At 41.0% G+C, this 60,948-nt stretch overlaps 2 protein-coding genes across 5 annotated transcripts in view; both read left to right on the top strand.

The window, feature by feature from the left end:
* Positions 1-786: 786 nt before the first annotated feature.
* TTLL4 (tubulin tyrosine ligase like 4) lies at positions 787-37,336 on the top strand. 2 transcript variants are annotated; one of them, XM_063429296.1, is made up of 19 exons: positions 787-884; positions 8,262-9,708; positions 9,847-9,971; positions 10,460-10,520; positions 10,730-10,845; positions 11,815-11,925; positions 12,350-12,426; positions 21,402-21,596; positions 22,792-22,874; positions 23,173-23,301; positions 23,399-23,521; positions 25,726-25,824; positions 29,766-29,900; positions 30,637-30,774; positions 33,277-33,373; positions 34,117-34,327; positions 35,085-35,152; positions 35,285-35,361; positions 36,612-37,336. In XM_063429296.1, the coding sequence occupies exons 2-19, from the start codon at positions 8,354-8,356 to the stop codon at positions 36,763-36,765; spliced, it is 3,354 nt and encodes a 1,117-aa protein (XP_063285366.1). In that variant the 5' UTR covers positions 787-884; positions 8,262-8,353; the 3' UTR covers positions 36,766-37,336. The 2 variants fall into 2 exon arrangements, with proteins under 2 accessions (XP_063285366.1, XP_063285367.1); XM_063429297.1 differs by lacking the exon at positions 787-884 and adding an exon at positions 3,311-3,355.
* A 9,394-nt stretch (positions 37,337-46,730) lies between these two features.
* The window catches only part of PRKAG3 (protein kinase AMP-activated non-catalytic subunit gamma 3), a 21,628-nt gene continuing 7,410 nt past the window's right edge, over positions 46,731-60,948 (top strand). For 2 of the 3 annotated variants that reach the window (XR_010085191.1, XM_063429295.1), the window contains exons 1-9: positions 46,733-47,163; positions 47,615-47,660; positions 49,865-49,971; positions 51,365-51,446; positions 55,492-55,550; positions 55,949-55,994; positions 56,776-56,830; positions 57,465-57,591; positions 58,635-58,800. Coding sequence is in view for 1 of the 3 variants with exons in the window: in XM_063429295.1 (XP_063285365.1) it covers positions 47,134-47,163; positions 47,615-47,660; positions 49,865-49,971; positions 51,365-51,446; positions 55,492-55,550; positions 55,949-55,994; positions 56,776-56,830; positions 57,465-57,591; positions 58,635-58,800 (718 nt within the window). In the remaining 2 variants the exon portion in view is untranslated. Of the gene's footprint in view, positions 47,164-47,614; positions 47,661-49,864; positions 49,972-51,364; positions 51,447-55,491; positions 55,551-55,948; positions 55,995-56,775; positions 56,831-57,464; positions 57,592-58,634; positions 58,801-60,948 lie in introns of all 3 variants that reach the window. The other variant, XR_010085192.1, reaches the window with a different exon arrangement.

Raw genomic sequence — 60,948 nt, 5'->3', positions numbered from 1 at the left:
AATATAATTTATCTTTATAATATCTGGGTTTGTGAGCAGTATATATAATGTATAATATAATTTATCTTTATAATATCTGGGTTTGTGAGCAGTGTATATAAAATATAATTTATCTTTATAATATCTGGGTATGTGAGCAGTGTATATATAATATATAATATAATGTATCTTTATAATAGCTGGGTTTATGAGCAGTATATATAATATATAATTTATATTTATAATATCTGGGTATGTGAGCAGTGTATATAATCTAATTTATCTTTATAATATCTGGGTTTGTGAGCAGTGTATATATAATATAATTTATCTTTATAATATCTGGGTTTGTGAGCAGTGTATATTTATAAAAGTTTTATTAATTATTATAGACATAAAGCTGCTCCCACGTGGACAGAGCCAGCCAGCCAGACTCCACAATGGGAGGCCTGGGGTACCATGCTGGCAGTGTGAGGATAGAGTGCTAGCGCTGTGTCTCCATTACAGGAGCCATCTTACCGGAGACTCCCCATTCTATACATTAGTTTGTGCTTCAGAAACATGGCCGCCAACAGCGCTTTAATACTCTGCTGCTGGAGACAATTTGTGGTCCTGCCGTCATTGCTTGCTCTGGGGTTTAGAACTCGATGATCTGCGGCTGATTGACTCACGCTTACGCAGTTGGTCACGGTGGGTGTACAAACATGGCGGACAGACGCTGAATCGCAGACACGCCCCTGAGCGCAGAGGTTGGTGATTGGTTGGCGGGTTGAGAGGCGGAAGTGACGCTGTACGCCGAGTCTGAGGGCTGCGTGGTTGCTAGGAGAAGTGAGGCCGCCAAGCCGGGAGCGGATGCAGAGCGAGGGGCGGCAGCCGGGGGGCCCGGGACGGCGCCAGCTTGGAGGGTGAGTGGGACACGCGGCACTGACTGAGCTAGCACTCAGCATTGAGAGTAAGCGGAGTGTCCGCACATTCACTCCCTGTCTGTCTATCAGCACTACCGTTACTATCACTACTACCATCACCACTGTCACTAACAGCACTATCACTACTACCATCACCACTGTCACTAACAGCACTATCACTACTACCATCACCACTGTCACTAACAGCACTATCACTACTACCATCACCACTGTCACTAACAGCACTATCACTACTACCATCACCACTGTCACTAACAGCACTATCACTACTACCATCACCACTGTCACTACCAGCACTATCACTACTACCATCACCACTGTCACTACCAGCAGTATCACTACTACCATCACCACTGTCACTACCAGCAGTATCACTATTACCATCACCACTGTCACTACCAGCAGTATCACTACTACCATCACCACTGTCACTACCAGCAGTATCACTACTACCATCACCACTGTCACTAACAGCACTATTACTACTACCATCACCACTGTCACTACCAGCACTATCACTACTACCATCACCACTGTCACTACCAGCACTATCACTACTACCATCACCACTGTCACTACCAGCACTTTCACTACTACCATCACCACTGTCACTACCAGCACTTTCACTACTACCATCACCACTGTCACTAACAGCACTATCACTACTACCATCACCACTGTCACTACCAGCACTATCACTACTACCATTACTACTACTATCATTACTACCATCACCACTGTCACTACCAGCACTATCACTACTACCATCACTACTGTCACTACCAGCACCATCAGCACTACCATTACTACTACTATCATTACTACCATCACCACTGTCACTACCAGCACCATCAGCACTACCATTATTACTCCCATCAACACTGTCACTACCAGCACTCACTACTCCCATCACCACTGTCACTACCAGCCCTATCACTACTACCATCACCACTGTCACTATCAGCACCATCACCACTGTCCCCACTATTACTACTATCACTACCAGCACCACTATCACTACTACCATCACTACTATAACTACCATCACTACTGTCACCACTCTCACTACTGTCACCACTCTCACTACCATCACAGCCATCACTACCCGGCAATAGGTGGCAGTATCGCTAGTGTCACCGTATTGTAAGTCTTACCGTATCCGGCGTATCGCTAGTGTCACCCAATCATTAGTCTCACGGTATCAGGCGTATCGTTACTCACTGTATCGTTAGTGTCAGCGTGTGGGGCGGATTGTTGGTCTCACCGTATGGGGCGGATTGTTGGTCTCACCGTATGGGGCGGATTGTTGGTCTCACCGTATGGGGCGGATTGTTGGTCTCACCGTATGGGGCGCATTGTTGGTCTCACCGTATGGGGCGCATTGTTGGTCTCACCCAATCGCTAGTCTCACCGTATCGGGCATATCGCTAGTGTCAACCAATTGTTAATCTTACCGTATCGGGCGCATCGTAGGTCTTACCACATCGGGCGTATCATTAGTCTAACATTATCTCTAGTCTTGGCGTATCGTTAGTCTCATCGTGGCTGGTCTCACCGCATCGTTGGTTTCACCCTGTGGGCAGTGTGGCTAGTATCGCCGTTTCGTTGGTCTCACAGTGTAGGCCATATGTCTATTGTCGCCGTATGGTAGGTCTCACTGTGTCGGCCATATAGCTAGTCACATAAAGTACAGATTTAGCTGTTTAAATATCATGTATCTTTTTTGATAAAAGGAATGAAAAGTCCCTATTATATTCTCTATAAATTTTCATCATATTTTTAGTTGTTTCTAAAAAAAAATTCACATCTCAGGAACCAAAAAGTATTTTGTACTGAATGCACGGCGCAGTAACTAAGATACCATGTCATGCTGCGGCAATAAAATACGCCTCGTAGAGAATCATTGAGTCTGATTCTTCTGTACAAAAGTGGAGTTTTCTTTTACATATTCATTAGCATAGGACTCCTCAAAAAGAATTGCCTTGACATAAGTGAGACTAGCCATACTGCCAACGTGGTGAGACGAACGATAAGGTGTTACTAGCCATACTGACAGCGTGGTGAGATGAACGATAAGGTGAGACTAGCAAACTGACATCTTGTTTTCATTCACATGGCTGAAAAGCTAGTCATAATTATGCACTAGAATTTGTTATAGAAGTTTTTGTCTGTTGAGAAGAGAATTGTTTTGTATAATTATGTTACATTAGTCATTACTCTGCATATAATGTTTGTTAATCGTGAGCTGCCTATGAATGAATAACTGTATTATCACTCAGTCAGAAACTGTAGTGCATAGTGTTATGTGAACAGATGCATCTTTTTTAGCTTTCCAAGTGTGCCTGGACTCCATACGTCAGACTTCTGAATTTAGATTGCGGTATCCTTGGTATTTAACCCTCATCTTCCCATCTGGCTGCAGAGTGGTTCACTAGAGGGAGAGAAAAGAGGTGTGCAGGCTTGGCTGAGAATTCTTCAATGGGCTCTTGTGGATAGAACTGTATGTCATTGTTCAGGTGCTATGGGCAGCTGGGGAAACTAGTTCATACATATCCCGCCGATAAGATATCGAATGCAAATATTATTCCACATTTTAACTGTCTGGGAGGGAGTGTTCCGTTTTTGTTTTTAAGTATTCACAGTAATTAAGAGATAAGCAAATCAGAACTTGATGTTCTGACTCATATCAACATCTTTGGGCCTAAGCCACAATGTGAATCCCCAGCCGTTGTAGAGCGAAATTTCTCAATGAACTTTGTCAATCTAACATGGCAAAGCATCGTGGGATTTATAGTTCAGTAGAAGCCGGGATCTTCCTCTTGGCTGCTTGTACTTCAGACTAAAAGAAGTAATTTTATAAATGTATGCAGCCTGTGCATGCTCTGGAAAACGAATATTTCAGGTGCACAGTGTGACTTCCGTCGCCCAATATTCACACTTTACATTGAATCAGGCCTTTTCTAGTTAAATCTCTCACAGGAAGCTTGATATTTTGTTAAGGAAGAATGCTATCCGTAACGGAGAGGTATTGTAAACCATTGGGCTGGAACTTGCTATTGTTCTTATGTGTAGAGTCAGCATGGAATCTGAAGAGTTCTTTTGGTGCCTTATTTCTGTTAAAGTTTAAGGTGGAATTCTCACTTGTAGTGCCTTTGCAGCTATTTTGCTGTATTCTGGTACCCTGGGGCGTATTTAGGACAGTATTCTTACATGATGATCTGCGCCCTCCATGCTACCATATCTTACACTGATGTCTCTTTAGCTTCAGTTTTCTGCACTAGTGATTGTCCCGTCAGTGATGCACGCTCACAGGTGTGCAAGAAATGGCAGGATGTGGTGAGAGAAGTTGACATTGTTTGTGGTTTTGTTTGTTTGTTTGTTTGTTTGTCGTTTTAAAGATTCTGTCCTACTGAAAAACTATAAATTGGCAGTGCTGCTTATCAAATCTGATGTATCAATTCTTCGGTTCGCATGTTTTTAGTTTCTCAGGACCCACACAGCACATTATTAAAATTAATATTATCCTCATTCTAAACAGTGAATTTTTACAGCTAATTGTTCCGTGTTAATATCTCCCAACATCTCAAATGGAGAGCGAGACACTTCCACTGTAGAGTAAGATAGCAATCGAAACGTGTCTTTCTATCCAATAATGGATGAATTATTGTTTTTGTGAGTTTCCTTACTAAACCAGGAATTATGGGAATTGCAAGGTGTATGCCAGGATACTCCAAAACGCTGACTGAGCTGCAGAAATGTCCTTTCTGCTTTCCCAACTCCAGGTTTAATGAATATAGCCTTTGTGTTTTGCTTCTCATTCTTGTTCTTATGAGTTGCAACATTCTTCATCCTCTGCGCTCATAACCCAACTGCTTCTCGATCTTGTCTTTACGAGTGGTTTGCACATGGGCCATGTGTTTTCCTATAGTAAAGCTGGTTAAAGAAGTGCGATAGACACCTAAGCTTTTCTAAATCCTTAATCCATAAAGAATTGCCTCCTTCTCCATTTAGATCTTTGTAACCACAGCTGCGGAGGTATTCTAAGTGGTTATTGCAGTTACAGGAATTTGCCTGATGCAGATCTCTGAGAAATTCTCATTGTTGGCCCAATGCCTGCTGTGCTGTGAATGAGCAAGTATGCTGACTCAGTATAGCACGTCATGCTATTAATGCAGAGCTTGCCTTTCTTCAGTACTGAAAACCTCAAATAAAACACATTTTTTTTTAATTCTGTTCTTTTGTTACACGTGCTAGTTAAGTCCAGTCAGCCATTACATCAGTAAACAATTAAATCTTTAGCTGCCAGAGCAGTTAGTGATTCGTGGCAAGTGGTTGAATCATTTTACCAGCACTGACTAACTAATTGACTCATCTGTTTAATTAAGGTTTGCCCTATTATGAACAACAACTCTGGCACAACTGCACAACCCATCTGCAAGGAAGCAACTTCATTTCTACACTGCCCGGCACCAGCCCACCTGGTTCTTTCTACCTGTATAGCATGCTCTTCCAGCTGTTTGGATTCAGTCAATCACCTCCTCATTTCACATGTTATCAGCTATGGATTGATTCGCTTTATCATCATCTACAACTTCCTCTGCTACCTTTTATCTCATCTCCCCATTTTAACCTTTTAGATTGTAGAAAGGAAGAGATAATTCAGTGCTTGTAGATACTAGTACATTTCACTGGGGCAGCCTAACATCTAATCCGGTGTTTCTCTTATCCGGTCCAAGTCAAATATAGCAGAGGGGTTGGTGGTGGTGTTACCTTTGTAATTCCTCAGATGTATATGCAAAAAATAGAAGACAGACAAAAAGAAGAAACTAGCTGATAGTGTAGTATATTTTTGTATTGTTTGGAGAGATGTAATCCGCAAAATGCGCACCTTACACTTTTCTGCAGCTTCAATTCAGCTTCAACTTGAATAATCCCCGCCTAAGGATATGGTGTAATAGTGATGCAGCAAGCAGTCTTTCTAGTAGCAGATCTATTCGTTGGACAAATATATACAAATATAAGTATGTGCAAACCTATACATACATCCACGCACAAGCACTAATACATGTATCTACACATACACAGACGTGTGTGTGTGTGTGTGTATATATATATATATATATATGTGTGTGTGTATTTATATGTATATTGTACTTATGTCTGTGTATGCTGGATATAGGCGTTCATGCACATTCTGGAACTCTTGGATGGGAATTCATACATTCTTAATCTAAGTAATATTTCCTTTTTTTTCTTTTTTTACTTTCCCCTTCTAGCACCATCTCCTGCGCGCTTTTTTTTTTTCCCCTCGCTCTCTCCACCTTTGTCCATTTTTTCTCTATTGGATCCACCACCATACATTCAGGATTGGGACAGATCATTGACACTTAGAGTATACTTTAGGAACTCTGCTACACAGATTACTGACATCTGTGTGCCCTCCATTTTTTCCAATTATTTGCTTTGTGCATAGTAATTGCAGGCAGTATGTTGTGTGTGTGTGTGTGTGTGTGTGTGTGTGTGTGTATATATATATATGTGTGTGTGTGTGTACTTTAGTGTATTGAGTTATATATTTATGGTGATTTGGCGCTAAGCACTTTAAGGAATGTTCCGCACTTTATATACAATGCCCGTATAGTTACAATCCAGATGGAATTTGACATCAAATTCTTCCTTGCTTGTCGTATGGGAGATGCTTGTGATGCCGGATTCTTGTGTCCTGTTGTTCCGGCATCCATAGCAACTCCCACAATTAAAGAACCCTCTCTTGCTATTATCCTCCTTGGGGCTATAGTTAGCGCCAACTTAGTTTAGAGAATTGGAGTATTTGAATATATCATTCTTGGTCTACCTAACCTCTTTCTAAAAATATGGTCACCGTTAAGAATATTCCAATGGCTGTGTAGTATATTCTTCACCTGGTTTGTTTGCTGAATCTTGTTATAAATGCCGGAACTTCAACTGTATTCGTCTCCTTAGATTGTAAGCTCACAGGCAGTGACCTCTACCTTTTTGTATTTGTCTGTTTTGTTGTATTGTCTTTTACCCAATTGTACAGCGCTCCGGAATGTGTTGGCACGTTATAAAGAATAAAGAGCCTGTAAAATGTGCTCCTAGTATGATCCTGGTGGATTTTCTCTGGCTTCTGTAGCCTCCACCTGCATAAAATCCCAATATAAATTCATTATAGTCTAATCGCACATGACATCCCAGAATGCAGGGCTTCAGTTAAATTGAATTTTGGAAGAAAGATAATTTGTAATCTGATTCCTTGAAGATCTGTCAAACATAAGAGTACTTTTTTTTTTTTAATCATCATTTTTTTTCCCCACAGGATTTTGAACATTAGATTTACGTATTCCATACCTTTTTGCACATGTTTGTGAGAACTTAAAAACATATCCCAAATGGCACTATCCCAAATCCCTCTGCACATTTAAATAACTGGAGGTTTTTAGGATCACTTCTTATGTGAGTACTACACTAAAAGGCAAAATCTCTGAGACAGAAAGGGGTATTGTTACGAAGCTCTAAATAGTTACCAGGCTCTTACAGAACACACATGGGGTTAGGGACAGTGCTGTAACATGGCTGTGTAATACAAACACACACAATTAAACCTTTGCCTCAAACTCCCACTACTCTTGAACGATAGCAATGGCTGTAGATCCCGTCACAAACGTTTAGTTATAGCTTCCTTGGGTTTGGCAGTTTCCTTATTGCTATTAAATTGAGCCAAGCTTCTGTTATTCTCCGTCCTTTGCCCTGTTTCTTGCATAGTGATCGTGTTCCTGGTGAGAAAACTGGGCTAACAGTTGAGCAAGACATTTCTGCATTATTCTATGGATTCTGCATTTACAAATGTTCTTTTTAAATAAAGGAATTATTTCCTTTTTTTTTGTGGCATAATTGGAAATGGCTAAGAATGGATTTTTAAAAAAAAATATTTTTTGGGGTCAACATCATAAAAGGATGGGTTTCAAGGTTGAACCTAATGGGTCTTTTTTTATTTATTTATTTTATTCCCCAACATCTACAACTATGTAACATTAAATGAACAAGGAGCAGACAAAGATATATTGACATCAGCTCAGCTTGTAGCTTTAACTGGAGGATATGAGCAGCCAATGGAAGCGTAACATGCGCACTTTATTCCGGCTGCTGACATCTCTAGTTACATAGTTGTACTGAAATCTCGGGTGACTGTTGTTCTCTCATTAAAGTGCTGATTCTAATGATCTAGCTTTATGTTCTGCAGATTCAAAACTCAACAAATTATGGGTTTTTGTTAATTTGTTTTATAGGTGAATTTTGCATTTGCTAGATAATTTTCCATTTTCTTTTCCTTTTTAGGTTCATTAAACATCGTAAATGATGTCCAGCAGCCCTCTCCAAGCCACTGTATTTAATTCTTCACTGGTGAGAACAAGGTGAAATGGAACTTCATGGCATCTGTAGAGCCTGACCTGTACAGTAGATGCCGGGAATGTAAAAATCAGAAGCTGTTGATGCCTCCTCAACCCACGGAAGTGAAAAGTAGGATTCGTGTCTACCAATCCCCACAGATTTGGAGCTTGGAGAAAAAGTGTAGCGATGCCATACACGCTCTCCAAAAAAAACCAGTAGGATCTAATGCATACCATCTGTGCTCTGATTGCAATAACACTGCACCTTCTACTTCCCCATCATCTCCTTTACTCACGGCACACAATACAAAGTCATCACGTAATCTTCCTGAAAAGACGTTTGTTTTCCAGCGACCAGTGAGTGGCCACAAACCATATCAGAAGCTCGAATCTTTGTGTTTGAGGCCAAAGAGTGTTGACCAGAGGCCTTACTCTACTTCTTCTCCAATCCGATACCTACATTCTACACCTGCCAGTTATTTTAGTATGACCGGTGCCATGACCACCTCATTGATGGATCAATTCCTTTTGCCAAGTGCAACTGGGGATCAACTGGAATTAAGTCCAAAGAGACCATCAAGTGTTGTTCCAAAGCCGCCTTGTGAATCTACAAGACCATCTCTGAATACAAACTCATTCCTGCGTCCCAGTAGTGCTAAAGTGCCTTTGCATCCACACCAAGGGAACAAGAAGACATACACCTGCCCTGTTGGCACTAATTCTTCTTCCTGGCACAATGGTGGGACCGGAGAATTGGGCCAGTTGAATGGTAATATTCAGTGTCTCTCTCACCACTGCACAACAACACTGAAATTCCCCCAACCTCCTACTTCACCCAATATCCTCAAAGGATCAAGCCGAATGGAGCCAACTGCCTGGGAGATACTTGAACATGGTAGCAAAATGGACACTTTACCACACAGAATTCATCTAACTGAAGCTGTGAAAAATTTAGTACAAAGCAGAAATGTATTAAAAAGCAATATTGCACCCCACGTTGAAGCAGCTTCTAATATGGCCTTCAGTAAAGACACTGTTCTTGCCAACTGCAATAAAGTAACCTCTCCCTTATGCCCAGGAAGCCAAAAAGAATTCATTCCTGGTACCTATGTGTCTGAGGGGGCTTTCGTGAATGGTAGCTTAAATATTGCTAGTGGTGCCACTGACTGTGCCAAGTTACCTGTTGATGCTAATGTTTCTAACCCAAATATCCACCGTCAAACAGTTAGTGCCCCTGCCTTGAAGAGAGAGAGCCATCAGCCTGCAATGCTTCAGAAGTCTCAAGGAGTGAACATTACCGTGATGGCCACACAGATCTCTACCATCCATCTGGACAAAACGCATAGGGTCCCAGAAATTCCAGTGCAGTCTGAGAGTGTTTTACACAAACTGGAGTGAGTATTTTCAAAGATATGGCAGTTATAAAAGCTGTTCTCTATACAATATTTTAATCTTGTGACGATATAATTTTAAGGTAATCAGTTGATTTATAATTCTGACCACATGCTGTATTGTATTGGTTTCCCGTACAGACAACCTTTGCCAAATTGTGAGCTGCAGGGTGCCGAAGAAGAGCTGCCTGATGGTTTGGATGACCGTCAGGAGGAGGAGGAGGAGGAGGAAGAGGATATGGAAGATGAGGATGGTGAAGATGGAGGTAGTTTTACTTCAAATTAAGTATATGGTTTCAATTTTTTTTCTGCCGTGATGCAGGAGTACAAATTAGTATTTAATTGCCCCACCTCATGTTCTGGATAAGTGGAATCGAAAACTTAGACTTGACCTCCCTTTTTTTCTCCCAGTTGTGTGTTTTATTAATTAGACCCCAAGCTCCTTAGTATCTGCCAATAGGCTCTTATGGGTACTTTCCATTGTTCTCAATAAATACATATATTTTCAATGCTGGAGTATTAAATGTACTGCCCCATCATACGTGTAAAAATGATCTCCTGGGGGTCGGGACCTCTGCACACTGTGCTTATCATAGAGAATCATTAAATGCAGTGGTTTGTCATGGGGCACAAAGCAGACAGGGAGAGCAGCATGTATGAGACATGACCATACTATAGTTATTTTGCTGAGTGCTTGAGAGGGCAGAGCGTTATCCTAATCACCTGAAATACGTCTTCATTCCTCTTACTGCAGACACACCTGATGGCTCATTGATCTACAGCTCTTCGGACCCATTGCTTTCTGCAGTATCCAGGTATAGTCCATGTGTAGTTTCATGCTGATAGGAATTGTATTCTTTATGGAAAAATTGCTTAAAACTTGGATTCGTTTTCCATTATTATTACCTGCACGTGCTTCTTCATACATAAACTATTTTTTGCCTTGCATGTCCCAGCTTGTACCAGTTTATGTGTCCAGTGAGCCAAGTTTTCTTTGTTACTGAAATACAGCTCTTTCTCAAAGGCAATGCCCGGAGAATGTTCCTGTAAATGGAGGTTCTGTTGTAAGACCCGCTCTAACCAATAGCCTCTTCCCCAACATGCCACAGACCGTATATTTTGGCACTCAAGATGAAACTGGTAAGAAATGTATATTTTACTATTTTTGTTTGCCATGGCACACACTTTAACAGGACACTACTGCGATATTGTGTTCTCCAATTTAATTGCAATCTCAATTATTGAGAAGTTTTTATTATGTATATAGAGCAGATTACATTGCATTATATTTAATGAAATGTACAGGTTGGTTCAGAAAGGTCAGGAGTTGCATACCTTTATTGTTTTATATTATTATCTCAATCTATTTAAATAATAAAAGTACCATTTACAAATCACATTAAACGTGGGCAGGGAGGTTTAGAAAGTGAGCAGTATATGCTCTATCTGCTGGTTTGGACTAAATGTAGTTCTGTTTCCAGTAAGAATTCTTAATGCTATACCAGAGTTATTGTTGAAAGAACACATATACCGTGCACATACAGATAATGAATGCAAACGGAATATCTTGCTACAGTACACTGCTGCTCTGTGATGCACTAATATTTTTTGGTTTTGTGGGAAGATCTAACCATTACATTTGATCAGGATTTGCTGCATTCTGGTAAATATTGATACCCAAACCCTCCACACAAATCTTCAGTGTTTTAGAATAGCACTATCTGCTTCACAGAGCCCACAAGTCTGTCACCTTGTTAGATTAACAATAATAATCCAAATGAAGTACTGGATGTTCCTTTTGATGGTTTGTAATAGTCACTATACGGATAGATTGCCCAGATCATGTCATCACTTTCAGCCACCATCAGATCACAGTGCACTAGGAATAGCATCCCTTTACAAGTAATGTTATTCATGTGTCCCTATATTATTCATGAAAACAAATTAAGATGAGGGTTAAATTTCAAGAAATTGCAAATAAAGTAAGCAGATGCCAGTTACTGTATCACGTGTGTGTGTGTGTGTGTCGGAGTCTCTCTGCTAGATTATTCTTTTACTCTGCACAGCATAGAACTCTTCATAATTCAATTTGATCTCCTCTCTTTGCAGTGCAGAGATTACCATGGGCACAACGAAAGCTGCTGAAATGGAGAATGAGCACAGTGACTCCTAATGTTGTGAAAATAGCTGTTACAAGATCCCACTTCCGAGTTACCAAAAGTGAGAAGCCAAATGTTTCCCTCACAATTCCTCATCAACTGCTCCACTGTTCCTATAAATAAATAGTTCTAACACATTTAGCAAGCTGGATTTACATCTCACATTCCTTTACATTGTCTCCCCTCCACTGATTGGCTATTTTAGCTACCACCTGACCTCACTGTAAAGTAGTTTTCTCGAACTATATCCGATCTCTAGGTGATAATGGTAATAAAGCATTTTACACCCCGGATCTCTTCCAGTCTATACCGGTCTGCTTTTATATCTTCTGACCCCATATATTCGAATAGACTGCAGCTTTATTGCTTCATACTGCATGTGCTTAGTCCTAGTCCCACATTTGAATGACTTTCTAGCAATGCTGAGTATAGATCTTGTTGACCTGTAAAATGATTATTTTTCCAAACTTGTTTTCTGATCGTAGAAAATCATGATTGGCTTGGATGCTGGGGTCACCATATGAAATCTACAGCTTTTAAGACCATCCAGGCACATCAGAAGGTACGTTTCTGTTACAAGAAATATATAATGGTGAGGGCACTCAATACATGCAGTTCTGTCTTTAGTGTATATCTAGAACAAGATATAAAAAAATAGAAATATAGGGTAATATTGTCATGTATGTGTATATTGACCAGAAATTACTGGTTAAACTCACATGCTTCTGAGTCACTTATACAAGCTGACTCAGACTATGAACTTGTAATGGAGATAAAAAAGCCTTTTAGACTGGACGTCTTGTAGTTGATATTAATGGGTCTTCCCTGGGTGTAGACTTTACAATTATTCCAGGATACAGGATCAAAGTAAAACTTATTTATTTGATACAAAATCAAAGAATATTAAAACTCAAATACAAATTAAAAATTGTCCATAAAATATTCTTTTACTTTCGTCGTCATCGGTCGTCCGACGTGTTCCGCACGTCATCACGTCATTTCGGCGCTGTATACCGTAAGTATAGCGGGCGCCATTTTGGAATGTCCTTACATTGTATAACTTGCCAGTGCTTAAAATCGATCGTTTGGACATGAATGTAACTATAAACACCTAATAAAAACTTCTAAAGGGGGGAATAGAGCAAAGGTGTTATAAGGTTAGAAGAAGAAAAAAAGCCATAAGATATATGTAACAAATATATATATATATATAAAACCTAATTTAATTTCCATCATTTAAATACACATCCCAAAATGGTTAAAAAGAAATTAAAAGCTCCAATATAAAATTTTTAATATTATCATATATATGAATTAACCTCAAAATCCACATTCAAACCATATGGAGACAAAGTTTCCATGTTAAAAGTCCATTTCATTTCAGTTTTGTTGAGGAGGTTCTCTATATCCCCTCCCCTCCAGTGTACTTTAACTGCTTCTATTCCCATAAATTCAATACCCTGTGTGTTGCCACCATGGACTTCTAAAAAATGTTTTGACACATTATGTAGGGTATATTTCCTATTGATGTTATAGATATGCTCCCTGGTTCGTATTTTAAGTGGTCTTGATGTTCTACCAATATATTGATATCCACTGGAGCAGGTAATCATATAAATTACATTCTTAGAATTGCAGGTTAAAAAGGATTTAATATCATAAGGTTTTTTGTTGTGGAATGAATAGAATTTAGTAACATTTTTGTTTTTGTGCGTTCTTAAAGTGCAGCCTCTACACGTTCCACAATAATAAAAAACATTCTCTCTTTTAAACATGGTTAAAAATTGTGGATTTTTTTCTTTATCTAAAAAAACTCGAAGTTAAAACCTGTTTAAAATGTTTTGCTCCTCTAAAAATAACTTTAGGTTTTACTCCTAAGTACTGTTGTATCTCTTGGTCCTGTTCGAAAATGTGCCAGTTTTTCTTGATTATTTTTTATAATTGATTGCTGTTTGAACTATAATTAAAAATAATAGGTCTCTTGTCCAACGTCTTCCTTTATATCTTTTAACACATTTTGGTTTCACTCTTTTGGGATTAATTGTATACCACTACCATGTCAATTTTAAATTTACGCAAAAGTTGGCAGGGTGATATGAACCAAAGGTTTGACTTAACAAATGAAAAGTCAGAAAATAGACCAAATAAGGCAAATGAAAATTTAGAAACAATTTGTTTCAGCTTAGAACGATTACTCATTAAAGAAATTAAATATAAATGGGAAATATTTACATTAGAGAAATATGTAGAGTTACAAATAGCCCCTAGAGGTTTAAGATTCCATAAATCCCCTACCTCTGAGAATGAAAATTAGAGATTCAAAGAGGCATGGGATGGAGCTCTAGAGTCTTTTGCAAGACACATGATGGGTATCATTATTGAACAACATACTCTTAGTTTACATCAGATGAATGAAGAAATAAATTAATATCCAGAAAAAAACTTGCACCCTTCTTAGAGATGGAGGAATTTATGGTTCTAATTGAAAGAATAATAGAAAAAAAATATATAGAGAAAAAAGTAATTGAGACTAAAAAGAAGAAATTAAAAAGAGACCAGGAAGATTATCTAAAGGGTCAAACAAAACCACAGAAAAAAAGTAATGGTTTTAAAAATGTAAAAACTAATTATAATAGAGAAAATTTTAAGAAACAAGAGAATGGATACCTCAACAAAGTTACAAATCTTATGGTGACAGATCTCCTGTGCAAAATCACCAACAACGAAAAAGGGAATATGAAAAGAAGGGAGAATGGACCCAAGTTAAATCTGGAGTAAGAGAAGGAAAGAATTCCTTTAAAATAAATAATTATGAGAGGAACAGCTATAACAGGATTAATTATGATAGGCATTCTAAATTTTCTTCTCCTCCCATAAGTCAAGAAAAAACCTTAACGGTCTCAAATAGTCATCTACAGCACTTAAATGAGGAAGATCTTTTTTTAGGACAGACAATGAGTAGGATAAAAGGAAATTTTAAGAACACAGACTCCAATCAAAAGGGGGAGACAAGAAGAGGAAATAGGAAACCGAAAAGAGGAGAAAAGGAGAAGGGAGGAAACAGTGAAAAGATCTCAACGGACATAAGAATTTGTAATCTTTCCGATAAATTTTTGGATGAATTCCATAAAAGTGTTTTAAATAATGGTTTTAAATTTGCTCCAAGTTGCGACATTGATAAGTTTGAAACTTTTTTAGACATTATTAAATTTACACGAAAATTGTGTTTAACCCCTTAAGGACCAAACTTCTGGAATAAAAGGGAATCATGACGTGTCAGACATGTCATGTGTCCTTAAGGGGTTAAAAACTTTTTTTAATCAGAAATCTTTTAATAATATAACAGAGAGGAGTGAAAATAAGGATGAAAAATGTAAACATACTACCCTTAAAAATAAGTCTAATTTATTTCCAAGTTATCTAAAGATGCCATGAAATTTTTTGAAAAAGTCTGTACTAAAGAACTTAGAGAAATAAAACCTATAAAAGAACAGCAAAAGAATTTAACTAAACGTGAAAGAGAAGCATTACACAATCTGAAAAGATTCTACAATTATTATTAAACCAGCTGATTAAAGGGGGGGGGGGGTAGTGATATGGCAAAAAGAAAAATACCTTAATGTAATCTTTGAACAATTAAAAGATCAGGAAACCTACCTGTTATTGCAAAAAAATCCTCTAGAAAATATAAAAAAGAAATTGAATACATTTTTAGATCAAGGATTAGAGTTGGAGATTTTAAATAAAAAAAGAATATGATTTTCTTAATGTTAAATTCCCAAGAATCCCATGTCTTACCTAAAGTCCATAAAGACACAGAAAATCCCCCAGGAAGACCAATAGTCTCAGGGATTGGTTCTCTTTTATCTCCTTTATCCCAGTTTTTAGATTATTTTTTAAGATCCAGTTAAGAAATGCCCTTCATATCTAAAAGACACTGTAACTTTTACAAATTTTAAGTGATTTTAAGTGGGAAGATGGAATGATTATGGCTATCTGTGATGTCAGTAGCCTCTATACCATTATAGAACACGAGAGAGGTTGTGAGGCTACTAGACATTTTTTAAATAAAGATACTGAATTGAACTCCCAACAAATAGATTTTATTATAGAGGGTATCCAAATAATCCTTTTTAATAATTTTCTTTTGGTTTGAGAATAATTTTTATTTACAGACTAAGGGAACGGCTATGGGGACCAGATTTGCCCCAAGCTATGCCAATTTGTTCATTTTTAATTGGGAGGAACTGGAGATTTTTTCAAAGCCAGAATTAGGGGCAAACCTGGTCCGATACAAACAGTATATAGACAATATTTTTTATAGTGTGGAGAGGAACACAAGAGTCCCTTTTAAGTTTTTTAAATGATCTTAATCAAAATAGTTGGAATATTAAATTAACATATGAGATTAGTACTCAAAAAGTTAATTTTCTGGATTTATGCATCTATATTGAAGAAAACCAGATTAAAAGTAAGACCTTTTTTAAACTGGTAGATGTAAATAGTTTTATTAACCTGAAAAGTTGCCATTTTAGACCATGGTTAGCAAACATACCTAAAGGACAATTCCTAAGAATAAAACGCAATTGTACAGAAAATCAACAAACACAAATTTTAATAAACCAACTAGTAGAAAAAGGGATATAACCAAAATTTGTTAAAAGATATAAAGGAAGAAGTTGGACAAGAGACTAGAGAGAATATTTGAAAATATAAGAAAAAAGAACAAAAGGAGGGATAATATTACTATACCTATTATTTTTAATTATAGTTCAAACAGCAATCAATTACAAAAAATAATCAAGAAAAACTGGCACATTTTCTAACAGGACCAAGAGATACAACAGTACTTAGGAGTAAAACCTAAAGTTATTTTTAGAGGAGCAAAACATTTTAAACAGGTTTTAACTTCGAGTTTTTTAGATAAAGAAAAAAAAATCCACAATTTTTAACTACCGTATATACTCGAGTATAAGCCGACCCGAATATAAGCCGAGGCCCCTAATTTTATCCCAAAAAACTGGGAAAACTTATTGACTCGAGTATAAGACTAGGGTGGGAAATGCAGCAGCTACTGGTAAATTTCTAAATAAAATTAGATCCTAAAAAAAATATATGATTTGAATATTTATTTACAGTGTGTGTATAATGAATGCAGTGTGTGCGTATGTGTGTGTGTATGAGTGCAGTGTGTGTGTGTATGAGTGCAGTGTGTGTGTGTATGAGTGCAGTGTGTGTGTGTATGAGTGCAGTGTGTGTGTGCATGAATGCAGTGTGTGTGTGTATGAATGCAGTGTGTGAATGCAGTGTGTGCAGGGCCGGTGCAAGGATATTTGCCGCTGTAGGCAAAAAATTTTTTGCCGCCCCCTCCCCCCCCATATGTCCTGACTTCCCCTCCTCCTCCCTCAGTGGTCCTTACCTCCCCACCCCCGTGTTCCTTCACCCCCCCCCCAGTGGTCCTGACTCACCCCTCCCCTAGTGGTCCTTACCCTCCCCTCCCCTAGTGGTCCTTACTTCCCCCTCCCCTCCCATAGTGGTCCTTATCCCACCCCCTCCCTCTCATAGTGGTCCTTATCCCCCTTCTCCCTCCCATAGTGTTCCTTATCCCCCCCATCCCTCCCATAGTGGTCCATATACCCCCCCTCCCTCCCATAGTGGTCCTTATACCCCCCCTCCCTCCCATAGTGGTCCTTATACCCCTCCCTCCCATAGTGGTCCATATACCCCCCCCTCCCTCCCATAGTGGTCCTTATACCCCCCCTCCCTCCCATAGTGGTCCTTATACCCCCCTCCCTCCCATAGTGGTCCTTATCCCCCCCCTCCCTCCCATAGTGGTCCTTATCCCCCCCCTCCCTCCCATAGTGGTCCTTATCCCCCCCTCCCTCCCATAGTGGTCCTTATCCCCCCCTCCCTCCCATAGTGGTCCTTATACCCCCCCCCCTCCCTCCCATAGTGGTCCTTATACCCCCCTCCCTCCCATAGTGGTCCTTATACCCCCCTCCCTCCCATAGTGGTCCTTATACCCCCCTCCCTCCCATAGTGGTCCTTATCCCCCCCTCCCTCCCATAGTGGTCCTTATCCCCCCCCTCCCATAGTGGTCCTTATATCCCCCCCTCCCATAGTGGTCCTTATACCCCCCTCCCTCCCATAGTGGTCCTTATACCCCCCCTCCCTCCCCTAGTGGTCCTTACCCTCCCCTCCCCTAGTGGTCCTTACTTCCCCCTCCCCTCCCATAGTGTTCCTTATCCCCCCCCTCCCTCCCATAGCGGTCCTTATCCCCCCTCCCATAGTGGTCCTTATACCCCCCTCCCTCCCATAGTGGTCCTTATCCCCCCCCCTCCCTCCCATAGTGGTCCTTATACCCCCCTCCCTCCCATAGTGGTCCTTATCCCCCCCCTCCCTCCCATAGTGGTCCTTATCCCCCCCCTCCCTCCCATAGTGGTCCTTATACCCCCCCTCCCTCCCATAGTGGTCCTTATACCCCCCTCCCTCCCATAGTGGTCCTTATCCCCCCCCTCCCTCCCATAGTGGTCCTTATCCCCCCCTCCCATAGTGGTCCTTATACCCCCCCTCCCATAGTGGTCCTTATACCCCCCCTCCCTCCCATAGTGGTCCTTATACCCCCCCTCCCTCCCATAGTGGTCCTTATACCCCCCCTCCCTCCCATAGTGGTCCTTATACCCCCCCCTCCCTCCCATAGTGGTCCTTATACCCCCCCCTCCCTCCCATAGTGGTCCTTATACCCCCCTCCCTCCCATAGTGGTCCTTATACCCCCCTCCCTCCCATAGTGGACCTTATCCCCCTCCCTCCCATAGTGGTCCTTAACCCACCCCCTCCCTCCCATAGTGGTCCTTATACCCCCCCCCCTCCCATAGTGGTCCTTATACCCCTTTTTTTTTGTTATTATTAATTTTTTTTTTTATTATTATTTTTTTATTATTATTTCTTATTTTATTTATATTTTTTTTTTTTCGTCCCCCCTCCCTGCTTGATATATGGCAGGGAGGGGGGCTCTCCTTCCCTGGTGGTCCAGTGGCAGTTCAGTGGGGGGGAGAGGGGTGCTGGCAGAGCTGTAACTTACCTTTCCTGCAGCTCCTGTCAGCTCTCTCCTCCTCTGCGCCGTCCGTTCTGCTCTTCTGTCAGCTTACACTGTAAGTCTCGCGAGAGCCGCGGCTCTCGCGAGACTTACACTGGGAGCTGACCGAGGTGCTGACCGGACGGCGCAGAGGAGGAGAGAGCTGACAGGAGCTGCAGGAAAGGTAAGTACAGCTCTGCCAGCACCCCTCTCCCCCCAGTCTGTATTATGGCAATGTAAATTGCCATAATACAGACTCTGACTCGAGTATAAGCCGAGTTGGGGTTTTTCAGCCCAAAAAATGGGCTGAAAAACTCCGGCTTATACTCGAGTATATACGGTATGTTTAAAAGAGAGAATGTTTTTTATTATTGTGGAACGTGTAGAGGCTGCACTTTAAGAACGCACAAAAACAAAAATGTTACTAAATTCTATTCATTCCACAACAAAAAACCTTATGATATTAAATCCTTTTTAACCTGCAATTCTAAGAATGTAATTTATATGATTACCTGCCCCTGTGGATATCAATATATTGGTAGAACATCAAGACCACTTAAAATACGAATCAGGGAGCATATCTATAACATCAATAGGAAATATACCCTACATAATGTGTCAAAACATTTTTTAGAAGTCCATGGTGGCAACACACAGGGTATTGAATTTATGGGAATAGAAGCAGTTAAAGTACACTGGAGGGGAGGGGATATAGAGAACCTCCTCAACAAAACTGAAATGAAATGGACTTTTAACATGGAAACTTTGTCTCCATATGGTTTGAATGTGGATTTTGAGGTTAATTCATATATATGATAATATTAAAAATTTTATATTGGAGCTTTTAATTTCTTTTTAACCATTTTGGGATGTGTATTTAAATGATTGAAATCAATTTAGGTTTTATATATATTTTTTATATATATTTGTTACATATATCTTATGGCTTTTTTCTTCTTCTAACCTAATAACACCTTTCCTTTATTCCCCCCTTTAGAAGTTTTTATTAAGTGTTTATAGTTACATTTATGTCCAAACGATCGATTTTTACAAAGCACTGGCAAGTTATACAATGTAAGGACATTCCAAAATGGCTTCCGGTATACAGCGCCGAAATGACGTGCGGAACACGTCGGACGACCGATGACGACGAATGCGGAAGTAAAAGAACCCGGACATGGCGAAAAAGAACCCAAACCTTTCATAATATAAATGGAAACATTGGAGATGGACAGACAGCACCACTTGAGAAAGGCTTCCTTGCCGAAACGCGTCGTGGTATATTTTATGGACAATTTTGAATTTGTATTTGAGTTTTAATATTCTTTGATTTTGGATCAAATAAATAAGTTTTACTTTGATCCTGTATCCTGGAATAATTGTAAAGTCTACATCCAGGGAAGACTCAATATCAACTACAAGACGTCCAGTCTAAAAGGCTTTTTCATCTCCATTACAAGTTCATAGTCTGAGTCAGCTTGTATAAGTGACTCAGAAGCATGTGAGTTTAACCAGTAATTTCTGGTCAATATACACATATATGACAATATTACCCTATATTTCTATTTTTTATATCTTGTTCTAGATATACACTAAAGACAGTACTGGTAACAATTTAACTGCATGTATTGAGTGCTCTCACCATTATATATTTCTTGTGCACTTTAAATTTGTCTGGTTGAGTGATTCACACCAGGTGATCGTAGCACCAAATTTTACTCTTTTTCCCCAAACTTTTGTTTTTTACGTTTCTGTTACAGGTTATATGTTAGAAGTGTGTCTGACATACCATAAAATGTGTACTATACATTGTATTATCCTAATTGCTCACAATTTGACTATATTGCGTACTTCTATTTTGACACAATAAAGGTCGTTTTAATGGGTTGCCTGTTTCTGCACCCAATAATATTTTGCGGTTAGTCTGTGCCTTTCATAAACCAGGAAGAAAACTTTAGAGAACTAGAATATGTAACGAATATATGTTGTTGGGTTTTCTTTGAACTCTTTAGAGTAAAGTTAGCACCATAACCAAATCGGCTCTAGTGTTTTTTGTACTGAATTATCTAAAGCCTGCAGTCTGTCCCTTTTCACAGAAATCAATCAAATATTTCAGTTCTGTCGGTCTTTGGGCAGAATTTATTGGCTAAAAAATGTATTGCAAAGCTGAACATAACTGATATTGCTACAGTGGAAGCAGAACTTTCATTTTAAAAATATCTTTGAATTAGTATACCATGGGCGCCTGGGGGCACAGGGAATTGTCAAGCCATTGGAAAGAGTTTGACTTTAAACAGTGGGACAGTGCTGGGGACTTTTGCCACCATTACTGTTGCAGCATAGTGCTTATGGTTCTTGGTGCCTTGTGGTTTGTTTGTTTTGTTTTGTTTTTTAAATATCCTAGACTGTAATGCAAGAGGGGTATCTGAGGAAAAAGCTAAATACAAATCTGTTCTTTCAGCTGAACCATTTTCCAGGGACATTCCAGATCGGTCGGAAGGATCGCCTGTGGCGCAACCTGTCGAAGATGCAAGCACGTTTCGGGAGAAAAGAGTTCAACTTTTTTCCCCAGTCGTTTGTTCTACCTCAGGATATCAAGCTGTTAAAGAAAGCTTGGGAGGAGGGCGGCACGAGGCAAAAATGGATAGTGAAACCGGTAGGGATCTTCCATGAGTTTTTACAGGTTTTATGCTGGTATTTACAAAGTTCTCTGCAGTCTGAAACACATATTTTAAATGATGATTTTATTACTATTTGGGTTTACTGAAGAAATAGGAGAAGATGAGGTTTGTACATAGAATAAGATTAAAGGAACTCCATGCTGTAGGAATTATCTTGCCATAATATACCGTGTATATACTCGAGTATAAGCAGAGTTTTCCCAACACATTTTTTGTGCTGGAAAAGCCTTCCTCGGCTTATACTAGAGTCAGGGTCTGTATTATGGCAACTTACATTGCCATAATACAGACCAGGACCGCCGGGCTCATTACAGCAAGCTGTTACTTACCTTTCCTGCAGCTCCTCCAGCTCCCCAGTGTAAATCACGCAAGACCCGCGGGCGTCAGAGCGTTGCCACGGGTTACGCAGACCATGAGATTTACACTGGGGAGCTGGAGGAGCTGCAGGAAAGGTAAGTAACAGCTTGCTGCCGGCCCATACCACTGGGGATTAACATATTCCCCCTCCCTGGCCAGGCAACAAGCAGGGAGGGGGGACCAAAAAAAAGTAAAAGAAATTAAATATTGAAATAATATTAAAAATGCCCTCCCCCACCCAGTTTACACACACCACACAAACACACACTCTTCATTCACACAAACTGCATTCATTATATACACTCAAACTACACAAACACACACTGCGTTCACACAAACTGCATTCATTACATATACACACTACACACACACACACACACTCTGCATTCGTTATATACACATACTGTAAATAAATATTCAAAAACATTTAACCTACCGATGCCTTAATGAATGTCATTTTATTGGGATCTATTTTTAAATTTACCAGTAGCTGCTGCATTTCCCACCCTAGGCTTATACTCGAGTCAATACGTTTTCCCATTAAATTTTGCTAAAATTAGGTACCTCGGCTTGTATTCGGGTCGGCTTATACTAGAGTGTATACGGTAATTTAAAAAAACAAAAACATATATTTGTTTGTTTTTCCCTTTGAATAATAGCTGGGTATTTCAGTATGCTGTATCTTGATCCTACAGGTAATTCTACCCCAAAACACAGACTTGTTACTCTCTGTATGTCTATCGCTCTGAGTTCCAGGCCCTGTAGGGTTTGCTATAAACCTGAACTAATGACCATGTCTTCTTCTGCTTTTAGCCAGCGTCGGCCAGAGGAATGGGGATTCAAGTGATACACAAATGGAGCCAACTTCCTAAGAGGAGGCCGCTTTTGGTACAAAGGTAAGACCACCTGCGACAGGGCCTGGTGACCAGCTACTTGTTTGTTTTACAAAGTCTGTCCTTTAATATTACTCAATGAAATAGATCAGTAATGGATAGTAACGTGCATTCTTAGTCTTTACATCACTTTTATACTTCCAACTATTTGTGTTAAACGGATTCTGTTTACAGAAAGCCTATTTATTGAATTGTCTTTAATACCTGGAATTGTGGTGATGCTTTACGTATAGTCAGGTTTAATTTAGTGAAAACTAATCCTGAGCTGAGATGTATATCTCAATGTATTTCTGGTCCTCAGGTATTTACACAAGCCCTATCTCATCAGCGGGAGCAAGTTTGATCTCCGGATCTATGTTTACGTGACTTCTTACGACCCCCTCAGAATCTATCTATTTTCAGATGGTTTGGTGAGATTCGCAAGCTGCAAGTATGTCGTGTAGATAAACACTATTGTTTAATTTTATTTGATCCATAGTTAGTCCTTTCAATGACATGTTGAAAATTGGTGAATTTTCATTGTCCAGGTATTCTTCCTCTATGAAAAGTCTCAGCAATAAGTTCATGCACCTTACAAACTACAGTGTCAACAAAAAGAATGCCGACTACAAGGCCAACTCCGACCAAACTGCCTGCCAGGGGCACAAATGGTAACAAAACCTACACTCCATCCTTTACGCAGTGATTGTTATTGTGTGTATCTATATGCCATGTAATACTCTGCCTGGAGGAAGCCTGCCTGAAAGTCAACATCTGCCAAAACAAATTAATTAAAAATATATATATATTGAACAAAATTCTAAACGCAACACTTTTTTTTTGTTTTTGCCCCCATTTTTCATGAGCTGAACTCAAAGAACTAAGACTTTTTTTTATGTACACAAAAGGCCTATTTCTCTCAAATGTTGTTCACAAATCTGTCTAAATCTGTTAGTGAGCACTTCTCCTTTGCCGAGATAATCCATCCACCTCACAGGTGTGGCATATCAAGATGCTGATTAGACAGCATGATTATTGCACAGGTGTGCCTTAGGCTGGCCACAATAAAAGGCCACTCTGAAATGTGCATTTTTATCACAGCAAACAATGCCACAGATGTCGCAAGTTATGAGTGAGCATGCAGTTGGCATGCTGACTGCAGGAATGCCCACCAGACCTGTTGCCCGTGAATTGAATGTTAATTTCTCTACCATAAGCAGTCTCCAAAGGCGTTTCAGAGAATTTGGCAGTACATCTAACCAGCTTTGTAACCACACCAGCCCAGGACCTCCACATCAAGCATCTTCACCTTCAAGATCATCTGAGACCAGCCACCTGGACAGCTGCTGCAACAATTGGTTTGCATAACCAAAGAATTTCTGCATAAACAGTCAGAAACTGTCTCAGGGAAGCTCATCTGCATGCTTGACCTGACTGCAGTTTGTCGTAACCGACTTGAGTGGGCATGTGCTCACATTCAATGGCGTCTGACACTTTTGAGAGGTGTTCCCTTTACATATGAATCCTGGTTTTCACTGTACAGGGCAGATGCAGACAAGCGTGTATGGCGTCAGGTGGGCGAGCGGTTTGCCGATGTCAACGTTGTGAATAGAGTGGCCCATTGTGGCAATGGGGTTATCAGATGGGCAGGTGTATGTTATGGACAGCGAACACAGGTGCATTTTATTGATGGCATTTTGAATGCACAGAGATATTGTGACGAGATCCTGAGGCCCATTGTTGTGCCATTCATCCACAACCATCACCACATGTTGCAGCATGATGATGCACGGCCCCATGTTGCAAGGATCTGTACACAATTCCTGGAAGCTGAAAACATCTCATGGTCAGCATACTCATCAGACATGTCATCCATTGAGCATGTTTGGGATGCTCTGGATTGGCGTATACGACAGCGTGTTCCAGGTCCTGCCAATATCCAGTAACTTCGCACAGCCATTGAAGAGGAGTGTACCAACATTCCACAGCCCACAAACAACAACCTGATCAATTCTATGCAAAGGAGATCAACTCTATGCGAAGGAACTGGTTTTCAAACCCCCCACCCCCTAATACAGTAAAACTACACATTTTAGTGTTGCCTTTTATTGTGTCCAGCCTAAGGCACACCTGTGCAATAATCATGCTGTCTAATCAGCATCTTGATATGCCACACCTGTGTGGTGGATGGATTATCTTGGCAAAAGAGAAGTGCTCACTAATTACAGATTTAGACAGATTTGTGAACAATATTTGAGAGAAATAGGCCTTTTGTGTACATAGAAAAAGTCTTAGATCTTTGAGTTCAGCTCATGAAAAATGGGGGCAAAAACAAGTTTTGAGTTTCTAATTGTGTTCAGTGTGTGTGTGTATATACATACATATCTATCAGCTTCCGACTTTCTCCAGGCAGAGCATGCTGGTACATACTACATATTGTGCAAAGGAATTTTCTTTGAGAGGGAAAGTATGGGAAGAATCCACGATACAAATTTAAGGGTGGTATAAATATTTGCTGTATATTTGATAGTTATTTACTAGCGCGGTGTATACAGGGCAACTTGAAAGTCCACGTAAACAACCCCGATTTGTGATGGAGCAAAGAATTGGTGTAATATAGTGCAAAACAGGCCATAGGTGTTTTTTCTGTTCTATAATAACGATGATGATATTCTAAGATTTAGAGTCTTCCAGATCTTTTGTGGGTTCGTGACTTTTGACTTTTCCTATAAATTGTGCTTCTTGTCCTCATATTCTCAGATTACAGTTGGGTCTATGTTCTTTCTAACAGGCTGTTCATTTAAAGCTCCAGAAAGACACGTTTTGGCAATAGAAGGCACCGTACATTAATAACATCAAACCCCTCTTTCCGTAGGGCACTGAAGGCGTTGTGGAGTTACCTCAACCAGCATGGTTTCAGTAGTGATAAAATCTGGGAGAAGATCAAAGACATGGTGATAAAGACAGTTATTGCGTGAGTCTAATTGTGCAGTTAGCTTGTAAGCTGTAATTAAGTGTTCTTGCATAGCAAGACCACTTAATGTTATCTCACATATATATTATTAAGTGTTCTTGCATAGCAAGACCACTTACTGTTATCTCACATATATATTATTATTATTATTATTATAGCCAAATTTGCCACCTAACTCCTCCCACAGTTTTTAAACTACATAGACAAAAATATACCAAAACGTGCAGATTGTTCCCGATCGGATTGCTATTACTTTGTGGAACGTTTCGGCGAATGGTTCTCGGAATATCGTCATTCTTGTGGCGAAATTTGTCCCATAGGAATGAATGGCAAAGCTAGAGTGGGAGCTGGCAAAAGCTGAAAAATCAGGACATGATTTCTAAACTGCCACCACTCCCTCATTTTCAGGCCCACCTACACAAATCTTATATCAAAACGTTTAGCTATCCCTGCTGCCACTAGAAATGTCCACAGCTAAGCCATAGTCCTTATAGTTTTCACAATATGACCATTTGTTTGCAACTCACGCAGTCCATTGACATTCATTGAAACTCCACTCTGCAAAGCTCACATTTAAAGGGCAATTTCTAAACTGCGACTGTGCCTTCCTTGTTAATATCTCAGAGACATACTATACATCAAAAAGTAGGTCTGGGTCTTGTGATTCTCACAATATAAAGCTCTTCGCTGTAGGATTTATAGTTTTTAAAATACGACTGTTTGAAGAGGGCAACCGCAAAAATACTCTGACCTGTGCCAGGCTGCAGCAGCAAGTGATGTCATAGACAGGGCCTTTTGCACCTGCTAATGTTTTTATAACTGTATGTTTTAATGTAACTGTGAAGCACTTTGGGCAACAGCTTTGCAATTAAATGTGCTATATAAATAAATAATAACAGTTACTCCGCCCACTCCAGTTGTAGACTACTGGTGGAGGCAAGAACACTTCACACAATTTCCCCAGAAATTGTAGCTTTTCTAGTTATTAAGTGTTCTTGCATAGCAAGACCACTTACTGTTATCTCACATATATATTATTATTATTATTAAGTGTTCTTGCAAAGCAAGACCACTTACTGTTATCTCACATATATATTATTATTATTATTATAGCCAAATTTGCCACCCTAACTCCTCCCACAGTTTTTACACTACATAGACAAAAATATACCAAAACGTGCAGATTGTTCCCGATCGGATTGCTATTACTTTGTGGAACGTTTCGCCGAATGGTTTTTGGAATATCGTCGTTCTTGTGGCGAAATTTGTCCCATGGGAATGAATGGCAAAGCTAGAGTGGGAGTTGGCAAAAGCTGAAAAATCAGGACATGATTTCGAAACTGCCACCACTCCCTCATTTTTAGGCCCACCTACACAAATCTTATATCAAAATGTTCAGCTATCCCTGCTGCCACTAGAAATGTCCACGGCTAAGCCATAGTCCTGATAGTTTTCACAATATGACCATTTGTTTGGAACTCACGCAGTCCATTGACATTCATTGAAACTCCTCTCTGCAAAGCTCACATTTGAAGGGCAATTTCTAAACTGCGACTGTGCCTTCATTGTTAATATCTCAGAGACATACTATACATCAAAATGTAGGTCTGGGTCTTGAAGATGGCAACCGCAAAAAAACTCTGACCTGTGCAAGGCTGCAGCAGCAAGTGATGTCATAGACAGGGCCTTTTGCACCTGCTAATGTTTTTATAACTACCGTATTTTTCGCTCCATAAGACGCACCTCACCATAAGACGCACCTAGTTTTTAGAGGAAGAAACCCAGAAAAAAAATATTCTGAACAAACTGTCCCATAGTGTTTCTTACTATGGGACAGTTTGTACAGAATATTTGTTTTCTCCCCTGTCCCATAGTGTCCCCCCCCTCCCATAGTCTTCTCCTCTCTCCCATAGTCTTCACCCACCACCTCCCCATAGTCTTCACCCACCACCTCCCCATAGACTTCACCCACCCCCTCCCCATAGTCTTCATCCACCCCCTCCCCATAGTCTTCATCCACCCCCTCCCCATAGTCTTCATCCACCCCCTCCCCATAGTCTTCATCCACCCCCTCCCCATAGACTTCATCCACCCCCTCCCCATAGACTTCATCCACCCCCTCCCCATAGACTTCATCCACCCCCTCCCCATAGACTTCATCCACCCCCTCCCCATAGACTTCATCCACCCCCTCCCCATAGACTTCATCCACCCCCTCCCCATAGACTTCATCCACCCCCTCCCCATAGACTTCATCCACCCCCTCCCCATAGACTTCATCCACCCCCTCCCCATAGACTTCATCCACCCCCTCCCCATAGACTTCATCCCCCCCCTCCCCATAGACTTCATCCCCCCCCTCCCCATAGACTTCATCCCCCCCCCCTCCCCATAGACTTCATCTCCCCCCCCCTCCCCATAGACTTCATCCCCCCCCTCCCCATAGACTTCATCCCCCCCCCTCCCCATAGACTTCATCCCCCCCCTCCCCATAGACTTCATCCCCCCCCTCCCCATAGACTTCATCCCCCCCCCTCCCCATAGACTTCATCCCCCCCCCTCCCCATAGACTTCATCCCCCCCCTCCCCATAGACTTCATCCCCCCCCCTCCCCATAGACTTCATCCCCCCCCCTCCCCATAGACTTCATCCCCCCCCCTCCCCATAGACTTCATCCCCCCCCCTCCCCATAGACTTCATCCCCCCCCCTCCCCATAGACTTCATCCCCCTCCCCATAGACTTCATCCCCCCCCCCTCCCCATAGACTTCATTCCCCCCCCCCCCTCCCCATAGACTTCATTCCCCCCCCCCCTCCCCATAGACTTCATCCCCCCCCCTCCCCATATTCTTCTCTCCCATACTGTCCTCCCCTTGTCCCATAATTACTTACCTGTCTTGCAGCGTTGGCCGGCAGCACAGGGCGCACCGCGGTAGTGGAACTTGAATTTCATGTTCCGGTTTCCGGCGGGACTGAAAGGAAGTGCGCACTCAGCTTGTGCACACTTCCTTTCAGTCCCGCCGGAAACCGGAACATGAAATTCAAGTTCCACTACCGCGGTGCGCCCTGTGCTGCCGGCCAACGCTGCAAGACAGGTAAGTAAAGCTTCATATTCGCTCCATAAGACGCACAGACATTTCCCCTCACTTTTGAGGGGAAAAAAAGTGCGTCTTATGGAGCGAAAAATACGGTATATGTTTTAATGTAACTGTGAAGCACTTTGGGCAGCAACGTTGCAATTAAATGTGCTATATAAATAAATAATAACAGTTACTCCGCCCACTCCAGTTGTAGACTACTGGTGGAGGCAAGAACACTTCACACAATTTCCCCAGATATTGTAGCTTTTCTAGTGTTAATACTGCATTTTCTCTGAAAAGACAGTGTCTACTGCAAAATGCCTGCAGGGACGGAGTATACTCACCAGAGCAACTACATTAAGCTGATATCATATTTGCTTTTGTCATCTTTGGTTTAAGATGGGATTGAGGAAAGAAAGTTTAAAAAAAAAAAAAACACTCCTGTTTTTATGGAATTGAAATCAGTCATTCATTAATATGTGCATTGCGTAGCATGGCCAGTTCTAGGTAGAAATACAAGTTTAATTCATACACAGTTCTAGCTAATTCGCAAAGAATTACATTGATTTCCATCTGCAGATTGCTTCTGCCTTCTCCTACATGACTGCTGCAGATTGTCATCAAACTTTATAGAGTTTCCAGACCTGCAATAGAGGAGCACAAATACCTCTTAGCTTACCATAGGTGCAGAATGTGCCCGGGCTGTCTGGTCAAAATTCACACATTGGCTCAAACCGTTTAAATGTCTCTATCCTACCTAACTACTCTCAACCGCTCTCTGCGTGCTGATAATGCCTAATCCTTGTGTGCAATTTGTCTTTTTGTTGACTTCAATATGAGTTGTTTTGTTTTTCTTGCTTAGTTCGGAGCCATACGTAAACAGCTTGGTGAAGATGTACGTGCAGAAGCCATACAGCTGCCATGAACTCTTCGGGTTTGATATAATGCTGGATGAGAACCTCAAGCCGTGGGTTCTAGAAGTCAATATATCTCCCAGGTAAATGTAGCTTTAAGAAGAGCTGTCTGTTCCGTAAACCGTTAACAACCTGTGTGAGTGTCCTGAACGCCAAACTACATTCCACCCTTAATATTTTCAGTTGTTTGTGTGCTCTCCGGTAATTGTGAGGCTGTTCCTTAACATTCTGTCACACCACCGGTAGTGGAGCAAACCTGCTTCATGTTACTGATCTGGCGTTTCTGTCACTAACAATGTCAGACAGCAATGGCATGGAGCTACAGTCCAAACAAAATTAATTACATTAGATATGGGTTATATTCCTGAAAAACCTGAACCTCATTTTGGAATTGTTAAATGTTTGTATTAAAGAACCTGGCTGAGCTGTTGGTATTTGAATGGGAGGATTGTTGATCTTACACTAATCTCTCATAATGAGTCATAACAAAATGAGACGGGCGAATGGTCTTCCACTGGATCATTGTCTTCATTCATTGAAAAAGAAATGAAAACTGCTTATGTGAGGGAATAGTACTTGGCCTGTTGGCTTGGTGTTTTAGGTTTTTTATTTTTTATTATTTCAATACGAATCTTGACTGGGGTTAATGGGGAACATAGCGCTTTCTTTTTCTTGTGTAACTCTTTTTACAGAAAGAAGGTGCAAGTTTGCTTTCATTCAAAATAAAATGCATTTTTTGTGGTGTTGGGGAAGTGTTCTATCTCTGTCTTTTTGTTTTTTAGTATTTAGTAATATAGCCGTTACTATTTGTCATTGCAGCCTTCACTCCAACTCCCAGCTGGACATGAATATCAAGGGCCAAATGGTTAGAGACCTTTTCAACCTGGCTGGCTTTATTCTCCCAAGCAAGGAAGACATGATGTCTGGAGATGGAAGCGCATGCAGCTCTACAAACAGGTGAGAGACCAGATCTACCTCTGTCTGTCAGCATGCTAGCTATAAATACATTCCTGATTATACTTTGATACCTCCCACCTAATATCATCCTGGGTGTTTTAACTTTCCTTTCATTATTCAGAGCATGATCGCAATGTGTATACCCCACATCTCTCCCTGACTGGCTGCTTGTTATGTGCGTTTGTCATGAAGTTGATGCATCTTGTACTTAGAACTAGCAGAGGACTTGGGAACATAGCCTTATACAATGGGGTGAAGTAGATCAATTAAAAGGGATATTTATCCAGTCTCTGTCTTAGAATTAAGCAGGGCAATGTGTTGGGCAAATCTTTTACTACAGTGACATTCCAGTATCTTTATTTAATGAAGGCATTAATTCTGTTCAGAAAGTTCCCAAGTGACCCAAGGTCTCACGGCTTGTTTTCTAATCCCATCACGGTCATCTTTGCTTCTACAAAACGAATAGGCTACAGTATAAATAAAAGTAGGTTATTCTACCATAATAGAAAGGTGATCAGGGCCTTGTTTAGGAGCCTAGTTGTCCTCTCAAATAACATTGGATACAAAAGTCCCTATTTTAAAGAGTCTTTATTCCATTGTCAAACATGTTCACTTATAAACACTTCATCAAGCCAGACCATAAGTTATTCTGAATGTGAAGCTACAAACAAACGCATTTGCTCTAATTGATTAATTGTAGTGAGAATATGTTTGCATTTGGACTGCTAAGGTTTTCCAGAAATCACAGTGCTAAGGGGGGCTTTGAACAATTTTTGTCTTTCAACATATGTTTCTGTTGTTTTAATGTAAGGTAATACAGGGAGTGCAGAATTATTAGGCAAGTTGTATTTTTGAGGATTAATTTTATTATTGAACAACAACCATGTTCTCAATGAACCCAAAAAACTCATTAATATCAAAGCTGAATATTTTTGGAAGTAGTTTTTAGTTTGTTTTTAGTTATAGCTATTTTAGGGGGATATCTGTGTGTGCAGGTGACTATTACTGTGCATAATTATTAGGCAACTTAACAAAAAAACAAATATATACCCATTTCAATTATTTATTTTTACCAGTGAAACCAATATAACATCTCAACATTCACAAATATACATTTCTGACATTCAAAAACAACAAAAACAAATCAGTGACCAATATAGCCACCTTTCTTTGCAAGGACACTCAAAAGCCTGCCATCCATGGATTCTGTCAGTGTTTTGATCTGTTCACCATCAACATTGCAAGCAGCAGCAACCACAGCCTCCCAGACACTGTTCAGAGAGGTGTACTGTTTTCCCTCCTTGTAAATCTCACATTTGATGATGGACCACAGGTTCTCAATGGGGTTCAGATCAGGTGAACAAGGAGGCCATGTCATTAGATTTTCTTCTTTTATACCCTTTCTTGCCAGCCACGCTGTGGAGTACTTGGACGCGTGTGATGGAGCATTGTCCTGCATGAAAATCCTGTTTTCTTGAAGGATGCAGACTTCTTCCTGTACCACTGCTTGAAGAAGGTGTCTTCCAGAAACTGGCAGTAGGACTGGGAGTTGAGCTTGACTCCATCCTCAACCCGAAAAGGCCCCACAAGCTCATCTTTGATGATACCAGCCCAAACCAGTACTCCACCTCCACCTTGCTGGCGTCTGAGTCAGACTGGAGCTCTCTGCCCTTTACCAATGCATCCATCTGGCCCATCAAGACTCACTCTCATTTCATCAGTCCATAAAACCTTAGAAAAATCAGTCTTGAGATATTTCTTGGCCCAGTCTTGACGTTTCAGCTTGTGTGTCTTGTTCAGTGGTGGTCGTCTTTCAGCCTTTCTTACCTTGGCCATGTCTCTGAGTATTGCACACCTTGTGCTTTTGGGCACTCCAGTGATGTTGCAGCTCTGAAATATGGCCAAACTGGTGGCAAGTGGTATCTTGGCAGCTGCACGCTTGACTTTTCTCAGTTCATGGGCAGTTATTTTGCGCCTTGGTTTCTCCACACGTTTCTTGCGACCCTGTTGACTATTTTGAATGAAACGCTTGATTGTTCGATGATCACGCTTCAGAAGCTTTGCAATTTTAAGAGTGCTGCATCCCTCTGCAAGATATCTCACTATTTTTGACTTTTCTGAGCCTGTCAAGTCCTTCTTTTGACCCATTTTGCCAAAGGAAAGGAAGTTGCCTAATAATTATGCACACCTGATATAGGGTGTTGATGTCATTAGACCACACCCCTTCTCATTACAGAGATGCACATCACCTAATATGCTTAATTGGTAGTAGGCTTTCGAGCCTATACAGCTTGGAGTAAGACAACATGCATAAAGAGGATGATGTGGTCAAAATACTCATTTGCCTAATAATTCTGCACTCCCTGTATTTTAGAAGGTTTTGTCTCTTGCTATGCTATGACACTAGACTGTGTGCATGGAGTGAGGTTTGACAATGTAGGCCTAGTGACACGACATGGAATTCAAGGAAAGCAATTAATAGCGTTGTGTTCTTCTGCTAAGTGTGAACAGCCACGGGAAGGTCCGCTGCTCAGCAGAGGTAGTCGGCACGGAGAAGATGAAGAGAGCTCATTATCTTAGTTCAAAAATACCAGACAAGGTACAGAAATACTTCTCCTTAACTACAAGACTTTTTTGTATTAAATGTTTCTTTTTAAAGTGTATTAAAAAATCATCTGTTAAATTAAAAAAGAAAAACCACCATATGTTTGCACTGACAGCAAACCCAGACAAGTAAATGTTTGATCTCAAACTAGCAGAAAATACTCAGATATTCTCCTGTTTATTTCTTTTTTAAAGTTTTAGATTACAATATACACACTTGACTTTTTGGGGGGGTTGGGGGTACTTGCATTGAGGGCTGGTCATGGGGGGTATGTGTCCTTTTATGAAAGTAAATGGACCTTGAAATCTTTTTATTTAATTTTGTTTCTGGTTGTCACTGCTCCATTGGCTTGTTGAAGACCTATATGCGACAACCTTCCCTCCAGCCAAAGCACCATGCCACACATTGTCAGATTAGTAAATTAGAGTGAAAAAGGATTCCAGTGCATCAAGTCCAAACTATCCCCAATTTTCTGTTGGGTTGCCACACAAACTGGGCTTGCACTGGTGCCCCCCACCTCTGCCATTCCAATTTGATCTATTATGTCCCTTTCACCAAAGGATGAACAAAACTCCAATGAGGCTTTGCCAATCCCTTGCATGACAAAGCATCATGGGAGTTGTAGTTCACGAACATCTGTGGATCAACCCCGCTCTAACACTTTGCATACTGATTGTAACTGGTTCAACTCTTTGTTGTCCTATTATTTGCTGTAATTTTTTATTTATTTTTTTTAGGACTTGTATGCTACTATTTTAGACCAGCTGACACCTGAAGATGTTAAAGTCTTGGCAGAAACTGAAGACGAGCTGTCGCGTTGTGGCCAGTTTGAGCGCATTTTTCCGTCTCCCATATCTTCGCGATACCTGCGCTTTTTTGAACAACCTCGCTACTTTAATATTCTCACCAATCAATGGGAACAGAAATATTATGCAAATAGAGAAATGGGTAGGAGTTGTCTATATTTTTGTGGATAGTCTAACCATGGCATGACTTTTAATATCCAACACGGCAGCTTGCCTTCTGGCTCTCTGCTTTATCATCCGGGTTTAAGTTCATTGTCTTATATTGACGTGGAGCCTCAGTAATGCTCTCTGTAACTAGCTGTTCAAAAGAAATGAGCAGAATGATGCTCTATGTGAAGCTGCCCCTGAATTTATGTATAACCAGATCCCAGGAGATTGCTGGACTCTCTCTCAAACTATTTTATTTTACAAACATAGGGAAAATATGGAGCTGACAAGAACAGGTTTTACCCCTTTCTGCAATAACGCTTTGAAATAATTGTGTGTGTGTATATGAAATACAAAATACAGGTTAAGGAACAGCGCACACAAATTTATTTATTTATTTTTTTAAATTCCTCAATCTGTATTTTATATAAATGTTGGTCTCTACGGCAGCACGGTTGCAGAACAATGCATGCTCCTGGTGTGCCCCAAATCCCTTTTTTGTCTTTGTCTGACAAATATAGTCCTGACTGTTCATGCAAGAAAATATCACATCTAATCCCCTATGGCCACTTGCACTAGCTTTGAAACCAGTCTCAAAGATCGAAATGTATTCATTTACAAATGGGTTCTGCACAACTATTTTTAATTTATTTATTTTTAAGTCCAAAAAAAATCATTTTCTTCTGATGTTTAAAATGCTAATGGTAAAATAATTTATCATGGTACTTTCTTTTCTTGTTTACGTTAATTAGGTCGGGATTTCCTGAGAAGTTTATGCTTGAGGAGTTACCATACTGGTTTCAGTGGAGACACTAGAATGGTGAGTGTTTGGAGACTATCTTCCTGCTGTTATAACTGTATGTCTGTCTCTGTGACTAATAAAATATTGCAGGACTGCTATCCTTACCAGTTTCACATTTTATAGCTTAAACATGTTCCTTCTCTCACACAGTGGGCAATGCCAAGATCACCTGGACACGCTGAGATTCACCGGAATGGTTTCAGCAAAGCAGAAGTGATCAAGCACAGGTGAATTTCACTGTGCAAGTAAAATCTCATCAATGTTAAAAAAATAAATAAAAAAATAGTCTTATATACTGATACAGACAAGTAAGAGTATCCAAAACAAATTGCATTCAGCTCTCTGAAAAAGTCAGTTGGTCTGCTAAAGACACAAATAACCGTAATCAGTGCTTGTGTATACAAGTGTCAACAGGACCTAGAATCCACTTTTAAACACATGTACAAACGTGTGGATTTAAGTTGGTCCCCCCAAGAAAGAAAGAAAGCCATTGTTTTACTTTTAGACGGTACGAGTCATGCATTGGCCAGTATAACTATTGTCATGTCCTTTTGTTTTTGTTTTTTTGTTTTGTTTTTTTACACTGGATATTTAAAAGTTACTGACTTAAATTCTCACCAAAAAACCTCCTATATTTAAGATGTTTCTTATAAGGAAGCCCAAAAGTAACTGACTAATGATGCACTTACCTGAGAAAGGGAAAATCTAAGTGGCCATGGAGGCAGACAGACTGTTGCATGTGTGTTTTACTGGCAATCGGTAATTTAAGGCTGCGAGATGTTCAGAGGTTTCCATATTCCATTTATCGCTACAGGGAAGTGTTTATATCAGAGCTTGGTCACTTCACGTAGTATATTCGGGTAGTCTCCTTTATAGGAGTGCTGTTTACAGAGGCTGATCTCTGACTTCTCCCCATGTATCCCCATTACCCTTTGTCATCCCCTCAAATAGAAGGTGACAGGTAATTTAGCTCAGAGGACAGCAGCTGTCACTCGATAATGTAAGTCCCACCAATAGGGACGTGTGCAGTTTCACCATAAATGATTCTCCCTCCATTACAGGGAATAATTGTGCACATTATGGATGCTGATTTATATGTTGACCGACTGTGTCCAGTAAATTCTGTAAAATGTTCGGGTTTTGTGTTAGGTCTTTAAACTACATATTTGATTAAAAATGATTTTATGAAGACCCTCTATGTTGACATGTGTACTTGCATAGTGGACCCTGCTTGGAATGTGCAAGTAAGATCTAATTATCTTATGTGCCCTTTTTAACCTCCTGGCAGGTTCAATCCACCAGAGGAGCAGCGTCACTATTGTAGTTTCAAACGTAAAGATACCTGTCCCCAATTGCACTCTGCCCGTTGCCAAATTTTGCTCATAAGACAAAGATGTCCCCTTTTGCCCCTCCTATAATTTATTTTGACAGTCAAGTCTGATTAGTTTGTATGTATCTTGTTTTTTTTTTTTTTTAGTAAAGTGCCTGTTGCGTCAGATGAACGTTTGAAATCTTTCAGTATTCCGCCTATCCATCAGAACCCGGGCAATCTCCAGCACCCAGACCTCTGCGAGAGTCACCGCTTATCACAGACGCTCTCCAGTGCTCCAGAGTCCACTTTGGTCATGTGACATGCCTCGCTGCCCTCCCTAACTGCAACTGCCCCACTGCACAAAATCTACCTCAGGGGATGATGAATTTCAAAACTGGGGGAGTAGGGAACCAAACGTGAGGGGTGTAAAGGGTATCATTGCTGTATTGTACTGAATGACACAATTTTTAGAGGAGCAGAGAGGACACCACCTAGTGTAATCCATTTATTTTTATAATTAAGAAGAAAAAAAAAACTGTTATACAACCCAAGTGCCTCAGGAGAAGTGAGAATTTAAATAATAGAGCAGAGAGAACTTTATCATGTGACATTGTGCCTCAGAGCATAACGCATTTCACTAGTGGATAATCAGCGCTGTAACAAATCTCAGGTCGGCCATATTAAAGGAGATTGAAGGTGTGATCTGCTTATTATCCTTTCTGTGTTTTATGAAAGGGTCTGTGAGCCCAGCTTAGAGGAATCTACTGTTTACAAAATCATGGTGGGCTCACAGCGACATTACTGCTGTAATCATTGTGTCTTCTATGGTATTGTTAGGGTTGAGTTTTTTGCCAAAATAATATATTACTAATAAAAAGCACAAACTTGTACACTTGTAGTCTGTTTATTCTCATGATCCTCTACAAAAATAGCTTACAGATCAGAGCTAAACTAGTGGGTCCCAGGTTAATCACAATACGAGTAATCTCCAAATCTTTTTGATCTGTAATCCAGACTTTTACTTTTCTCCAGGACTCCAGTCTTCATTACTTTTCCCACATCTTTTTCCAACATCGTTTCTCGTGTAAAACAATAATTGCATTGCCTAGTGGCTGTACTTGTTGGTGTAAGTCCTAAGACTGTTTTGCTACACCTGATATAATTTTTTACAAACAGATTGTGTAATTTCAGACTTCTTTCAGTCACTGCAAAGCAACTTGTCTGATTTGGGCGTATCTGTGCCACGAAGGTTCCCAGGACTTACTGCCGCAGAGCGGTGTGTGCCGAAAACATTATAATGTGCAATACAGCAGCCTTCGTGCTGTGAGCTTAACCCCTTAAGGACCAAACTTCTGGAATAAAAGGGAATCATGACATGTCACACATGTCATGTGTCCTTAAGGGGTTAAATAGAAAAGTGAACAATACTTCCTAAAATCTCGCCTTCTTTTTCTGTGTTAAAAACTAGATTAATTTCCATCACATTATTATATTATCCTTCCAAGATATTGTGATCTACAACCTACAAAGCCTTTACTCACAGTTATGTGCATGAAGGGTTAGTATCTGCTTCTCAACCATTTACTGAGCAGCAATGAGTGCTCTGACCTAGATTTAGTCACTCACATTACAAGCTGAATTCACACCCGGGGCAGACTTCTCAATGAAGGAGTTCCTGTGCAGGAAAAGACCCTTTACATTGATGAAACCAAGGAGATATCTGACTGGCAGCTTGGGGTCAAGAAGGATTTTTTTTTTCCCAGTTAATTTCAAAACTGGAAGTGCTTCAGACTGGGGTTTTTTTGCCTTCTTCCTTGGATCAACCACAAAAACGTGAGGAAGGCTGAATTCGATGGAGGAGACCATATTTAAAACATGAAAAACTACCACAACCAGAGGACATAGTCTTAAATTAGAGGGGCAAAGGTTTAAAAATATCAGGAAGTATTACTTTACTGAGAGGGTAGTGGATGCATGGAATAGCCTTCCAGCTGAAGTGGTAGAGGTTAACACAGTAAAGGAGTTTAAGCATGCGTGGGATAGGCATAAGGTTATCCTAGATACAAGACAAGGCCAGGGACTAATGAAAGTATTTAGAAAATTGGGCAGACTAGATGGGCCGAATGGTTCTTATCTGCCGTCACATTCTATGTTTCTATGCATTCGCTACAAAGTTCTAAAACATCCTCTGAAAGTATAAATTAATTTTTCATGTTATGCATAGACTGCACATTAATGACAAAATTACAATATGTGTTTGTTAATCCTTGCTCAACAGACCATGACAAAAATGGAAATGAGTTACAGAATACATTTATTTTATTAGAAACTGATGGCAAAAAGATGTCTATACGCAGGCTTTAGACAGGGCTCAGCTCATGCCATATTTTTAGATAATGAGGTTTTTTTTTACAACTTTAAAAATTAAATAAATTAATGTTTAATGTATTTCTATGGATCTTACACATTAAACTGAAATGTTTCATTCTCTGTGGATGAATGAGACACGTGTAACAAAGTCCTCTCCAGTTTTGCTTCCCCTGCTGTATAATGGTTAATAAGCTCTTCCAATGCTGACAATATTTAGAATGGACAAAAATAAGTTGGTGCGATGGTTCCCCCTCCTTGCTAGGCGCACAGCTGGGGTGTCACTGTATACTCTGGGGACACCACGTCCTTACAGTGAGAGCTAAAGGCAGGAATTCTGCAGCTGTCACAGTTCAGGATCTCTGCATTCCGAAACCCAGTCCTCCCAGTGCACGGCGGCCACTTGGGCCTAAATACTTATTGTGAAGAAAGTGATAAAATGTGATTCCCTTCTCCATATTAAAGGGACAGCATTAGTGTTTTTTGTTTTATAGCAGATAGTCTCTGGAATCTTTAGCATGGATTTTAATCAAACGGTTTTGTAAGTAGTTTGATGAAAACCTGGACACAGTCCCCATCTTCTGCAATCCCTTTTTCTCGACAGACATCACTAATGACAGCCTTGGGAAGTGATAAAACATTACGACGTTAGCTCCTCGTTTTGTCCGGCAGAAGAAAAATACATAAGACACAGTGGTCTCTACTTTGACTTATATTTTTTTTCGGGGGCAGAAAAAGATTGAAAAACAAGAAAGGCAGTACGGATTAGGAGTGAAAAAGAGGAATAGATTGAAGTAACGTAAATCTTTCCTTTTTGATATTATTTAGCTTTATGTTAGCTCTGTAGGAATTCAATTGCATCAAGCTTTAAAATAATAAAAAACACTCATTTTGAAATGCTATGCATTAAAAATATTTTTAATATTTTTTAATGTTTTTAAAATCTCCATTTGATGGTGCGTAACATTATGGTAAATAAAGGATCCTGTCTTGAGGCTAATACTGTGGACGTTGATTGAGTCAAATGATCATTGTTAAAATAGAATCTATTTTGAGGCTTTTATTATTGGGGGGGGGGGTGCTTTGTTAAACTAAGTGTCTCTGTAAAGCAGTGTGAGAGATTGTCCCTTCAGTTTTCATTGTTGCTTAGTAACATTCACTTTCCATGTATGATCTGACCACCTGTGATCTGCACGACACACCTTCAAGCAATATTTAGATTTCACCTGTAAACATATATATATATATATTGTGATTAAACAGAAACCATACTGAACTGACACTAGTTGTCTCTTGGTTACCTTGGTGTGGATCTCTGTCTAAATACACAATGTAATAACATTAACAAATAGAAATTATAAACCACTACTCTCTGCGCCATGGACTCAATACAAAAACATAATATGGTGCTTGGAGTAACCATCTAACATACAGGTAGTTTGATAGAACCATTAAAGGGGACACTATGACAGCTACCCGTGACATTAACGCCACTAGACCTCCAATGAAGCACCTGTTAGGCAAAACATCCTTCACCTTTCCACCACATCTACACAAGACAGAGACCCAATCACTACCTCTGACGAACACCTTGCCCCTTGGGGCCCATTAGCAACTCCCTTACACACAAGTCAGAGCCTTGGTTTTCAGAATCACCCTGGGTCTCATCCCCACGCAAATCTGTCACGTCACACCTCTCTGCCCCGTGAATGAACCACGGCTGTTCCATGTTCGACACGGATATACAACCTATGTTCTTTATGGATTGTGTATTGCCTAACCTCCCCACAATTTGTTCCTATCTCTGTATATCCTTGACATTATTGAAACCTTTAAAATCGAAATAAAGAAATGGGGGGGGGGTCACCAAAGAACCTTTAGCTTAATGAAGCGGTGTTGGTGAATAGATAAACACTTGTAACACAGCCTTCCTAAGCACTTCCTGTAAAGAGTCATCTAATGTTTACACTTCCTTTATTGCACAGTCTGTTTAATTTAGAATTTCATATCTCATGTTCTATTAATAGCTTCCTAGACCTTGCAGGAGCCTCCTGTGTGTTATTAAAGTTCAAATTTAAAACTAAAGATGTCCAAAGGACGTTAACATCCGATTGAAAACTAAACTTTTTTTTCATACTGGCTGTGTGAGTCAGAGCCAGGGGAAGTGTGACTAGGGCTGCATAGATAGAAACAAATGTGATTTAACTCCTAAATGGCAGAGAATTGAGCAGTGAGGCTGCAGGGGCATGTTCTATACACCAAAACTGCTTCATTAAGCTAAAGTTGTTTGGGGGACAATAGAGTCCCTTTAAATATATGCAAACATATCTGTTCTCTTTAAATGTGCAATGGCATTAACCTGCTGGCATTCAACCTGTTAGGCACTCCTTAAATGAAGTCTGGATTAAGCCAAATGGGAAACAAACAGAGGATCAAACATTATCACATTTCCTCTGGATTTGAAAAGAAAGCAGCAGCTGTCCAAATATAACCTTACCGCCATAGAACTAAAGCCAGTCTATTTATTTACATCCCAACACGCTGTGTCCTGGTTTGGCTTCATGTACATTCTGCATATCAACAGACATTTCTGACATTGAACATGTAATATTGCATTAACACCACCATCTCTAACAAAACGATTTAAAGGGAACAAATGTCAGCAATATTAATTAGCGGCCCACTGTTTACATCACACAGCATCCATGCGAAGGTGCTGAGGAAGAGTTATAGGTCATTTCAGGAATGTAGCAGAAGAGTCAGATTAAAAAGAAGTCTCCAATAAATTGGGCAACGCAATGGTTACATCATTATCGTCATTAAACTTCGACAACTAAAAATGCGTCATTTGGGGGAACTTATGGAACACATGCACTATCTACTGTAGATTTAGGGGATCTAAAGGTATGGTGGGTAAATTGAAACTTCCATCACATGAAAGATTCATGAGAGAAACATACATTTTGTAGGCCCATTGGCCAACCTGCTCACGTTAAAAAGGGACTCACAGGTCCGTATCGACTTTCTGGGGAGTAGGTCTAGTTAACCTTTCCCTACTGTAGGGAACATATCTGCTCACTTCTGCTATAACATTGAATTTAACAACGCAGTTTCAGTGGAACTCCAGGTGTCAATCTTAAGTGGGAGCTTGCACATATCACGTAGCTTATATTAAGTGCTCGGGGTCTAGAATCCCCCCATAACTGTCACCTATGGGAGAGCTCGAGTGTTGCTTAGGTGTCCCTGCACCCCCTCTGTGGCGCCTGAATCCTTGTCTTCAGCTATTGTGTGATAGGTGTCGAAATTCTGTTTAGTATGGGTGTCTCTGTTGTACGCGGGTGAGATAAATTGTGCGTCTATCTAACTGCCAAACGTTCGTCTTGCTTTGCTATATTCCCGTCTAATCGCTGGGTATCCAAGCCACAGAGTGTCCTGGAGCTCCGTGCCTTAGATCAGATGTCATAGATTTTTGTCAGCTTCCATCTACAATTGCTCGTTTTGTTTATCCTTATTACTCTCCTAGTTTATTGTGTTATTTGTCTGTCTCATAATCAACCCGTCTGGCCTCGATCTCGGTTCCCCCGGGCCCTGGCATTCAGGTAGGAGGGGGTAAGGAAAGGGTTAGGAGCAGGGGGTAGTGGGCAATCAAGCTACGTGGGGTGCGATTCCTCCAGCAAGGCTTGCATCGGTCAGCACACCTGCCGTGGATCCCGGTGCATCTCCATCTCTACGGTAACGGGAGATGTATAAGAACCATGGCATCCACATCTCCGCATGCCTGGTTCCTCGTCCTGTCAGAGTAGCATGTGCTTCTTCTGCTCCCTGGATATCTTCTACTCTGCGAATCCACTCTTTTCTGGTAGGAACTTCACTATTTTTCCAGTGGGCCGGTATGTTGGCCTTGGCGGCATTAAGCAGGTGTCGTAATATCGATTTCTTGTCGATATGGGTTGTGTCGAGATGTGTAACAATGCCAATTCCGATCTCCACTCCGGTATGTCTCCCAGGATAAGCGTCGTCACATGAAAGATTAACACCAGGAGCTGATTTAATGGAACACTATAGTCACCTAAACAACTTTAGTTTAATTAAGCAGTTTTAGTGTATAGATCATGCCTCTCAGGTTTTACTGCTCAATTCACTGCCATTTAGGAGTTAAATCACTTTGTTTCTGTTTATGCAGCCCTAGCCACACCTCCCCTGGCTATGATTGACAGAGCCTGCATGAAAAAAAAACTGGTTTCACTTTCAAACACATGTAATTTACCTTAAATAATTGTATCTCAATCTCTAAATTGAACTTTAATCACATACAGGAGGCTCTTGCAGGGTCTAGCAAGCTATTAACATAGCAGGGGATAAGAAAATCTTAATTAAACAGAACTTGCAATATAGAAAGCCTAAATAGGGCTCTCTTTACAGGAAGTGTTTATGGAAGGCTGTGCAAGTCACATGCAGGGAGGTGTGACTAGGGTTCATAAACAAAGGGATTTAACTCCTAAATGGCAGCGGATTGAGCGGTGAGGCTGCAGGGGCATGTTCTATACACCAAAACTGCTTCATTAAGCTAAAGTTGTTCAGGTGACTATAGTGTCCCTTTAAGTATCTAATGCTTTTTTTGGCACTTAAGCCATTCCAGCTGTCTGACCAGTGACAGAGTTCAGATCAGCTAAAGATAGCTGTTGGAGACCTGTGTTTGGTGTCACTGACCCAGGAGAAAATGCTGAGCTTGATGATAGATTTAGCAGGTATCGTCTTTTACCCAACACTCGTTATCCTTTAATCAAGCTTCACGTCAACAGCTCAGTTTCTTAGTTATTGGTTGTTTTTATCTTTACAGTTGACAGCGGGCGAAGGGTGATGGGAGTAGCTGTCTGGTTCAGCTGGAAATTGGCCAGTTTTTATTAAAAATGAATTAGGATTGTTAACATTGATTTCTGTCCTGTACTGACCTATTTGACACCCACCATCCACTAATTGGGATGTATTTCCTGAACAGAGAAATGCACGCCACGCAAATTGCAAATTCTATAATATAATTTACTTATATAATAAGTAAAGACCAGGCCGTAACTCTGGTTTGACTTGTGGTTTCTGTTCCCATACTGGTTTAAAATGTCTGTGAAACACAATAAGCCAAACGGGTGCGCAATAGCAAATTGTAACGCAACCCATAGCGAACTGGGTCTTTTCTCTCTCTCTCTTCTTCCCCCTATCTCTAGCTCTAACCCTCTTCCTTATCACTTTATTGAAAAACCAAAACCAACCCAGACATACATAACAAATAAATATATGAAGGGCAAGTGTATGATTGTACAAATAAGAAATCCGGAACGTAAAACGAAACTGTTCAACTGTGCAATACCTCCCCCCACCCCTCCTCAACTTCTCTTCTGTAACCCCAACCCCACTTAACCTACTGCATAACCCAATACGCACCACAAATAAAGAATTCTAAAAAAAAACCAATAATACAAACAAAAATCGATAGGGCATCCGTATCCCCTCCCTTTTCTATTTTGTACCCCTCCCTAATCCTTAGATCTAGAGCAGCAACAAATGTTATATACAGAGTACTATTGTATAAACAAACAACAGATACTGTAACCAAAGATAAATCGTCACAAACCTGTTTTTTGTGTAAGATTGTCATTAACAGCGAAACTAAGCTCTGAGAACCTTGTAACAATAATCTTACTCCCTTGTTCTATTCTGTACCCTTACCCCAACGACAATGAAAACATTTCAAAAATAAAGAATTTAAAATAAAAAAAAAACCTGTCTGTGAAGGACATCTTATCCCTTATCACATCAGCAGTCCAACAGTTTTAGACTTTTAACAATTCTGTTCCAGTGAGTTTAATGACAAAATGTGGACGTTTGGTGTCCCTGGAGGACTGGGTTGGGAACCACTGTCCCTAACTCCAGTTCTTCCAGGATCTTCAGTTCTTCTCCAGAGTAATGATCGTGTCCGGAGTCCAGACGCAGAGCTCTGTGGGAAACACTGACTTCTGAAACACAAACTATTGTTTCCTTAATTCCACAGTGCTGGGACTTAAACCCTTTCTCCTGGGATTGATGGAGCACCGAGGGGTGGTGGTGGGTAGCTTAAATTACGGTTATTGAGAAACAAGGGTAGGAATCCCTGGCAGGGAGCACGTGTGGGGTGTATTCAGTGATAACGTGTACAAATTACTTATAATTTAATCAGAAATCCCTGCTTAGTGAATTATTATCACTATCTCTTTATTACCCTTAATGAACGGAACGCCCTGACTGGACTCAAAGAAATACATCAACAGTCTCGCTGGTTTCCTGCACAATCTCTGTGTTTACAGCTAAACTCAAAGAGATTTATTCCCAAACTTAGAATTGTGCGAGATTTTAAAAGGCAATCTCAAATTCCAGCCCAAAACGGCCAAACTGGAAAAATTCTTCAACTCTGCTGATTTGTCTATTTTTACCCAGAGTTCCTTTGTTGCTTCTGCACAATTCCTGGGTTTAGTAAATATCCAGATTTCTGGAAGTATAATCATTAGTAAGTGTTCTTGGTCAAACCTAATTCCATCATGTTGATGGGAGTCACATGAAAAGTTCTGCCCTGCAGGATGTAACAGCCTTGTGTATAAAATCCTGTCAATGTATAGATGAGCAAATCAATTCTCTAGGCAAGCTTCAAACTATTTGTCCATCCGTATATTAATAGGTGTATGATTAGTTAATATTGTAAAGCACTACGGAATCTGTTGGCGCTATATAAATGGCGATAATAATAATTAGTTTTACAGAGCTGAAAGGGATTTGTGAACAAGTCTAGTAGTAGATATATGCTACAAGGTAATTGATTATTCACTTGCATCCCTCCCTACAACATTTAAAGGACCACTAACATCTCATTGACGTGGCCTGGGTGTCGTGGTCCTGTATATTTAAACTTTCATGGTAAAACATTGGCAATTTGCAGAAAGGGCAAAGTTTACCCACCTAGTGGCTGTCAAACAACCGAGTAAAAATTGTTCACGTGATACGGCACCTTACAGGAAAGTATTGGATTCAATGCGTTCCTATGAGAAGCGTTGGATGCGTGTGTAGCGCATGCACGTCAGGTCCCCCAATGCTAATTAATGGGGGGAAGAAACAAAAAAACTTTAAGCATTTTTTACTCTTTAAACAAACAGGGAGATTGGGAAGTTCCTTTTTCGGAATATCTGCAACGAACAGTGACAGAAATATTTGTTGGAAAACATAAGACGCACTCTGGCATCTCCAATAAGAAGTGTTTTGACACAAATAATGGAATAAATGGGCAGAAAACCCCCCTAGAATAAAAACAAGAGACTTTACATATCTCTCCCCCAGTGGTAGTTCTCCCGCTCATCTGCATATTGTGCCCTGCCTGTGCCTGGACTAGATTGGGTTGTGATGTCATTTGCTAAAAAGTTTAGTATAAATTTAAAAGAAAATGAAGCTTCTCATGAAACAAGTTTAGACAAGTCATGTGATTATCCAAGTTGTATTCAGCTGTGTAATGTCTAAACAAGTGATGGCTCCTCTTTTTTTTTTTTTAATCCCCTATATACTTATTAACCCTTAATAGGAACACATGGGCTGGGCAGCAGCATTATGGGTAAATAAATACATCATTGTTTGGGCCAGTGTGCAGGTTTCTATATTGCAGTAATGTAACAGTTTCTTAGAATGCTGGTTCTGTCCTGTAAGGTATTTACAATTTAGTTATTTTATATTCAGTAAAATGTGTCATCAAAACATTTTTTTACAGAAATCTTGTAGAACTCCAACTCCCAGATTGCACCATTGTATCACCTCTTTCTGTGATTTCCTAAAATAGAATATTAAGAGAATTCTACCCAGTGTGATTGACCTCATTGATGTGTTAGGGACACTCCAGACACCTGGCAGCCCAGCTCTGACATTCAATCTGAGCAGAAAATATTGTGAGCAGCAGCTCAGGGGGAGAGGGACTGGTGAGGAGCTGGTAACAGAGGGAAGGAGAGATTTCATGTGGATCAGGGAAGGGGCTACAATGTAACAAGACAAAAGCAGAGGACAAGATCCCAGCATCTGAAACAAGGCAGGTTTAGAGCAGGAAAGGTCAGGGTGAAGGGACACAGGGAGTTGCTGTGTGGATCAGGGGCTGTCCTTGTCCTGGGCTCTGAGCTATGGTTGTGCTGCAATTCTCCTTATCACATCCAGCCTTACACTGACAGCAGCTCCTGGGAGAGAGGGCTCAGCAGCATGGGATAGAAGCAGAGAGGAGCCTGGGACAGAGGAGGATCCACTCACCCTTTGGGGTACCAACATGGAGGTCATGGAGCAGGAATCAGAGGAGGTAAGATGGGATTTCTGGTTATATTTTTACCTTTTTGCCAAGTGTGTATTTGCAGTCTCTAGTTTTGCTGTAACGTATAATAATACATCATTAATATTTACCCCATGGCAGGCAGGGGTCGCAGGTTTCCTGTTAAGTGTGACAGATGTATTTTTATATTCTTTATGACATCCTGCCAGGGACATTGGAGGCTGTTTATCTTGTTTATTCAAGCAGGGTGGGGGCTGGCTCAGTACTCTGTGTTATTATTCTATATTATTATTATTATTTATTTACTAATAATCCTTTATTAGGGCAGGGTGTGCAGCTACATCTCCTGCTCTCTGTATATTAGATTTCACATGTTTTCACTTAACTTGATAAAACGTGCTGGGACCTGCTCTGAGAGAATGAAGTATTAGTTGGATTTTAAATACTCCCATCTAATGTCACATCTTCCTTTGCTGTTTAGCAGCTGATCTACTTTGGACCAGAGTATCCCCTGAGCCTGGTACCAGGTAATGTCATCTAGTGCTGGATCCAAATGGGTCACCTCTGGTCATCCACAATACAACTCCTATCAACCTTCATTGACACAATTTTTCCTTTTTTTTTTTTTTACTTTTATTTATTTATTTCCCTTTTATGTCATTGCTGTAAAAATATAAAGTGTCTTAGAATATGTCAATACTATAAAAAAAAAACAAAAAAAACGAGAGAGATTTCTGGGATATTCGCTAAAGAGTGAATTGTTGGCAGTTGGCCAGAGAATTTCATATCATAGGACAAGGAGCAATTCTTCAACCTCACTTTTGGACAAAAAATTAAATTCCTCTATAAGTTTCTTACTATTTCACTTTTTGTGAACAGTACTGACTGTTATCATAGTACTACAGACTCTGTGCATAATTCATTCGCAATCCACATTAGAATGTTATATTTTGTTTTAAGATATGTCAACAATTTGTATAACATACAAGTATGTCCTGTCGAGTCCCTTGCTCTCTGCCAAAGACCTACGTATATCCTCTCTCCGTAATCCCACATCTGATGCTCGCCTCCAAGACTTCTCCAGGGCTGCACCTTTCCTGTGGAACTCCCTTCCCTTCTCCGTTAGACTTTCACCCAGTCTCCACTCATTCAAAAAATCTTTGAAAACACACTTCTTTGGGAAAGTGTACCATTTACACTGTTAGTGGGGTTTCATCCCCCTCCAGCAACTGTCCAAAATAACTTTTTCTAGCAACCTATTTCATTACCCCTACTTATACCCTCTGTGTCACTATAACCCACTCCCTCTAGCATGTAAGCTCATTGAGCAGGGCCCTCAATCCCTCTGTTCCTGTGCATCCATTTGTCCGGTTACAATTACGTGTCTGTTAGTCCACTCATTGTACAGCGCTACGAAACTTGCTGGCGCTATATAAATAATAATAATAATAATAATAATGAGGTACACGCTATGTATAATCAAATTTTATCCACAAGGTGCAAAGCTAGGCAGACACTCCCCTAACTGTCAAACACAATAATGCACAAACAAACCAGGATTCACACAAAAGCTACTGAAAATATAATGAATGCTTTATTTACACACTAGTAGAATAATTAAACATACGCAACAAATCAAAAGAGAACACAGTAAAAAAAGACTAGAATCTGTACATCAATATGTACCAGTATTGCCATCAATATCCTACCAGGTGAGACCAAGTGATGGCGTCCTATCTGGTCTCCATCGAGATTTTCTGCTGATGGCCATCAGCTGCCCAGAGCGGTATAGACCAGGTAGAGTTTGATACAAGTTCCCTTGGAATGTTGCTGGTTTGGTGGTTGTGTCCTGGAAGGCTATTGGTGGTAGTGCTGTTACATTTTGAATTATAGATTCTAGCCCTCTTTACTGTTTTCTCTTTTGTGTTAGTTTTATTTATTTATAAAATATTTTACCAGGAAGGATACATTGAGATTTCTCTCGTTTTCAAGTATGTCCTGAGTCCACAATAGGGTACAATATACAAAGAATATATACATACACACATATATAATTTTTACATATACCAGATGATAAATATATTCACATAAATGTATGTGTTTTAATTTATTCTATTTGTGTAAACGAAGCATCAATTAAACTGTCAGTAGATTTGGTGTGCATCCATTCTGGCACCGTACACTCTTTGAGAGTGCGCTCCTTTTTAGTGTTTTTTTTTTTTTTAATATTAAATATATATAGACCGTTCCAGGGGAGTGGGAGGGAATGGAGAACCAAAGCTATTAATGATGTGAAGCTGTAAGATAAATAAAATTGTAACAAAATTTCAGAGTTGAAGTCTTCAATAAAATGCTGCAAGAATCCACCATATCCGAAGTATCGGTCCATGGAACGTACCAGAAAAGAGAGAGGAAAATCCCTAATGTATCAATTATATTTTTAATATAAACACTAAAAGGAGTTCATTCACAAAGCGTGTAAGGATGAATTGCGATCTCCTCAAACTAAACTGCCCAACCCGATCCTGCGATTCATTGACCCTCTGTACGACCTAAATTCCTTTGGCTTTTTCCCCATTAGAGTGACCTTCTTTATCCACTCAAACTGTTTGCTGTGAGAACATTGATGTTCTAAAAACAATAAAAATTGTTAATTTATTTAAAGAGTAGACCTTCATTTCTCTTGCTCAGGATGATGGAGTCTCTCATTCTATGCTCTGTTCCGCTACAGATCTGGGAGAAGATGCTGGACTTTACATGGAGTTCATGATGAAGAGTCCATGCTACAATGCCATTCCTACAAGTTGTAAGCTGGTTGTGTTTGACACCACTCTGCAGGTAAGTAATTTAATATAAAGTCAGTAATGAATTGGTCCGCTCACTGGACTTTTCAAGTGTTCTAATTTTGCTTAAATGAACTCTGTGTTAGGAATACAAACCTGTATTCCTAAAGGTTTAGCGTTCTCTTCACTTTTTGGGTTATCAGGCCCCTGTGATGGTTAAAAAGGCAAGATTAACGTAATTTATCCCATGGTGCACTGGCTTAACCCCTTAAGGACCAAACTTCTGGAATAAAAGGGAATCATGACGTGTCAGACACGTCATGTGTCCTTAAGGGGTTAAACATGTTCGCTTCACTTCCTCAGTTGAGATCATCAGTCTTGATGGTCTCAGCCAATCTAATGCTTCCCCCTAGGGATGTATTGGGAGGATAGGGTGCATGCGTGACAAATTGCTGTGTCAATCAACGTCTTCTCACAGGAGTGTATCTCTATGGGAAGCGTTCAGTGTCTCCATGCAGAGCATAGAGAAGCTAGCGTACGTCCTGTAGAGATTGTAGGACCTCATCCAGGAAGTTCCTTTACTTCATTTTCCCAGAATGCCTGCAGGAGCAGAACTCCTTCATTAAGCTGTATTGGTGATTATAGTGTCCCGTTAAAATAATGAAAAGCTTGCTTAAATCAAGACCATTTTGGCTGCACCTGGTCCTTTTTCAAGACGCTATCTTGAATGCGTTGTGTATATATGCTAGTCCTATTAAGGGGTGGTGGGAGGAGGAAGCTGTATGGAACTGCCAATTTAATATGCAACATTTAGATCAAAATAGCTGTCTTGGAAGAGGCTGGTGGCGCCCGCTAGGGGCAGGCTCATTGGGTTCAATTAAATAAATCTCACCTTCCTCCCCCCCCTTCGGACCCCCAGTGGCAATGTCACTGTCGAGCTCTTTGCAAATTCTGCAAAGTACCCAGTTGTTGCCAGTGGTGCTTTGTTTTTGCCCCCTGGCTGGAGTCAGCTCATCACAACTCACTGTTTACCGTGCTATTTAAACCGTGATATTCACATTGATTTCCTGGCAATTCTTAATTTTTAAAGCAAAAAGTAGCTGAAAAACTATCTAAGTAAGCTATACTTCCAATTCAGCCATGTTGGGCTAAAATTTGAAATCCACTTTGAATTCCTGACAATCCTCAATCCTCACCTGCTAGTATATAAATCCCAGCGATGTTTCTGTCTCCGATACTAAATTTGCTAACTACACCTTGATTAATATTGCATTTGTGATTTATTCTACGTCCCTCTAAGTCCCTGCCATTTACTAAACCTATGAATTCATGATCGGAGAATAGCACATTTTGAGGCAATTATCTGATGATTTTTCTGTAGCTGAGATTTTCTGTGCATTTCCTTGCTTGTCCTATTCTCTGTAATCCATGGAGATTATTCCCTACAGATAAAGAAAGCATTCTTAGCGTTAGTGGCTAATGGGGTACGAGCCGCCCCCCTCTGGGACAGCGCAAATCACTGTTTTGTGGGTAAGTTTGATTTACATGGTGACTCCTTCAATAATTCAGAATTCGTCTCATATCCCACTGTCTCTGTGTACCAGGACTAGAGTATTCCTGCTTGCCTCATTCCTGCTTGCGATCCTATTGATTACTTTATATATATATATATATTCTACAAATCAATGTTTGTGAACGATTAGCTAGTGCACATTTTACACCCAATACTGCAGCACAGGGGCGTACCTAGAGCATATGGCACCCGGGGCCGGTCCTAGTTTTGGCACCCCCCCCCCCCCCCCCCCACACTTTAAAATGTCCAAAACACCCACAATTTTTTTTAATGTATGTAGCATTGAGCAGTGCTTCCATGTTTCAATGTAAGCATGCTCTTGTATGGAGTAAGTGTGAGTAAATGAATGGGTGTGTTTGTATGTAGTGTTGGCATTTTAATGCAGGCATGCTTTTGTGTGTAGTGTTGGCGAGATGCAGTGGTGTGGTTATATATAATGGTGATGTTTTAATACAGAGGTGTGTTTGTATGTAGTGTTTGCACTGGAATGCAGGGATGTGTTTGTGTGTAGTGTTGGCAAGATGCTGAGATGTGGGATTGCCATATTTAAGGACACCAAATAAGGGAGCTATCTGCTAAACAGCACCCTAATTTGGTATCTTTACATATGGAATCTCACATAAGGGCACCAATTTAGGGAATTCTCTACTAAATAGCTAAAAGATCTACATTTTAAAAGCCTTTTTCTTAATTTTAATATTTAGGTTGTTTAGTAGATAACTCACTTATTTGTTATCCTTATGTGGGATTGACATATTTAAGGACACCAAATTAGGGAGCTATCTACTAAACATATACACAACCACAGATATACAAACGCATTTAGTTATTAAGAGGTCCAACCAACCTCCCTACCTTACTCTGGGAGTGACAAGCGGTTGCTGCTGGGATCTCTGTGCTCTTCCTTCACAGCTCACTTGCACGACCAGTAGTGATGCCGATGCCAGGATGACGTCATACCCCGGCTGCCGGCTTACTGCAGGGCGTACACAAGCTCCTATATGGTCCATAAAAATGTTTAATCTCACTGCCTTCCAGTATATATCTGTCCTATCTGTCTGGGGGAATGTGACAACGTGGATGTATATGTAAGTGGGTGAGTATTACGATCAGGAGAAAGGTATATGGCAGGGTGGGACAGTGTGGTGGATACTATGTCAGTGTGTGCCATTGCACACAGTGGATTGAAGGAGGTGACTGCAGGCGAGGTGGTGAGTATATGGTGTTTTATGTCACGGGTGGGAACAATGGGATTGGGTGTTATATGGAAGAGAGGATATTATGTCAAGGCAGGGCCAGGGTGTATGGCAGGGTGTGTATTATGATACGGTGGAGGTATATAGCAGGGAGGGGATTATGGCAGTGTGGGTATTATATGACATGTTAAAGGGGTATATGCCAGGGTGGGAATTATGACCAGGTAGTGGGTTTATAGCAGGGAGGATATTATGACAAGGCAGGGGTGTATATGGCGGTGGTGTATATGGCAGAGAGGGCAGGGGTGTTGAAAGAGGGTGTGACAGAGTGACTGAGGGAGGGGGTGACAGGGAGACTGAGGGAGGGGGTGACAGGGAGACTGAGGGAGGGGGTGACTGGTGACTGAGGGAGGGGGTGACTGGTGGCAGAGTGAGGGGGTAACAGAGTGACTGAGGGAGGGGGTGACTGGGTGACAGGGTGACTGAGGGAGGGGGTGACAGAGTGACTGAGGAAGGGGGTGACAGGGTGACTGAAGGAGGGGTTGACTGGTGACTGAGGGAGGGGGTGACTGGTGACTGAGGGAGGGGGTGACAGGGTGACTGAGGGAGGGGTTGACTGGTGACTGAGGGAGGGGTTGACTGGTGCCTGAGGAAGGGGGTGACAGGGTGACTGAGGGAGGGGTTGACTGGTGACTGAGGGAGGGGGTGACAGGGTGACTGAGGGAGGGGGTGACTGGTGACAGAGTGACTGAGGGAGGGGGTGACTGGTGACAGGGTGACTGGGGAGGGGGTGACTGGTGACAGAGTGACGGGGTGACAGGGTGACTGAGGGAGGGGGTGACTGGTGACAGGGTGACTGGGGAGGGGGTGACTGGTGACAGAGTGACTGAGGGGGTGACAGGGTGACTGAGGGTGTGACAGGGTGACTGAGTGGCTATGGGGGGATGACAGGGTGACTGAGGGAGGGGGTGACAGGGTGACTGGTGACAGAGTGACTGAGGGGGGTGACAGGGTGACTGGTGACAGGGTGACTGGTGACAGGGTGACTGAGGGGGGTGACAGGGTGACTGAGGGGGGTGACAGGGTGAGGGGGTGACAGAGTGACTGAGGGAGGGGGTGACAGGGTGAGGGGGGGTGACAGGGTGACTGAGTGGGGGGGTGACTGGTGACTGAGGGAGGGGGTGACAGGGTGACTGAGGGAGGGGGTGACAGGGTGACTGAGGGGGTGATTGGTGACAGGGTGACTGAGGGGGGTGACAGGGTGACTGAGGGGGTGACAGGGTGACTGGTGACATGGTGACTGAGGGGGGTGACAGGGTGAGGGGGGTGACAGGGTGACTGAGTGGGGGGGTGACTGGTGACTGAGTGGGGGGGTGACTGGTGACTGAGGGAGGGGGTGACAGGGTGATTGAGGGAGGGGGTGACAGGGTGACTGAGGGAGGGGGTGACAGGGTGACTGAGGGGGGTGACAGGGTGACTGAGGGGGGGTGACAGGGTGACTGAGGGAGGGGGTGACAGGGTGACTGAGGGGGGTGACAGGGTGACTGAGGGGGGTGACAGGGTGACTGAGGGGGGGTGACAGGGTGACTGAGGGAGGGGGTGACAGGGTGATTGAGGAGGGTGAGGGGGTGACAGGGTGATTGAGGGGGTGATTGGTGACAGGGTGACTGAGGGGGGTGACAGGGTGACTGGGGGGGGGGTGACAGGGTGACTGAGGGGGGGTGACAGGGTGACTGAGGGAGGGGGTGACAGGGTGATTGAGGGGGTGACAGGGTGACTGAGGGGGGGTGACAGGGTGACTGAGGGGGGGTGACAGGGTGACTGAGGGAGGGGGTGACAGGGTGACTGAGGGAGGGGGTGAGAGGGTGACTGAGGGAGGGGGTGAGAGGGTGACTGAGGGAGGGGGTGAGAGGGTGACTGAGGGAGGGGGTGAGAGGGTGACTGAGGGAGGGGGTGAGGGTGAATTTACAATAATGTTTCTTACCATGATTCAGGGGCTGTCTCTCTCCATCCCAGCCCAGGCAGTGCAGGAGGTGCAGGCAGAGTGGCCGCAGGGGAGAATCCTGTCAGAATACACGCTCTGCGCCCCCTGCTGGCACACTCCATAACAGCATCCCTGGTGCTCAGTGATGACTCAGAACACAGGCTGGGAATCCCCTCCCTGTGCTCTGACTCACTCACTGAGCGCCGGAGCCGCGAGGGAGAGGACGACCAGCAGGAGGTACAGAGTGTGGCACCCCCCTACTGGATGGCACCCGGGGCGGACCGCCCCCCCCGCCCCCCCCTTAGTACGCCACTGCTGCAGCATCAGACTCCAGGAAGTGAACCTTCTGGGAAAGGATACAACTAATATAATTTGAAGGGAATGTATGCACTGGACATTAATTAATATTATTAAAGTATTTACTGCCAGGAATTCTATATATTCTCAGATTCGGCATTAAATTAACTAATCAGATTTAACAAGGAATTTGTTTGTAAATATCTTCTCCCCCCCCCCCCCCCCCCCCTCCCGCCAGATGTTCTATTTTGTCCTAAAATGTGCAGTTTCCTTATTTCGTTTTTTTTGTTTGTTTGTTTGTTTTTTTTGGCTATAAACAATGCTTGAGAGGTTTGTGTGTGTGTATGTGAGACGTATTCACGACGTTGTCCTTATGTTTGCGTTTGATTATTTACACGTATACAGTGACTTTTGTTATATTGTTTAAATAGATTCATATTGTATTGTATAAAAATATATATATTTTTTGTTACATTGTATATATGAGCCGTAAAACTGGTAACATTGTATTTGGTGTCTCCGTAGGAATGCTGACAATCACAGATTTCATTAACATTCTGCACAGATATTACAAAGCCCCCATGGTAAGAACACACTCACACATACTCAGGGATGCTTGCTGCGGATACACAGCCCCCCCTTCCCCTTATTTATTCCCAGGTGCTAGTTGCAAAGCTTGACTTGTTGTTGATGACTGATAATTACATTCAACAGTATTTTGAAGAGACCCAGTGACCTCTGGCAAGGGAAGAATTGGGTTATATTGACACCCCCATGGGGTTTGGCAGCATTTTGGAGTATGCAGACATTCCTGAGGTCTTCAAGTGTTGGAATTATATTCCTTCTGACATATTTTATAATTGTATAGTGCGTTTTATAATAAAGTCCCATTTATGGATTGGGGGGGGCGGGTCATTATTTTCCTCTGATTAATCAATAATGTGAATTTTCACAGAAATATTTAAAAAAAATTTTATTTCAGGTTCAGATATATGAATTGGAAGAACATAAAATTGAAACCTGGAGAGGTAAAATTAAACCAAGTATTATTTGTTTTGATTTTGTTATTTCAGCTGTTTAGTATATAATTTGGTACAATTAGATGGCATTGCCTCTATTTTAAGGTTACCAAATAAAACCAAAATAATTATCTTGTGACAATAGTATAAGTGGAACTCGATCACGTCCAATATAGAACTTTCTCCTATTTTTAATTAGGGTTATATGATACCATGCAAAAAAAAAAAAAAAATAGAGATGTACAATAGTGTTAAACCATATAAATACGTTGTGATTTAGTGATCAGTGAGCAATCACTTTATTCCTGATCCTTTAAACAGAAAGGCTCTTATCTTGTTAGCACCTGTGCTCTCTAGGCAGCATGCCACCTATAACGACTAATGTAACCTCCAAAGAAGAAGAGAATGGAGACAGACTAGTGTAGTATATTAAGATGAAACCTGTTAAAACCATATACTGGTACTGGATTTGGCCAGTGATAGCAGGAGGAAGTATGGCATTTCCATGAGAGACTCAGGTCAGACCTTAAAACTTTCAAGGAGAGAATCAAAAATCATGATTTGCTTCACTAATAAAAAAATAATTAGGTTAACGAGTTCACTAAGCAATCAGACCTACATGGTAGTTATGGTGAATCACAAAGAACCCAATGTCCACACATATATAACGCGCAAACAACTTGTGTGTCTCGATTTTCTTGCAACGTGTTTGCCTTTTCTATACATAAATGATCGCCATACGCACTGCTTGGGGGTAAGGAAGACGGTTTCCCTGCTTTTTGTCTTTCAGAGGTTTATTTACAAAATTCATTCAAGCCTTTGATTCACATATCACCTGGAGACAGGTAAATCTGAATTCTGATCTCCCCACAATGATATTCCTTACTGATTATCAAATTCACTAAATTAAACATTCGTATCCAATAAAACAAGCTGTGAATTATACCAAGTTGACCTCACTGAACTATTCAGAATTTACCTATGAATACCCCCAAATAAATGCTGTAGTCTGCTGTTTATTGGGTTTATGTGGAGATATTTTGAGACAAAGTTGGATTATTTGTTGATATTTGGAGCCAGATTCAGATTGTGTTGCCAGCAAACAAATTTAGCCTTGTTTCTATTATTTTTACCTGTAAAACACAGCGGCTCACAATATTCCTAATCACCCCAAAAGCAAATTGAAATAAAATGTTACTGTGATATTTACGTTTTCAAATCCCACTTGGTATTTAAAACTCCAAATTGAGAAAATATTCCTTAAATCTTAAAATTCAGCTTCTAGTGCGAAACCTAGACATAGATTATTAAGGAATCCTCTTATCGGGGAGAATATGTGACCCCAATGTCCAGTCTTGCTCCTTCAGCGGTAGCCTGACCGCAACTCCCACCACGCTCTGGTTGGTAAAGCAATATGGTGATTGCTGTAAAAACAAGAGATGGAGGTTGGACACCCCTGATAGACACTTTATTTTCCAGCCTGTTCCATGCCGTCTATTCCCTGATCAAGAACAAAATCCACCGTCTTCCAGTGATGGAGCCCATATCCGGAAACATTCTGCACATCCTGACGCACAAGCGGCTGCTAAAATACCTGCACCTTTTTGTGAGTAGAACAAATTAGATTTCATTTCCTGATCTAGAACTGTGGATGTGTGAACTTGGATCTAGGTGCTCCCTAGTTCTGCTGATCTCCATTCGACAATCAGCTGACATCGGTCCCAATTTGGCTCAACCCAAACTCTGACTAATTTCCTTCAGGTTTAGTCTCCCAGTTAATGGTCTCATGCAAACTGAGAGGGGTCCCTCCTCCTATCTTACTATATTACCTAATCCAGAGACCGTGTGCCGGGTTGTGATTGGGCCTGCCATTATGGGTTATTTTTCATGTTTATAATTTTTACAGGGAATCAGTAAATTACTTAAAAGATATATTCTTGATAACATTAGTGGAAATGCTGCCTCATTTGTTCTTAAATTTACAAGAGCCAATATGGCTCAAAATGCATTGGTGCATTCTTGATTCTGGGTAGGGCGTAATCTAGGGAGGGAGAAGGGCTTTATTGCAGCCTAGAATTGCAGAACTGGATTGTACCGCTACCTGGTTTTAGCCAGAAAACTATACATGGGGTAGATTGGCATTATAACCACAAATAGCCACTTTATTTTTAATATCCTAATGACATTTGTGGGAGACCGCATCCCTAAAATAAAATAAACTTGCAGAACGTATATATTCACAAGTAATGTCTGCACACATTCCATGCTCAGACTGTATAAATATAGAAATGTATGGGTGGAGAAAAGAGAGAGATCTTTATACTGACCAGAATGTTGACTATAATTCATAGTCCTATATAATGTTGCTTATCTTCAAATAAAATCGCAGCACATTAAAAGTCTGAAGAGTGCTCTCTTATTATTATTATTATTATTATTATTATTATTATTATTTGCTCGATGAAGTAGCATTGCAGCATTTGTTTGCTGAGAGGAGATTATTCTTCAGAGTCTATCTATCGCAAATAGACAAGGAACCTGTGTGTTGTTGTTATTATTGCCATTTATATAGCGCCAACAGATTCCGTAGTCATACCGTTGTGAGATCTGTTGTGTTTGACTGTGTGACCAATCTGTCCACGCCTGTAGGGAGACACTCTGCCCAGACCACGCTTCATGCAGAAGACCATTCAGGAGCTGGGAATCGGGACGTTCCGAGATATCGCCATCATTCAGGACACTGCTTCAGTCTACGGTGCTCTAGAGATCTTTGTGGAGAGGAGAGTGTCCGCCTTGCCCGTAGTGAATGAAATGGGTGAGTTAAATGATGACTTTCTCCAACACACAAAGTCAGAGAACATGCTATAGAGAGATTCTGCTAAACTTCAGGATGTCATAAAACTGGAAGATAGCATGGGATAGCTTAGTGGTTAGTGCTCCTACAATAATGTCTTTAATACCTGTTCAGTTCCCAGCAATTGTAATGCAGACTTTCATCCTTTTATATATGAAGGAAGGATGTTCTAATAGAGTGACAGTAACATTAGTGCCTTCTTGCATAAAATGAAGATTATATAAAACTACCGCTAATGTGGTACCATAACCACTACAGTGTGCGCTGGCTGTCCCACAATGTAAGTAATCAAATCGTTTTAGAACTTTGTGTCTGGGAGCACCTGCTAGGAACATCTGTTGGCTATCCTGGGCTATGCACCACAGAGAGCTGTGGTGGTTATAGTACTCGGAGTGTTCCTTTAAAGCCATGGACATGTTTCTTTACTCCCTTGGTTACCAGTATGTGTAATTCTATACCCACCTGTCTGTAACAATGTACCTAGTAATAGTTGTAAAATTTCGCAAATGCTCTGGATAAACAGATAAATGATACACAGTAAATGCTACGCTCATAAAAATGAACACTCCGATACGATCAGATATCGCTGTCAATAAACTTGCTGTGCAGCGTCTTACAGAATTCTCCTTCCCTGCACTGTGCCATCCCTCCTTCCTCTTTCCAATGGATGGCATTCCATTAATGCTGCAGACTTTGTACCAAACTTCCGGTAGGTGACCTCCTGGCTCGGAGTCCGCAGAATTGGCAGTGGGCATGACATTTGTAAAAAGGTTTTACACAAATCTTTTTAGGAATTTATGTACTAAATGTCGTCCAACTGCAGTGAATTGAAAACTATATTGTAAAACGAAGGCAATTCTAGCCAAGCTGTAACTATAGAGGTGTTTAGGAAATTTTCCAAATCCATTATTATGACATATATGTCAAGTACAATATACTATTGAATAATATAAAGTGTGTTTTAGAGGAGATTAGTCTGTGAACCATCTTCCCTTTCCAAAATAGAAAGACACGTAACGTGAGACTAGACGGCTAGCTAGGGTTTCTGTCTGTCAATCTTAGTTATACTATGTAACGGCCCTTTAAATACTCTGAATTTATTTGGCATATTTATACAAGGATCCTCAAAATAACGTGAGATAAGTACAAGCATTTCTCACCTCTTGGTAATTCAAGATATTTGAGAGACGCTACCTGAACATTTTAAAGTGGAAGTCCTATGGAAAAGAAATGCAGCTTATTTAATTGAATGCGAGATCCTGCGCTATGACTCAGATTTGGTTTATAGTTCTAGCCGCAGACTGTAAACTGTTAAATAAAATGCACAAAAATCAATATTAATGTATTCACTAAACAAATCGTAGAACCTTGCAACTTAAACTCCAATAGAAAATTTAGGCCATATTCGCAGATTTGGAATAATTCTTTAACTCTACAATTTGGATATTAAGATGTTTTGCATTTTTTGTTTAATGGAATAGGGGAAAGGACTGGGGGGCGAAATGCCAACTGCTCATTAATGCTTTAACCCTGTGAGAGCTGGGAGTATTTAGCAATGCCAAGGGACATAAAGCAGTGTAATAACCGCTGAATAATCATTGTATTTCTGTGACATTTGTATACCTAGGAAGAAATAGGCAATGTGATTACAATTAAGCACATTTTAACTCTTTCTGTGCAGGTATGCTGCTCTCTGATAATCCCTTTCCCCTATAGAGAGATGTAACCCCGCTATACGCTGCTCTCTGATAATCCCTCTCCCCTATAGAGAGATGTAACCCCCGCTATACGCTGCTCTCTGATAATCCCTCTCCCCTATAGAGAGATGTAACCCTGCTATACGCTGCTCTCTGATAATCCCTCTCCCCTATAGAGATGTAACCCCGCTATACGCTGCTCTCTGATAATCCCTCTCCCCTATAGAGAGATGTAACCCTGCTATACGCTGCTCTCTGATCATCCCTCTCCCCTATAGAGAGATGTAACCCTGCTATACGCTGCTCTCTGATAATCCCTTTCCCCTATAGAGAGATGTAACCCCCGCTATACGCTGCTCTCTGATAATCCCTCTCCCCTATAGAGAGATGTAACCCTGCTATACGCTGCTCT

This window comes from Pelobates fuscus, chromosome 8 (genome assembly GCF_036172605.1).
Source record: "Pelobates fuscus isolate aPelFus1 chromosome 8, aPelFus1.pri, whole genome shotgun sequence".
Lineage (NCBI taxonomy): Eukaryota > Metazoa > Chordata > Amphibia > Anura > Pelobatidae > Pelobates > Pelobates fuscus.
This window is presented reverse-complemented; position numbering and strand designations above follow the sequence as displayed.

Bases quoted from the DNA above. Each gene is read 5' to 3' on its own strand.
- TTLL4 (XM_063429296.1), top strand. From the start codon at position 8,354: ATGGCATCTGTAGAGCCTGACCTGTACAGTAGATGCCGGGAATGTAAA. The intron at 9,972-10,459 runs GTAGTTTTACTT...CTCTTACTGCAG, and splicing joins TGAGGATGGTGAAGATGGAG to ACACACCTGATGGCTCATTG. The intron at 25,825-29,765 runs GTGAGTCTAATT...TTTCTTGCTTAG, and splicing joins GTGATAAAGACAGTTATTGC to TTCGGAGCCATACGTAAACA.